The sequence below is a fragment of the Myotis nattereri genome (assembly GCF_964212035.1).
Source record: "Myotis nattereri genome assembly, chromosome: 16".
Classification (NCBI taxonomy): domain Eukaryota; kingdom Metazoa; phylum Chordata; class Mammalia; order Chiroptera; family Vespertilionidae; genus Myotis; species Myotis nattereri.
The window spans coordinates 40,800,974-40,870,006 of NC_138091.1; the positions used below are offsets into that span (position 1 = coordinate 40,800,974).

The following is a 69,033-nucleotide window of genomic DNA, read 5'->3' on the forward strand; positions in this document are numbered from 1 at the left end:
TCCCGCACACCCGCTACTGGGGATCGAGCCCGCAGCCCAGGCATGTGCCCTTGGCCGGAATCGAACCTGGGACCCTTCAGTCTACAGGCTGATGCTCCATCCACTGAGCCAAGCCGGCCAGGGTAGCCCAGCACTTCTTGCTGCTGCTCAGTCTGCGGGTCGCTCCCGTAGGCTGCCCCACGTGGGGCGCTTCCTCCGTCTCCCCACCCCCCACCCCTGGGCAGCTCAGTTTCGAGTTTCGATTTGCTGCGCCTGCGCAGGCTCGAAGGCGCGTCCCGGCCCCTTCCCCGGTCCGCCCGAGAGCGCTCCGCCCCGCGGCTATGTAAGGCGGCCCGGCGCGGGGTCGCGCGCTCGCTAGACTCCGTGTCCCTCCGCGCAGGCGGGCGGCCCCGGAGAGCTAGTGCCTGCGGAGACGGCGACGGCGGCGTCCCCTCCCCATCATGGTGAGCAGGCGCGGGGAAGCCGGGAGGCGGGAGGCGGGCGCGGGGTCGCGCCTTAACGGAAAACGGGAGCCGCGGGGGACTTTCGGGAGGAAGTACCATATGCAAACAAGGCCCTGAGGTTCCCGACTTGAGTTGAGGCTTTCGGGGCGGTCCGGTGCAACCCAGAGGTAGGGGAGAGGCGAGGAGAGTGGACGGGGCTGCGGGCGGGGTGGCGGCCGCTGGAAGAGGAAGGGACTCGGGAGCTGCGGACCAGATGGCGCGTGGCTCCCGCGCGGGCGGGCGTCCCTCGCCTCCCCCTGCCCGGGGCCTGTCCCGGAACCCAGGGGCCCGCTCCCTTCTCTGGGTGCCGACGGGAGGTGGGGCTGGTGTGGAGAAGACAGCGCACAGGAAGCGCTGTTGTCACTTGTGGCTTTGGTGGTAGGGAAACAGGCGCGGAGAGGTGCTGTGACACACAGCAAAGCGGGGCGGAGCTGGGCCCGAGCGCAGGTGCCCGAGCTGCCCAGCCCGGAGCAGGCACAGAGACCAGGGCCTTGAGGGGCCGAGCGCAGGTGCCCGAGCTGCCCAGCCCGGTGCAGGCACAGAGACCAGGGCTGTGAGGGGGCCGAGCGCAGGTGCCCGAGCTGCCCAGCCCGGTGCAGGCACAGAGACCAGGGCTTGGAGGGGGCCGAGCGCAGGTGCCCGAGCTGCCCAGCCCGGTGCGGGCACAGAGACCAGGGCCTTGAGGGGGCCGAGCGCAGGGGAGGCGGTGGCACGCGTGGTGAATGAGGCCCTTTGTCCAGCGCTCTCCTGCCCTGCCCCCCACCCGCCCTCTGTGGGACCATTGTCCCCCCATCCCAGACAAGAGAGTATTATCTGTTGCTGCCATTGTTGGGGGAAGGGAGGCAGTCTTTGGGTAACCCTTCTCCACCCACTCTCCTCAGCACACTCAGAGCCAGGGCAGCTGTGGCTGTGCCCAGACATCAGACTCCTACCTCCCAAGAGGCAGGTGCGGAGAGTATCAAAGTTGGGTGTCCCTAGAAGCTCAGCTTCAGGCCCTCCCTGCAGGCACTCCCAGCACATTTTTCTTTTTTAATATATTTTTGATTTCAGAGAGGAAGGGAGAGTGGGAGAGAGAAACATCAATGAGAGAGAGAATCATTGATCGGCTGCTTCCTGCACACTCCCAGTAGGGACCGAGCCCGCAATCCAGGCATGTGCCCTTGACTGGAATCGAACTCGGGACCTCCCAGTCTGCAGGCCGGCGCTCTATCCACTGAGCCAAACCAGCCCGGGCGCACATTTTTCTTTAGAGGTGACAGCAGTGTGTTGCTCTGATAGAGGAAAGTACGAGTTTGGGAAGGCTCAGACAAGCCTGCCCTTCATCCTCCACAACCAGAAGCAGTCGGTCCAGGAGAGAGAAAGGCACCCACAATACCCAGGTACCTGTAAATCCAGCTGAGAGCTCCAGGCAGGGAGGGGCTCCCAGTTAGGAAGAGGCCAGAGACCAGGGAACAAGGAGCTACGAGGGACCTGGCTGACCTCTGCTCTTCCCTCCTCACACAGAATAGAGGCTTCTCTCGAAAGAGCCATACATTCCTGCCCAAGATCTTCTTCCGCAAGATGTCATCCTTAGGGGCCAAGGACAAGCCTGAGCTGCAGTTTCCCTTCCTGCTGGATGAGGAGACGGTGGGCACGCTGCAAGAGTGCAAGACGCTCTTCATCCTGCGTGGCCTGCCAGGGAGCGGCAAGTCCTCTCTGGCCCGGGCCATCATGGACAGGTACCGTGACAGCACCAAGACGGTGTCTGCCGACGCTTACAAGATCACCCCCGCTCGAGGAGGCTTCTCCGAGGAGTACAAGCGGCTGGACAAGGACCTGGTTGACTGCTGCCGCCGGGACATCCGGGTCCTTGTGCTGGACGACACCAACCATGAGCGGGAGCGGCTGGAGCAGCTCTTTGACATGGCCGACCAGTACCAGTACCAGGTGCTACTGGTAGAGCCCAAGACGGCGTGGAGGCTGGACTGTGCCCAGCTCAAGGAGAAGAGCCAGTGGGGGCTGTCGGCTGATGAGCTCAAGAAGCTGAAGCCCGGGCTGGAGAAGGACTTCCTGCCGCTCTTCTTCGGCTGGTTCCTGACCAAGAAGAGCTCCGAGACCCTCCGGAAAGCCGGCCAGGCCTTCCTGGACGAGCTGGGGAGCAACAAGGCCTTCAAGAAGGAGCGCCAGCACTGTAGGTGGTGGGTGGGTGGGCAGGGGGGGGCGGTCGGCCTCATTATAAGCCCCTGGCTGTGCACAAGGTGCTGTGTGCACAGGACCACGGTGTCCTCGGGAGGCGGGTGGAGGGTCCCCTGGTACCAGGCAGGGTGCTAGGGCAGTGGGAGCAGAGCGGGATATGGAGAGGTGCTTCCCTTCCATTCGACCCTTTCTTCTCCCCAGTTCCCCTCTCCCAGGGGAATGTAGACCATCTTAGAGGTGGGAAAAACAAATTACTGTCCTAACAAAATATGTCAGCATTTCATATGACCTTAGGAGAAGAATCTGGCCCAATGTTTTCAAACTCATTTTTAGCAGCAGAACCATTTTTCTGAAATGTTCCACAAAACCCTATGCTGCAAAAACATAACTAGGACTATGGTGACTTCACTGGGGATGATGGTTCTCAGGCCTTGGGCTACAAAGTGCACCTTTTGTGGCATCCCACCTAGTCCAATGCCCTTGTTTTGCAGATGGAAAGCAGGCCCTGAAGGGATGTGGGGTTTGCCCAAAGCCATAGTGAGAGCTGGGACTTTGTCCACTCCAGCAGGGGCCTCCCAGGGTTCTCTACTGGTAAGGGCTGTTTGCTCCAGTGATGGAGTAGGTTTGTATAAGGGCCCTGGTGACCTTTATTCTCCTGCAGTGGCCTACTGGGGATATGTCACCCATTAATCTGTTCATTTAACCCATTTCTAGTTCCCCCAAATTTTAGGTTATGTTCATACTTGAAATGCCCCCTCCTTCCCCCCCTCCCCCCCAATACTTGTGTTGCTGAGAGGCAGTAATTAGTGCCTGTTTATGTTCTCGGAGAACTCTTTGCTTGTATGCTAAAGCTTGAATCCTGGGGAACCAGGGAATGCAGTGACCCTGGCCGGGTGTGAGTCCTGCACCTGTGAACAGCTTGAGAAAAGCACCCCAGGGGCAGGGCTCCTGGTTAGAGCTGGTGGCTCTGCCCTAGAGTCACTGCCTCTTGAAGCTGCTTTTTGCCATTATAAACTGGAATCCTTTTCTGCCCCGGATACCACAGGAGAAATGTACTGCTCTCCGAGTAAAGGCCTCCCCCAGGGAGAGTGAGTGATGTCCTCGCAGGTACTTGATTCTGGGAATAAACAGGGAAAACCCTAGTGACTTTGAAGCTAGCCACAGGCTTGGAGTCTAGACATTGAAATCGCAGGAACTTCCAAACCTTGTCTTGTCTACCAGCCACATAGTAACATCCCATTATATCCCAAGGCCCATCACATCCCAGACCTTGTATAGGCGCTCGCCCATCAAACAAGCCGCAAGGCACACGACATAGTATGGTGACCAGGTAACTATCCCACTGAGTGAACTAGGGTGCTGTTTCGACTTACCTGGGTGGTTTGTGGGAAAACTGGGGTGTATGGTCACCCTAATTGTTGTACCTCAATGACAGATAAGGGCCAAACGGCTTATAAGTGAGCTAGGGTGTTAATTATGCTCTTTCCTGCACCTTCCATTGTATCACATAGTTCCCAATCATCTTTTTTTCTTTTACCCCACTTTTCATGACTTGTGGATTCCCATTGTAGATGTGACGCTAGTGAATGGCTTATGCTGCCTATCTCTGGGTTACAAGTGCTTTAGTGTTCAAGTCTGGGGATGAGATGTAAACATCTACATAACGTAGTCAGGGAATTTAGCACCTTTTTTTGTGTGTTAATCCTCACCTTAGGATATTTTTTCCATTAATTTTTTTAGAGTGCAAGGGAAGAAGGTATGGGAAGAGAAACATCGATGTGAGACACATCGATTGGTTGCCTTCTGCACACGCTCTTGTCAGGGATTGAACCTGGGTACATGCCCTTGACCAGGAATCGAACCTGTGACCCTTTGATGTGTGGGCTAATGCTCTAATCATTGAACCATACTGGCCATGGCTTATGTACCCTTTTTAAGCTCTGGAGTTGCTATTAGTTTGACCAACTAATGAATAAATGATTTACAGTGGAGTGCTCAAGAATTTATGCTTTTTAAAAATTTTTGATTTTAGAGAGGGTAAGGGAGAAAAAGAGAGGTTTGGTCTTTCACTTATTTATGCATTCTTTGATTGATTCTTGACTGAGGATCAAACCTGCAACCTTGGCATATTGGGTGACACTCTAACCAATTAAGCTACCTGGCCAGGGCTCAAGAATTTATGCTTAAGGTTTGTTTAACTCTGGGCCTCAATGTTCTCGGTGATAGATGTTGGAATGCCCCTGCTCTCTGCCCTGATGGCTCACTCCTCTCTCTCTCTCTCCCTGCAGTTGCCTCTGGGGATGAGCACAGGGAGAAGGTTGATCTGGTCACCTACTTTGGGAAGAGACCCCCAGGCGTGCTGCACTGCACAACCAAGTTCTGTGACTACGGGAAGGCTGCCGGGGCCGAGGAGTATGCCCAGCAGGATGTGAGTGCTCCTAAGGGACACGGGTGGAAGTGGGGAGGGGGCAGGGCTCTGGAGGTGGGACTGGCTTAAGGCAGGAAAACAAGATGGCAGCTCAAGAAAAATGAAATCTGCTCCAGCTCACCCCTCTGCACGGCTTATTGCATAGACCTCAGGCGCCCTTTCTGGGGCCCGCCTGGCAGTGCCGCCAGCGTGCGCATTTGTCCTAGGTCTGCCCACCAGTGCTGGTTCACCTGTAGGTTAATGGTTGGGAGCAAACCTGCTCTGGCCTCTGGAAGCCTCCATTCAGTCTCAAAGACTAGGAGTCCCTTGTCCTGAGGGAGGCTGGTGCCCTGAGGTTTCTGTCCTCAGGTCTGAAGCCTCGCCTTGCCCCCAAGTAACAAGTATCCTGGAATAATAAGGTTTATTGGCTTGGGGGTACCCATTCCTTCCTCACCTCACAACTGGTATCCTTGCCCACAACGACATGGTGATCTGTTGCCGGGATATACATGGCTGTCTCTAGCCTCCTGCAGGTCACCTCAGCAAGGCCTTCCCTGACCCTTCACCATCTCCCCCCACTTCTCTGCCTAAGTTAATGTAGCCAGTTTACTTGTGTGGTCATTGGTCTCTTCCCACTGAAATAGAAGCTCCGGGAGGGCAAACATTTTTTATTTGGGCTCTCCTCTCTTCCCAGAACCTAGCCTAACTTCAAGAATAAGTATATATGGCCCTGGCTGGTTTGGCTTAGTGGATAGAGCACTGGCCTGCTGACTGAAGGGTCCCTGGTTCAATTCCAGTCCAGGGCACATGCCCAGGTTGCGGGTTCAATCTCCAATAGGAGCCTGCAGGAGGCAGCTGATCAATGATTCTCTCTCATCATTGATGTTTCTTTCTCTCCCTCTCCCTTCTCTGAAATCAATAAAAATGTATTAAAAAAAAGTGTTTAACACTTTTACTACCATCTTTAACCATTCATTCATTTAGCAATATGTGTTAGCGTCTTTTATGTGCTAGACACCACTGGGACAAAGGACTGGGAGCAGAAATATAGAGAAGCTTTTATGGTCAGATGGGCTTTCTCTGAGAAACAGATATAACCAGATGTGCAATCAGATGTAAAGCAAGGTTTTGCTCCAGGCATTTATTTCTCACCTCGTCCTGCCCTCCAGGTTATGGCCTGGTTATCAGCATAGCTATGACCAGGGGAAGCCCAGTACTCATGACAGTAGCACTTATGTGCCTGACATTGTTTTTTTTTAAAATATATTTTTATTGATTTCAGAGAGGAAGGGAGAGGGAGAGATAGAAACATCAATGATGAGAGAATCATTGGTTCGCTGCCTCCTGCACGCCCCACATTGGGAATAGAGCCCGCAACTTGGGCATGTGCCCTGACCGGGATTCAAACCACAACTTCCTAGTTCACAGGTCAACGCTCAACCACTGAGCCACACTGACCAGGCCCGACACTGTTCTAAGCTCTTCACCCAGTCACTCCTTTAATCCTCACATGGAGATGGGTTCTAGTGTCATTACATTTTACAGATGAAGAAGCCAATGGAGAGAGGTTCAACAGCTTGCTCAAAGCCCTGCACCTAGTAAGGGGGGAGGGGGAGACTAGATTCTAAACACAGGAAGTCTGGCTTTTAACCCCTGGCTCTCTGGCACATTGGTTTTTTGTTTTTAAATATATTTTTATTGATTTCAGAGAGGAAGGGAGAGGGAGCGAGAGAGAAACATCAATGATGATAATCATTGATTGGCTGCCTCCTGCACAACTCCTACTGGGGATCAAGCTGGCAACCCGGGCATGTGCCCTTGACTGGAATCGAACCTGGGACCTTTCAGTCCTCAGGCGACGCTCTATCCACTGAGCCGAACTGGCTACAGCGACCTTGTTTTTTCAAATTAGCCTCAACAGTCAGTGGAAAAACACTCCGACACCACACAGGCTGTTAGTGATAGTTATGGATGATATGCCTTTTACCAAAGGCTCTGCTCACTTGTGCTCACCTGCCAGACCCATGCTTCACAGCCGTCCTCTCTGGAGGCCACCGCCTCTAGCTTGGTCCTCATTCTCATTCTCTGCAGGTGGTGAAGAAGTCTTACTCCAAGGCCTTCACACTGACCATCTCTGCCCTCTTTGTGACGCCCAAGACAACAGGAGCCCGGGTGGAGCTGAGTGAGCAGGAGCTGCCACTGTGGCCAAATGACGTGGACAAGCTGTCTCCCTCTGACAGCCTGCCCCGGGGCAGCCGTGCTCACATCACCCTCGGCTGTGCGGATGACGTGGAGGCCGTGCAGACTGGCATTGACCTCCTGGAGATTATACGGCAGGAGAAGGGGGGCAGCCGAGGAGAGGAGGTGGGTGAGACACCCCGGGGCAAGCTCTTCTCCTTGGGCAATGGGCGCTGGATGCTGAACCTGACTAAGAATCTGAAGGTCAGGGCCATCTTCACGGGCTACTATGGGAAGGGCAAACCTGTGCCCACACAGGGCGGTCGCAAGGGGGGTGCCTTTCAGTCCTGCACCATCAACTGAGTGTTCTCACCGCCCCTTGGTTGCCCCTCTTTAGAAGGGAAGGGGGTGCAGAAGGAAGCATGCCCTCTGCTTGATCTTTTAAGATTTTTTTTTTATTCAGTTAACCTTATAACCTTTTCAAAACTTGTAAGATAACTGCCCCTCTTTTTCTGCCTACCCTCTTCCTGTCTAATTCAAGCTCTCAACACACAGGGGTGGGGGCAGGTACCATTCAGGACCTGGATCAGAGCTGATAAGGCTGGGCCTGGAGCTGCAGCCACAACCATGAGCCCTGTCCAGAGCTGGCTAGTGGGAGAGACCTCAGGGCTCCACGTCCCTTCAGCCACTGGACGGGACGCTGGTGGTGGGAGTGAGAGGGGAGGATCCCTGGGCTTTGATCCTATTTCTTAATCAGTGTAGCCTCAGGAAGACTGAGGCTGCTTATCAGGGTGGAAAAGGGGTTAACCTTTTAAGTGCCTGTCCCTTCTTCACTGTAACTAGGTAACAGTTTGATAGCTAGGAAAGAAGACAGATCAGTGAGCAGCAGCCTCCCCCCAGGAAGGGGGTGGGGGGCCATCCTTCCTAGTGGTGTGGGCCTGCTATGTGATGGGGACAGAGGCCAGAGACAGTGCGTGGTGGGGAAGCTCCAGTCCTGCAGTCTGCCCAGCCCATCTTGCCTCCTTGGTGCCTCTGGAGGCCTCTGTGCCTCCTCTAAAGGGGGCTGGTGGGAATTAAGAGCCAATGAACTGGGCTCCTGGCTGTTAAGGGCTAAGCCCCACCCAGTGCTTTTGCGAAGGGGTTAACACTGCTACGTGGACTGTGGTTCCTGGGGTGCCCTCTGCTACCCTCTGCTCAGTAACAGAGCCTTGCTAATTAGGTTGTCACTTGGCAAAAAGTGCTTGGGATTTGAGTTACCAACCTGGCTTTGCCCAACCTCAGTAACTTGTAATACTGATAATGAAATAAATCGTGTTAATCCTAGCTGTGTGAGTCTCTCTCACCCTTCTGTGCCCAGCTTCTCTTCCCTAGGACGAGGGCTGGGTGTGTCTTTGTTCCACAGCTTGGGGCCATCGGTCCTGTCTCCCCACTGCTGGCTGGCCACAGCTGTGACAGGGCTGGGCAGCTGAACAGTGTTGGCTTTCATGAGGAGACAGAAAGAAGAGAGGCTGGTCTTAGACACACACAGAAAGTGGGGGGTGGCTGGGTATGAGGGATGCAGAGAACAGAGTCTCGTCCCCTCTTAACTACTAAAACAGGCCCACAGGTGTGCCCGGCCCAGTCAGAAAGACTTCTCAGAAACAAAACCAAAAACCCCAAACAAACAAAAAAACACATGGAAGACTTCTCAGAGAGGCCAGACCCCAAACTCCTAGTACGGACTTCCCCAGGCCGGTGGTGCTTCAATCACAAGGAAGGGCCTGTCAATCTCTTCCAACAACGGCCTGGACAGCTACACAGGGGAGTTCCTAGGCCTAAATCAGTCATCTCTTCACCATGGCCTTGGCACCAAAGGGGGGGAGGGCTGGAAAAGAATAAGGCAGGGGCTCGGAAAAGAAATCATGGTATCTGTTTGGTCCAAGGTCTGCTCTACCATCTCCACCACCAAAGCACCAAAAACCCGTTTCAGACGAAGACCCTAGTGTCTGCCTGGAAATCCCAACAAGATTCCTCACCACAAACACAGCCTGACCCGACCGGCGTGACATGTGCCACGGCTTCCTTCTCCAGCTTGCTGCCCATGCAGAAAGGGCACCAGTGGAGAAGTGAGGGCATTTGCTAAGAACGGTGTTTCCAACTGTGTTGGCAAATGTCAGCAACCAGATCCCTGGGCCCAGGAGGCAGGGTTTTACCTTGTCTCCATCTCCCTCAAACCTGCAAGAGGAACTGTGAGAGTCCATGCAAACCTCTGTGTAGGTTAGCCTGGCCTGACACACATCCACCCATGCTCTATGTGAGCTTTGGACATACAGAGCTTCTAGTGATTTCTGGTGGCCTCCACCATAAAGCAAGCATGTTTTCTGAACTCAGTCCCCTATGACTGACAACAGACCGGGCCCAGCAGCATACCCAGCACCTGCGCAGCACTTCCATGCTGAACAGGTTTGGGAGAGGCAGCCAGCACCCCACCTGCCACCAGGCTCTGGAAGCCCAGACCCCTGTGGGGCAGCTTGTGAGCCTGAAGGCCACGTCAGCATTAGGTCGGTGCTGGGGGCTCAGCTCTGGCCCACTGACAAAGCAGCTGGCAGAGCAAAGTGCCAGAAAGGATCAAAACATTTTATTCTCTCTTTTTTTTAATAAAGTTAAACAGTAAAACAAAAATTCACAAGCTGCCTCCCTGTCCACCCCCCGCCTCCCTCCCCTCCCCGCAGTCTTCAGTGCTGGCTCCCTTTCCTTCACCCCACTCACAGACACAGGGCATCCAACTGAGAAAACGAAACTGCTCTAAGTACATGGAGACATGATGAAGGGAGGAGGTGAATTGTGTCCACATTCAAGGTTAAACTGAGCAAGTCGGCATTTTCTGGATTCTGGATGGTTTCCTTTCATTAGCCAAATTGAAAAAAGAAATTCCCAGGACCAGATGCTGTAGGGAAAAAAGGGCTTGTTACTTGACTCTGGATTTTCTAGGAAATATCACTTTGCTCTGATTATGGAGAAGTCTCCAAGGGCTGCTTCAAAGTCAGAGAAGAAGCTCTAATGGTATCAAACAGCCTGGGCCTGGGGTGTTAAGGGAGCACGAGCATGTTGTGAGTATGTGTGTAGCTTCTAACACCCCCCCTCTTGCAGACAAGCCCTGGTACTAAGTCGTTAGCAAAGCCTCCCTGACTGTCAAGGTGTGGCAATAAGGCAAGGTGTGCCCAGAAAGCTCCCTTCTGCTATCCTCAGCCGCTGGAGCGGACAGAGGCCCCACTAGATGAGAATTGAGCTGCATCCAATCATGAGCCCCGTGATCAAAGGGCTCCCTCAGTGGGGGCTCCCAAGAACAGCAGGCATACCCACCTTCAAAGCTGAAGCCCCCAGGCCCACCGAAGAATGCCTTGAAGATGTTGTTTGCATCAAAATCTGTGGGCAAGGTGAGAAACAAGGAAGGGACAAAAAGGTGAAAAAAACAGAAGTGTTTGAAGGGGAATTTATCATGACACTGAGAATGGGTGCCAAAGCTTTCCCAGACAGTATCACCGTCCCTCAGTTTCCCCAACTTCAGACTAGAGGTGAGGACATCTGCCCCGCCCTATGCAAATCTTACCATTTGATCCCACTCCTGGGCTATGTTCCCTTCTGCAGCCCCAACCCCAAAGGAGAGTGTTCTTTGCCTCAACCCAGTTAGCTGGCCCTCTCTTCTCCACAACTGGGAATGCCACAGACTTTCCCCACACTATCTCCCTACAATGCTTGGGGCTGCTACTGAAAAGGCTAAAATTTATCACACACTACCGAGAATAAATATAAGACCTATACTTTATTGTATCTGTTTGATTCTATGCTGTATAAACTGTATTCCAGAAAACTTGTGGTTTATTAAAACACCAAGTAGGTGCCAATCATGGTGCCGGTACTTTGCATATATATCATTTAATCCTAATAACTGTTTGTCAGGATTAAGTATCATTACCAATTTATATTCAATGAAATATAAGTAGGGAGCTCAAGTAATTTGCCCAAGATCATGTGGGTAGTAAAAGCAAAATAACTGATTAATTCCAACTTCTGTCTGACTCCAGCACTGTGCCCGTGTCATGAAGTCACAGCAGGTCTGATGCCCCCAACCACTGCCTGACCTAAGTTGCACAGAAAGATTTATCTCCACCCCTGAACCCCAAAGGCACACTGTGTCCAAAAGTGAATTATTTGCCAGCACATCTGTTCATCTTCCTAGGTCCCCTCGCTCAGTGAATGGCCCCATTGAGTCTGCTATGCCAGAGTTACTCTCAACTTAGTCCTTCCCCTCCCAACACATTCAAGCAACCAACTCCTGCTGAGCCCACCATCTCCCAACTGTGGCCGCCAGTCCTTTCCATCTACTGTCTTCCCTCCCTTGCTATTCTCTTCCTCTAAACCACCTCTTTGCTGCCATCACAAATGTATTTCCAGAGCCTAAATCTGGCCCATAACTCCCCTACTTAAAACTCTTAAATAGCTTTTGATGGATTATAGCTCCATTACCGGTAAACCTAGGTTTTTCTCTCACTGAACTGGAGAGGTCAGGGTTATCTATACATCAGTATTAATCTTATTATAAGTTCCAAAAGTTTTTCTTAGTGAAGGAAAAGGGGCTGGCATTAGAGAGTGGTATGAGAAGTGGGCATAGTTCAAGGCCTCTCTTATCTCTGAGCTCAAAGTGAGCAATGATGTTGATAGTTGTGCTTCACTTCATTCTAAGTCTTTTGGGGGAAATTAAAATCTGTGAGTGCTTACAGGAATGTATGATGCAAATAAATATCAGAATACACTGTAGTAGGGGCAAAAGAAATTCCAGCCAATAGGAAAAGCCCATAATCCTGACTCCATCCCCTAAGGCCTCCTGAGGTCTGCTCCAGCTACTCTCTCCACACTGCCCGCCTCGAGCACCCTCTATCCCTCAGAGCCCCTTGGAACTCTCAAGGGTGGTTTACATTTCTGCGCTTCCATGCCTTCCTTCCTTTGCTAAACTCACTCCCCAGTGCCCCCTGGGCACCTGCTACACTTAATTGCACTCACTTGATTCCATGTTTATTAGATCAGTGGTCAGATTTGGTCTGCAGGCAGAAGTTTACAAACCTCTAGACTGGGTTCCCGGAGGTCAGGGAACCTGTTTGATTCATCTTTATTCTTTCCAGCACCCAACACGGTGCCTCACATGCCACAGGTCTAGATCAAGGGCATGCTTTACAAATCACTGCGCGCCACTGGCTGATTACAGTCTTTCCCTCTGGAGTGTCTTCAAAAATATTCTAAAATTCTACAGCTATCAGATGCATCCCAGGTTGCCCAAACCAACTCACCACCCATATTCATGCCCTCCTCATCCAGGTCCTGTCCACTGTCATAGCGAGTCTTTTTCTTGGGATCAGAGAGGATGGTAAAAGCTTCTCCAACTTCCTTGAACTTTTTCTCCTCCTCCTTCTGAACTTCGGCACTGGCTCCACTGTGCCGATCTAAAGGGGGGAGTACAGGGAACTCGTCTCAAAGTCTCAAGAAAGAAGTTAAAGAGAAAGACCACTTGATGTCTGACTTGAGAATTCGGTACCTCCCAAAATTTGGAGGGCACTGAACTTAGCAACACCTTCTTCCCAGTGAAGCGCCTCTCTGAGGCTTTCATTCTGGACTGAGTTTGGTACTGGGCCAGCCTGGCTTGCTCTTCCCACGGAGTCCACGCCCCACCGCTCTACCTGGATGGTGCATCAGGGCCCGTTTCCGATAAGCTTTCTTGATCTCATCCTCAGAGGCGTTCTTGTCCACGCCCAGAATCTTGTAGTAATCTTTCCTCTGACTCTTCTTTAGTTCCATCTGTGCATTTTTAAGGAGTTGTTTGTGTTCTAAAGGGAGACATCTAGCATCAAGGACAAATCTGATCTGGCTTCCCCTACCAGGTCCCAGCCCAGATGTGTTGGAGTCAGAAGTCTTGTTAACTATACCAGGGGCTTTTCTGGTGTGTTTTCCCCCTAGAGATTAAAAAAAACCTACTCATACTTAGAGTTTCTCACATCGGTCTCATCACAGAGAAAAGGATGTGAAGTTAACAGGCAAAATTTGGGACCAGAAAAATAGATGCCTCGTTCTACACTCAGGATTTCTGTTCACTTCTTCCTGGCTGGTGATCGAATAAGCTCCAGCTACAATCATGATCCCTAAATCAAATCACCCGTGTCCAGTTCTTAGGGCCGACAAGCAAGGCCACACCGTTTCCTGAGAAGCATGCTCCCAAATACCTTTACCTTTTGTTTTCTCCGTCTGATACACCTTTTCATAGTCCCGCACTGCTTCTTCATACTGTTCTGTGTCCATGTAACTGAGAAGGAAATACAGGGCAGTCGAGTGACATAAATAGCAATGGCCTTCAGTATCACTCTAGAGGAAGAGGACTGGCTCAAGCATGAAACACAGACTTTTGGTTGAGATGCTTCATGAAACAGGAGTCCTTAAGCTAGCATGAGAAAAAATTAACCACCACACTTCCTTGAGAAAAACAGAGAGGTCTCATGCCCCTTGCACCCAACCCGCAAAGTGATAGTCTGCTCCGAGCAGAAAGCAACCAAGAGAAACTTCCTTTTGATTTCACAGAGCCACCAAGAGGCATCTGGCCTGCCTTAGGAAAGGCAATGTGAAAGCACCCATTTGATTACTTGAGATTAAAACACACAAGAAAAATTATCAAGTGAGATAAATGGATATGGAAGAGCTTTGAAACCTAGAGTGCCATAAACATGCAGGGCCAGCCTCAATCCAGAGTGGAAGTGGGATTAGTGAGCCACTAGAAGGATCAAGGTCAAGGTGGTGGCCACTGGGAAATGCTTTCATTAAGACCAATCAATCTGAGAGATATAGGTGAGACAGAAAAGGGCTCTAAACTTAGGCTTGCTTCCATTTGGATAGTGCAAAAGAAAGGAGGGGACCTGGCCCAAGATGGGAGGAATCTAGCTTTTGATAGGCCGACTGCTAGACCTTTTGGTGTTTCTTCCACAGAAGCCAAGGGGGCATCTTCTGTGTCCTGATAAGATCACTGGCACCAAGACTGGCTACCAATTATATAGACTGTGGTAGTGGTCGTAGAGACAGACACCATCAGTTGAGGAATGGGAAGTGACTATGCAGTGCAGCTGGCCGACGCACAACAAAGATTCAATTTACTCCAATGCTCCCACACAGGCCCATCTTCCCAAACACCACAGAGCCCACCGGGCTTGCAGGCCAGGCAGAGACTGAAGTGCTGCTTATATAGCTGGCCAAAGAGAAGCCCAACAGTTCAGGCATCTCCGACTTTCTGTCAACACCTTGATTTATGCCTTTAAAAAAAAAAGATAACTAAACCATGCCCTATGGACACAAATGCTATTAGGAGCCCAGATAACCAATTTACAGGATGAAGTATAATATAAACGGAAGTGAAAAAAAAATTGGTAACTGATAGCCCTGGGTGTAGAATGATCTGACAAGCAACCTTGATGAACTTTCCAGATCCATGTGTGATATGTTCAACAAGCTGGTTTTACAGTGATTTGCATTTTACCTCACACTTAATAAAAAAATTCTAGGACATTCTTACATTTAAAAGTTTTTCTGAAGTTGAAGTAGAAAAGTAAGCAAAGCCTTACGGAAAATGGGAAATGCCAGCTCATGATGGGAAATATAGCAATGATCTGACATCTCCCCAACTTTAGCGACAAACTGAGGCAGACTAGGACAACAATCAGGCCCCTGGTCTGAGCTAATCTCCAATTCTTCTTGTGGGGGCTGTTGCCAAATTCTCAACCAACCGTGCCCAACTATGCTGCTGCCCCCTGTGGTGGGATCTCAAAAGTAGAGCCACTCAGAGGACAGTTTTATTTCTACCACAAAGATGATATGTCTCTGATCAAAACAACTCCTGATTTTTGTTTATTGTACCAATATGAAAAAAATAACCTCCATTCATCCTCCTCCTAACAAATCAAGAATGTCTATTCTCTCGCCATTGCAGTATCATGTATCTAGACATACAGGTGATTCTCCATTTTTGCTATTAGTTAAAACTGTAGGATACATGTATACAGCATCTTGCATCTGTTAAAATAAGTCTTTAGCTGGGTCAAAGGGTACTCTTTTATCTTTCGAAGCTTCCACATTTGTTTGTTAGTGGTTTGTAAAGATGAGATTAACTGACAGTTGGTCTCACAGAATCTATAATTTTCCATGTTTCTGTTTCACAGACTTAGTCCTCTACTTAAAAATACACGCACGTAGCAGTTTTCCTATTTTTAAAAAATGTGGATAATTTTGGCAAAACTAGGCCACCTTCTGCACCACCGATGAGACTCGGGCACTTAAAGAATGATAGGCTCATCAGGCAGTACAGCACCTACTCTTTAGAAATGACATTTCATAATGAGGACTGAAGGGGCAATGGAAGATCAATATACAAGTAGGTCTTCCATTAGAAATTTTAAAAATGGGAGGTTCCTTGTCTGAGAAAGAATCTGAAAAAAGATAGATTTGCATTGGCTGAGTGGCTCAGTTGGTTGGGGCATTATCCTGTACACCAAAATGTTGCGGATTCCATTCCCCATCAGGGCACATTACTAGGTTGCGGGCTCGATCCCCGGTTGGGGCATGTAAGGGATGTAACTGATTGATGTTACATCTCTCTCTCTCTCTGTCTCTCTCCCCTTTCTAAACATATCTTCAGGTGAGGATTTAAAAAAAAAAAGAAATAAGATTAATTTTTGAAAGGGGTCTCTCCTAGCTCTTGCTAATATTCTTGCATGAAGAAGACTCTGGTGGGTCCAAGAGTTAAGATGAACAAGTATGCTCTGGGCACTAAAGGCAGGCATACCCTGGCTCGGAAATCAGCTAGTCAGATGGGTATTTTCAAAGGGGTTTCCATATACTGCTGGGAGGTTGAGCTAGATTAAATCTCTTCTAACTTTAAGACTGTCTTTCCTAACCCAAACAAACAGGCTAAGCAAGACTCTCAACTGTCTCCAAGATTATTCTTCTTCCAAACACCATACAGTCATTCAACATTTATTGAGTGAGCACTTACTATGTTCCAAGCACTGTGCCAAGTTAGAGCAAAAGTGTACAACACAAAACAAAATCTCCAAAGAAAATGGATTTAAACTTTAACAAAAGGTATTTGGGTCAGGCATCAGAGGAAACTTACTGACCGTGAGGGGCGTAAGACACAGGCATGGGAGACTGAGGGAGCTTGTGCAATCTCCTCCGCTGGAGGTCTATAAACATAGTTTAGGGCTGGAACAATCCCACCTAGAGGCAGGGGGAAGGACCAAATGACCTCACAACATCCCCGGGTCTGCTTCATCATCCATAATGCAATTCCCCTGGCAGGCCAGCAGCAACTCCCTCTTCCCCCCACCCAGCAGAGGCACTCACCACTGAGCTCTTCTCAAGTAGGCTTTTATGTAAGTGTCATCGAGCTTCACTGCACTTGTGCAGTCTTCTATTGCATCATCTAGTTTCCTAAGCTTCAGGAGAGAGAGAGCAGTCATACTTCACATGGTGGTGATCGAGGGAGCCCAGAAGCTGTGAGCATGGCTTCAAAATTCTAAGGGGATTGGTCATGCTGGCTCCCCAACTGTCACACTTGTTCTTGGTCACTGGGAAAGTCTCTATCTCAGTGGACTAAGGACACCAAATTTGAAATTGGTTCCTTCTCTAAGTAATGGAAGCTAGGCACACTTATCTGCAAGGATAAAACCACCTCTACTATTCCAGGTTAGTGCTCAACAATGGAAATAGTAAGGGTGGTTCCTGTCCTCCATTCCTCCAGAGACCAACTAGAGCAGTGATTGCGAACCTTTTGAGCTCAGCGTGTCAGCATTTTGAAAAACCCTAACTTAACTCTGGTGCCGTGTTACATATAGAAATTTTTTGATATTTGCAACCATAGTAAAACAAAGACTTATATTTTTGATATTTATTTTATATATTTAAATGCCATTTAACAAAGAAAAATCAACCAAAAAAATGAGTTCGCGTGTCACCTCTGACATGCATGTCATAGGTTCGCCATCACTGAACTAGAGGGATCAGGATTACTGGGATTTTTAACGACTGGAACCCTGCAAGGAGCCTACTCTTGTTTTCTACGGTGTATAGGACCACAGGGGCACTCTCTTTTCAACTGAGCATGGTGACCATCACTTATGCTGAAGAAAAAAACCCAAGCCTGCCTCATACTCTCATTTCCTCCAAATCACTCCTGAAGAATCACTTGCTTAGGCAAAAAGAAGCAACAATACTTGCTTCAACAACTGTCCCAGAGCTCCTGTCATTCTCTGGAAAAAAAGGACTTTACATCGTTGCTCAAGTGCCGCCAAGTTCCACAGAAAATATAAAAGTTTGCCTCTCAGAAGGAAGTTCTTAATAAGCCGAGATACCAATCAAACAGCTTTTCCTCCTGTCTTCTGGGTTACCCTCAGTGGGGAGATTTCCCAAGACCTCTCCTATGTCCCTTAAAAAAAATCTCCATAGGCCCCAGACCAAATGCTTACCTTGGAATTAACCGTACCCCGATTACAGTAGAGTTTAGCATTTGTTTTTATATTGTTGGGGTCTATCCCCAGGGCTTCTGTGTACAGTTCATATGCTAGCTTGTAATTTCCTTCTTTAAAGGCTTTATTTCCATCTTCTTTCTTTGCTTTCAGTGCTTTGGCATTCTATAGAGAAAAGCAAGGGGAGGTCAGTTCACATCCAGAAAGCCTCGGACCCCTGCACAGAGACTACCCTGTTTTTAATTTCTTGATCCCAGTAGTTCAGCATCACACAGCCCCTGATCCCACCCCACCCCACCTCCTGGGCTATTTGTTCTTCACTGTGCTTCCTACAGAGTGGACAGAAGAAAACTAGATTTATAAAAGAAAACCAAGGAGAACTGTGTTTCCCAGGGTTTACCTCTACTTCCCAGGACAAGCATTACTACCTTTTCTTCACTGAGGGAAGAAAAGAAAAACCACTTAAATATTAAAAGGATCTGACCTGTCTGATCACATTTATCTTTAGGCAAACTAAAGTAGTTCTGAAATCTTTTTTTTTAATGTAGAGAATTTTCGTAAGAGTATATCTGAGTCAACCTGATGACATATGCCAGGGAGCGAAATCTCAAATTCTGCCCTGAAATCGTTCTAATAAAAGGACCAAGCATTCTGACAAGCATTCCTGTGATTCTAAAGCCTTTCATTCCAACCTCTTAGGCTCAAAAAGTAAGCTTCTTTACCACATAGATCTGGTGCCTAGAACTTACTCTGCAAGCAACACAGGCCTTCTCATGGTCAGGAGCCATCCTGAGAGCCTGTACAAAAAACTGAACCGCCTTCTCAATACAATCTTCATAATAAAGGCAAAGACCTCGTACATACAGAGCATCCGCATTGGTGGAATCCATTCGCAAAATGTCACTGCAATAGCAAGAAAGAAGGCACATTTAGCTGTGGTTTGGATTTCCCCACCATTACTATTTTATTTGTGAGGTTTTTTCCTTGACCATGTGTCTAACATGGACGTATCCAAAGGTAGGCAGATTCCCAAGAATTTTTCCCAAACAAACCACATACATGCCTCACAATCTTTATTAAAATAGGGGTTAGCGAACTACAGCCCACAGGACCAAATCCTGTCTGTCACCAGTTTTTGTATATAAAATTTGATTGACACCAAGCCACATCATTCATTAATCTACTCTCTATTGGCTGCTTTTGCACTACACAGGCAGAATTGAACAATTGCAACAGAGACCACATAGCTTGCAAAGCTTGAAATATTTATTATGAGTATTTGCAAACCCCTGGAATAGACAGAAAAGGACATTTAAAAAAAAACAACCATGCCCTGCCCGGTGTGGCTCAGTTGGTTGAGGGTTGCTCCATGCACCAAGAGGTCATTGGTTCAATCCTGGTCAGGGAACATGCCCAGGTTGTGGGCTCAATCCCCAGTAGGGGGCGTGCAGGAGGCAGCCAGTCAATGTTTCTTTCTCTCCCTCTCCTGTCCTATCTCTAAAATCAATTCTAACATTAAAGAAATACAAATAAAAACTAAACAAATTCACACATCTGTTCTTTCATATATAGCTTAAGTACTTACTATACTCCTATATTCCTATGGGTTTTCAAATTTAGTCTAATATTTGGTTTTAAGTCCCAGGAAGGTCTGGTCAGCCCTAGCTGGCCTACCTACAAGACACACGGTAGCTACTGCTGTAGATAGCACCCATCCAGTAGAATCTGACTTTTCAATGCAGAACTGGCCTGAATTCATACCTAGCCACAGACTGTGCTTCTGGATAACGACCCAGCATTGCTAAACATTCTGCTTTGAGGATTTTGAAGCGATGGCAAGCAGGGGCAAATTCTAGTGCACGATCCATGCAGAAAACCACCTACAGGGAGGAAGAAAGCAAATAAAGTTCTTCATCCTGGACTCCAGAAATGTCTTCATGTTAGTTTTGTCACAGGTAATAGATTCAAAGGAGAGTAATATCAGTTTAAGAACATACCTAATTCATTAGATTAAAGCACTGAAATGAGGAAAGCAGTTGATCCAGATGATAATGGTGACAGCAAATATGTAACAGTACTTTGTATATTAACTCACTTGATGCTCACACAATTTTATAAAGTAGGTAATATTATTACCCTTATTTTACTGATGAAAATACTAAAGCACAGGGATTAAATAACTTGTTCAAGGTGACCAACAGAAACAGGATTTGATCTTAAACACTAAGACCCCAGGGCCTATAACCTTAATCACCATGCTAAGCTGCCTCCACAGTGAAGCATACCCACAATGACTATGATCAAAAACTCATATTCTTCTAATGTAGAAACTGTTACTTGATACTTTGCATAGTTCATCATGTTTAGCCTCGTAAGACAAGAAGTACTAAAAATAACCTGGGACGGAATCATTGCTCAGTTATTGAAATTGCTCACAGCCCTCTCCTCCCTGTGTCAGGAACCTCAACTCTCAGAGTTCCCTGGTGACCCACTCTTCCACTTTTATTTTAGTAGAGAAATATGCCAATAAAACAATTCATTTACAATGGTCAGAAATAAACCGTATCAGATTGCTATATTCAACACGGTGCTATACAAACCAAAAGCCAAGTATATCCCCCGCGCCCCCCACCCCACCCCGCCCAAACACATACACTCACATACAGCTGGGATTAGTTCCCTCTTTCAGTTTCATAAAGGCTCTCTGTATATTTCTATTTTTTCTTTTTAGAAGTTTGTTCCCCGAGCTTTCATTTTTTGGTTTAGCTGCCATTCCTGGGAGATCCTTGCTGAATCACATTCTCCTCCAAGAATAACTAACCCAAAGGCAAAGTCTGGAGTTAAGGGTTACCCATTCCCTCTAATAATCTGCCCATAGGGATCAGGAAGAGATGAAGTTTGAAAACTCAAAGCAGCAATAACTCAAATTCCACGAACAGGAGACTAGTTAGATAATGCAGACCTTCATATAATGGAATACTACGTGGCTCTAAAATAGAACGAAGTTCTCCATGTATTAATATGGAAAGACTTCCAAGGTCTAGTAAATGGTACAGAACCATGTAGAGTGTATTACCTTTTATACCAAAAAAAGAAAGAAAATTAAGAGTCTATATTTGTATTTGCTTATATATGTAAAACAAAATTATGGAAGGAAATAGAACAGTGGTTCTCAACCTTCTGGCCCTTTAAATACAGTTCTTCATGTTGTGACCCAACCATAAAATTATTTTCGTTGCTACTTCATAACTGTAATGTTGCTACTGTTATGAATCATAATGTAAATATCTGATATGCAGGATGGTCTTAGGCGACCCCTGCGAAAGGGTCGTTCGACTGCCAAAGGGGTCGTGACCCACAGGTTGAGAACCGCTGAAATAGAACAAACAAGAATAGTGGCTACTGTGGTGTGAGATCGAGGCAGGTGGAGGATAAGTTGGGGCAACACTTAACACTGAATATATTTATACTTTCTAGCTTTTAAACCATAAGAACCACCCACTTGAAAATTAAATAAACACCATGAGCTGTTGCACAGGGAAGACTTTCTGCAGTATTAAAAGAGTAGTGGCAGAGATGCCTCTCCTTCAATGGCACAGGTTACTTCCTGGAAGTTCTAAGGACAATATGAAAATTCAGGTATTATGCAGGCAGAGTCATGGTATTAATTTTTCCTCTTTAAATGGAAAAAGAATGGGGGTGGGGTAGGGGTGGGGAGCAGTCAGTCAACATTTCAGCAGCCACACCCTGCTGCTTTCACAAAGTTCTGTATGGAGACGGTTCTGTCATCATGGGGAGTGTCAGAGGCTCAGTGCTTCACTTCCCACCCCCATCTCCCTATGACTAGGGACAGCTGCAAGCAAAGAAGATCTTTGTTTCTTCTAACTTCATCTGTTCCCCCAGCCAAGATCATAATTCTTCATTTGTGACATCACCATGAGCTACAGTGGCGGGGGCTGGGATGTCACAAACAGAGGATTCTATCATAAAGTGGGGATTCTGGTTCCAGAGAGGGCAAGGGAGAAATGAAACCCAAAGGCCGCCCTTTGAGAGAAAGTTTTTGTCCACGAAAACCTCAGAAAACATGACAAGATGAAGAATTGCTTTCCAAACATACATACACAAAAACAAATTAAAAAAAGAATGCACGTATAAATCACACTACAAAGATAGTGTGGTTATTAAAACCAATGGATAGAAGAGGGATGTTAAATAAGTTAATGCTGGGACTCTCCATAAGCTAATCAGATATATATGTATTACCAAATAAAAGACCTTAACAGTGTACGACTTAAGAACAATTCTTCAAGTGAAACCTATATGTTCATGTTGATCAATGTCACCCCAATAAATTTAATTAAAGTGATAATAAAAAACAACCAAAAGAATAATTCTTAACTGTACACTTTTGTCAAACATTTATTGAGTATCTGTTGCAGAAAGCTCCAAGCGAATTCCGACATATAAAGCGACAACTCCGTTCCTTGGATGGTACTCATAAACTTCCTTTAAGTGATCTGAAAATCAATCCTGATCAGTGTTTTTTAACCTTTTTGGGAGCCCTTTATCTCCTCTTTTGAAAGTCTAGTGAAAGCTACTTCTGAGTACCATCTAAAGAAGGGGGCTAGGAATTATTATACAGATGAGGTACCTAGAGCTTTTGTACTTCTCCCATGTTTTAGATTTGTCAACCCCTTTGTATTTAAATTTCCATGAACTATCACACAGCTCCATAAAGGGCAGAGTGTGCTTTTGTAGAAAGGCCTAACATCAAAAAGGTAGTGATGTCAGGTTACATACACTATTCAAAATGTAAAAGGGACCTCTGTCTAGTTTTGATTTCTAGCTCCATCAAGCTCTCATAAAGCAGGTGTTAAAACTAGCTCTCATTATTAAAATAACAGTAGACGCCAGCCGGTGTGGCCCAGTGGTTGAGCATCAACCACTGGGCCACGAGCACAGTTCGATTCTCAGTCATGGCACAGATCCAGGTTGTGGGCTCGACCCCTGATGTGGGATGTGCAGAAGGCAGCCAATCAATTAAATGATTCTCATCACTGACGTTTCTCTCTCTTTGTCCCACTCCCTTCCTCTCTGAAATCAATAAAAATGTATTTTTTGCCAAAACCGGTTTGGCTCAGTGGTAGAGCATCGGCCTGCGGACTGAAAGGTCCCAGGTTCGATTCCGGTCAAGGGCATGTACCTGGGTTGCGGGCACATCCCCAGTGGGGGATGTGCGGGAGGCAGCTGATCGATGTTTCTCTCTCATCGATGTTTCTAGCTCTCTATCTCTCTCCCTTCCTCTCTGTAAAAAATCAATAAAATATATTGGTTATATATTTTATATATAGTTAGGGCTAAAAATGTCTTAAAAAAATAGATTATCCGCCCTGACCGGTTTGGCTCAGTGGATTGAACGTCGGCCTGTGGACTGAAGGGTCCCAGGTTCGATTCTGGTCAAGGGCATGTACCTTGGTTGCGGGCATATTCCCAGTAGGGAGTGTGCAGGAGGCAGCTGATCGATGTTTCTCTCTCATCGATTTTTCTAACTCTCTATCCCTCTCCCTTCCTCTCTGTAAAAAATCAATAAAATATATTTTTAAAAAAATAGATTATCCAAACCCAGTATTTACTAGTAATTCCAACTGGCTTTTCCTTTTTTTCCTAAAAGAACATTTTTAGACCACTATCTTATAGAAAAAACAGGAACTCTTGTAACAAATTCATTTTGCTTTTTGTCATCATAAAGCCAAATATAATTAACAAAAAAGTACTTTAGTAAAAAATAATTTTAAATGCCAGTGATGATGTGGAACAATAGGAACTCTCATTCACTGCTGGTGAAAATGCAAAATGGTATAGCCACTTTGGAAGACATTTTGGCAGTTTCTTGTAAAACTAAATATATTTTTATATAATCCAGCAATTACACTTCTTAAATTTACCCAGAGGAGTTGAAAAATGTCCATACAAAAATCTGCACATGAATGTTTATAGAAGCTTTATTCATAATTGCCAAAAACCTGGTTTAACAAATGTACCTCCAGTGGGGGTTCCTGACAAGGGGGGAGGCTATGCTTGTGTGGGGGCAGTGAGCATAAGAGAAATCTCTGTACCATCTTCCTGATTATTCTGTGAATCTACAACTGTTCTAAAAGAAAGGATGTCTTAAAAAAAGAAAAAAGAAAATGTCAAATTAAATTTACTATTCTAGATCTTCTGTACTATGCTACTACTCCTCTTAATTCTCTCTCTCTCTTTCTCACTCACACACTCACACACACACACACACACACACACACACACACACAACTTTGTGAGGAAAGAATAAGATTTCCTTATAGTTGTACTTTACCTTCCGAAAATCCCGCTTCTCAAAATCCGTTTCTGCTATTTTCTCATATTCTATGACTGCATTTGCATTCTTGAACTACATCAGAAAATCAGATAAGGGAGAGTTTTAATGAAGTTGTAGATTTAACCACCACAAAAATCAATAAGACTGATGAATAAGTTATTTCAAGAAAATCAGAACCACAGACTTTTCACAAATCAAGTTGGTGAAGATACAGCCAAACACCTTAACAGAAAGGCCAACGCCCTAATCTTACCCTCAATTTGAACTTAGAAACTCAAGAATACGAGAATCATGCCTTGATATACTAGTAAACAAAATAAAGGCAAGGCATTGTCAGGGACTGAGCAAAAAACCTTGCAGATTCTTACTAAAATACATCCATGGGTAAACTGAGCATATATGGGATGGCAATAAAACATGTTTCAGCTACCAATTTAATCAGGATTTGAATTTACTAAATTCTTTTCCTAATATATGTTTTCTTAATTAATTTTAGAGAGGGGGGCGGAGAGAGAGAGACAGAGAGAGAGAGAGAAAGAAACATCAATTGGCTGCCTCCTGCACGCCCTCTACTGTGGATTGAGCCTGAAACCCAGGTCTGTGCCCTGACCAGGAATCAAACCAATGACCTCTTAGTTTATGGGTCGATTCTCAACCACTAAGCCACACTGGCTAGGCTAAATTTACTAAATTCTTTAGCCTCGCTCAAATCAGTTCTTTGATGCATCTGTCTATTCCCTTAGCAATCTTGGAAACCTTCCAATTTGCACAGATTTCTAAAACTGTAAATCATATTCAAAACTCGTTTGAGCCAGGCCAGTATGGCTCAAGAAGTCCCTGGTTCGATCCCAGTGAGGGCACATGCCCAGATTGCAGGCTCGATCCCAGTAGGGGGCATGCTGGAGGCAGTAATCAATGATTCTCTCTCATCACTGATGTTTCTATCTCTCCCTCTCCCATTCCTCTCTAAATTCAATAAAGTTAAAATTTAAAAAAACCCACAAAAAAACACAAAACACTCCTTTGACAGATTAAGAAGCCGAGGCTCAAAGAAACTATGAGACTTGCCTACAGTCACCCAGGTGTGGCTGATGGCAGAAGTGAGACTAGATGTCAGTTCTGACTCTCAAGTCAATATTCCTTGCCTTTTTTTTTTTTAAATATATTTTATTGATTTTCCACAGAGAGGAAGGGAGAGAGATAGAGAGCTAGAAATGTCGATGAGAGAGAAACATCAATCAGCTGCCTCCCGCACACTTCCCACTGGGGATGTGCCCGCAACCCAGGCACATGCCCCCGACCGGAATCGAACCCGGGACCCTTCGGTCCGCAAGCCGACGCTCTATCCACTGAGCCAAACCGGTTTCGGCTCCTTGCCTTTTTGATACAGATAGGATCAGACCCGTACCTCCTGTTGTGCCTGAGCATTTTTGTGATCCAATTCTAAGGCTCTCTGGAAGCTGCGACAGGCTGCCATGGCATTCCCTAAAGATAGGTGGCATTTGCCTTCTCGTAGATGTCCCTAGAAGAAACAAAAAGGACAATAAGGAGCATGAGTGGCCAAGCAGGCAGAAATCAACAGCAACAAGAAACACTCACAAAAACCAACATGGGCCCTAACCGATTTGGCTCAGTGGATAGAGCGTTGGCCATTGGACTGAAGGGTCCCAGGTTCAATTCTGGTCAAGGGTATGTACCTCGGTTGCGGGCACATCCCCAGTATGGGGGTGTGCAGGAGGCAGCTGATCGATGTTTCTCTCTCATTGATGTTTCTAACTCTCTATCCCTCTCCCTTCCTCTCTGTAAAAAAATCATTAATATCAATAATATACGTGTGAGTGTGAGAGTGTGTGTATATATATCCAACATGGGATGAAAATGGCTGGAGAAGTGGTTCTCAACCAGAGCTGATTCTGCATTCCATGGGACACTCAGCAATGTCAGAGACATTTTTGATTGTTAAAGCTGGGCAGGGAAGGGGTGCTACTGATACTTTAAAGGCCAGGGATGCTCCTAAACATCCTACAATGCACAGGATATAACCCCACAACAAAGAATTATCTGGCCCAAAATATCAAGAGTGTTAACACTGAAAACCCTTCAGCTAGAAGTCAACTGCAGCAACTCAGTCCTCCCCAAAGAGCCCATTACATACCCGGACGAAACTGTCATCCAACCTCACTGACTGCTGTGCATCTCCAAGAGCTTCCCGGAACCTTCCAAGCATCATCAAGGTGGCTGCTCGATTCCCATAATAGCTAGCATTTTTAGGACACATATCTACAGGAAAGGAAGGAGGTAAAACAAGGTTTAGAATGGGTCAATGCTCCAAAAACTCAAGGGCCATCTCCCTCAAACTCTAATAGGAATGATGACATTCTTTAAAAAGCCACCATCAAATTTTTGACTACCTGTGCAAATGGCTAGCAGCAATAGTGCAATTTAAAAATAAAACACGGCATTAAACTTAGCTTTAAAGTGCATTAATTATCTTTTGGAATAGGGGTCAGCATATTTATCTTCTTACTGGACTGTGTTTTATATAATTAGATATGAAAATGAATTTGCATCTGTTTAGCTGGGGATAGGAAACCTGTAAAGCAAGTTAGGTGAGAAAAATGCTAGCATGGGATTAAAATATGTTGACAAATTGAGGAAGAAGGTAACTAAGACCTGACAATGTTCAGAAAGGCAATGATGAAATGCATTTAGGTGGGCATCTTTTTGCCATAACATTTAGAATTTCTGGAGTTGCTTTTAATTTTCCAGAAGAACTACCATCCACTTAAGTTAGAAAAAGTAATTTCCGTCTGGCCAGTGTGGGTCAGTGGTTGAGCATCAGCCCAAGAACTAAGAGGCCCCAGGTTCAATTCCTGGTCAGGGTACATGCCCAGGTTGTGGACTTGATCCAGTAGAGGGCGAGCAGGAGGCAGCCAATTGATGTTTCTCTCTCATTGATGTTTCTATCTCTCTATCCCTCTCCCTCCCTTCTCTTTAAAAATCAATAAAAACATTAAAAAAAAAAAAAGTAATTCCCTCGTGAGGCCATTAAGCTTGAATATATGCTACTTCTTAGAGAGGAACTATTTATAACAGTATTTAGCAAATTATTTTCCAGCATAAGCACGAGGTTCATCTCACCTATGGCTTTTGTATAATAGTTATAAGCTTCATTGTAATCTTTCTTGGCATAGTATGCATTTCCTTGTTCCTTGAAAGACTCTGCTTCCCTGAAAAGGAAAGAGAAAGAGAATCATGTTACTGTCTACACCAGTGATGGTGAACCTTTTGAGCTTGGCGTGTCAGCATTTTGAAAAACCCTAACTTAACTCTGGTGCCGGGTCACATATAGAAATTTTTTGATATTTGCAACCATAGTAAAACAAAGATTTATATTTTGATATTTATTTTACATATTTAAATGCCATTTAACAAAATCAACCAAGAAAATGAGTTCACGTGCCACCTCTGACACGCGTGTCATAGGTTCGCCATCACTGCTCTATACCTAGGCAATCACCTCTTTAATCGCATAGGAGCAATCTTTGGTCTAGAGCCCCTGCCTGGCACACTGAGCTGAAAGTTAGTGTGACACTTGAAGGAATTTACAGATTTGTTCAATTGGCTCAGGTTCAAAAGGAGGTGTTAATGAAGGAATCAATTGTCTTCAGATGTTATTTTTTGTCACTTAGATACATTTAAACTAAGAAAACCTCTTAGTACCTCATATGTGGGTACTTTCTGCCCCCTCTACTATTATATCCCTGTAGTACTTTGTATAACCATGCCACCTGCCTTGCCTCACTACTCCCACCCGAAGTCACTGTCCTTTTGACAGGCAAATTTAGACACAGAAACGGAATCTTTATATATTTACTTCCTGTCCACTGTGTCCCAACTGCTGCCACTTTAGTGAACTTGCGAAAAAATAAGCTACAGCCCTAACCGGTTTGGCTCAGTGGATACAGCATCGGCCTGTAGACTCAAGGGTCCCAGGTTCGATTCCGGTGAAGGGCATGTACCTTGGTTGCGGGCACATACCAGTAGGGAGTATGCAGGAGGCAGCTGATCGATGTTTCTCTCTCATCGATGTTTCTAACCCTCTATTCCTCTCCCTTCCTCTCTGTAAAAAAATCAATAAAATATATTTTTTAAAAAAGTGAGCTACAGGTAATATCATTCAGGGCAACTGATTTCTCAATGTAAAGTGGCTCATATCCTTAGAATTTTAACGATTTACTCTCGTGGAAAGTGGCTCATGCGTTTATCACTGGAAGGACAAGCAGAGAAAAATCAGAAGGCAAAGGAGTTAAAAGCACAGCATATTGGTGTTTAAGAAAGAAAGCAAGAGTGACAGCAAAGACCAAGAACTTGGATGACAGGGACATATGAGGTATAGGCTGCAATGCCATGCTCTAAAAACCCATCTTCCAGTGTTCCCTCTGCCCACCACACATATGTGGGTACTTTCTGCCCCCTCTACTATTATATCCCTGTAGTACTTTGTATAACCACCAAGGGGGTAATATCAGAATTTTTGCCGTAACCCAAGATACATTTTTTTTTGAAGCTGTGCCATTAGACAAACTTTATAACTTCATTCTCGGGCCATACAAACGTATCAACTTAAAAATTAGCCTGCCCACAGGTGCAGTATCTGCCCAGTGGTTGAGCATCAGACCTATGAACCAGGTCATGGTTCGATTCCCAGTCAGGGTACATGCCCTGTATGTGGGCTTGATCCCCAGAAGAGGGTGTGCAGAAGGCAGCCGATCAATGATTCTCACTCATCATTGAAGTTTCTATCTCTCTTTCCCTTCCTCTCTGAAATCAATAAAGGTATATTTTTAAAAAATTAGCCTGCTATAGCCCTAGCCGGGTTACTCAGTGGTTAAGAGCACTGGCCTGCAGACTAGCCTTCGGTCAAGGGCACATGCCTGGATTGCTGGCTCGATTCCCCCACTGGGGGCTTGCAGGAAGCAGTCAAACAATGATTCTCTCTCATCACTGATGTTTCTATCTCTCTCTCTCCCTTTCCCTCTGAAATCAATAAAAACATATTAAAAGTCTGGAAAAAAAAATTAGCCTGCTATGTTTGGTCAAACATTTAATTAACTCACCCCTAATGCCTTGGCAGGGCCAGACCAATGATTTCAAGGTCCTTCTATGGCCTATGGGCCAGATGTCCCCCACCCATTTTAAAGGCACAAACTAGTAACCTCTATCAAAGATACCCAAAATCATTCCACTGACCAACTTGAATGACAAAGATAAATTCTGTCAAAATGATTACCACAATATTACTAAGAAATCTGAGCATTTTTGTTATAAGAAAGAGTCTTTGTTTCTTTTCTTATCCTCCAGATATGTAAAAACAAACTGAGTTTAAGGGTTGCCTGAAGTGAGGACAGAAGTACCTAGTTCTTAACCTTGTGTTGGTCTGGGAGTTTACAGCTTGACTCAATGAATACTGGCATTGGGGAGATTTGTGATTTATGTATGTATGTATTTTAAACTATAAACTGGCAAAGCTGCCCTCCTTTTACTGAGGTGATCTCCCTTTCCATTCTTCTCCATGACTGTCCTGGCAAGTCCTACAAATATGAAAAAGTGCTAGAAGAAAGGATAGTGGGAATGACCTAAAATGCTAAAAAGAATTTAATTGTGACGGACATAAATCTGTTTTGAGTAATTTTTAAAAAAATATATTTTATTGATTTTCTACAGAGAGGAGGGGAGAGGAATAGAGAGTAAGAAACATCGATGAGTGAGAAACATCCATCACTCCTGCACACCCTCCACTGGGGATGTGCCCGCAACCAAGGCACATGCCCCTGACCGGAATCGAACCTGAGACCCTTCAATCCGCAGGCCGACGCTCTATCCACTGAGCCAAACCATTTAGGGCTTGAGTAATTTTTTTATATCAACTTCACAATGTATAAAGAAGCCATGTGCTGTTGAAAGTCCTCAAGAAGGATCCCCCAACTGCAAGACTGTGGGACCGACGGCAATCTTTCTACAAGGTGTGCACCATCCGATAGCTCTCAGTGAACCGAGGCACTACATGAAAACTAGGAGGAGCCTATCCCGTCAGAGCAGACATGCCAAGAGAGCCAAAGAAAGGGCTTCCCCAACCCTGGATTCAGAAGTTGAGTCAAATTCCCGTGAAGAAATGAGTAGCAAATTCAAAGGAAACATCAGGTCCAAAATCATGCCCAAAAAGATCCAGCCGTTTCTTCAGCTGGCTAGTGGCTGAGACTACACAAATTCTCGAGGAAAACCGAAGGCATCTAAGCACCTGGATAGACGTGTCAACAGTATAAAGCTTGCCAGTCAAGGTGAAACAATCTGTAGAGCTACTGCAAGGTGGCCTTTCATGAAACACTAATCCCACGGAGGCTAGCGAGTTCAGCGAGGGCTTCTAGTAAAAATGCAAAGGGTGATTTCTGTGGAAGATTAGTAATAAGCATTGAGGCCAGGTACTTTCCATACATTATTCCCATTTTTCAAAGGAGGAAATAAGGTTTAGAGGGAGAAAATTGGCCCAAGGTCAGGCTGTCAACCCACACCTGTCAGATTCCAAAGCTCTGCACTCTGTACCGCTATGCTTTCTCTCTAATGTTCACCTCTACCTATTGCCTAAGACTTAAAAGTTAATCTGTACTTCCAGGAACAAGACATGGGCAATGACCATGAATTTCTTTAAACTAAGACAAAAAACAGCCCAGCATATAAAACCCAACTCCAGAACTGCAATCTGCATTTAAATAAGCAAAATGACATTCTAACAATTAGTCATAGAGAGAGCAGGGCTCCTTTAAGATGTGAGACCTAGTGAACTGGACTTCGCCTCCCCCAAGAAATGCATTTCATTTTAGTAAATGGTGAGTAGATTCCATTCTAGAGCAAACAAAGCGAGTAATGTAGAGTCAGCCCACAGCAAAAAGAACAAGAAGAATTGTGTTGTGACAAGTTACCATGTTTTTAACCTCACACGGCACAGCATCAGGGCAGAATTAGCTATTCCCACACAATTGCCTCATGAAAAGGACTTATTTTCATAGAAACATGGTTGATTAACAGCTGCCTAAACAATGGCACTTGGTGCTGCTTTTAGACTGAATGCTTATTTTTTGCCTTCAGGTCCAATGCCCAAAGTGGAGTACCTCTCCATTTTGATCCTCCCCACCAAATACATGACAAGCTTTAACCAATGGGCCTGACCCTGCGAGACCAGCCGAGGAGAGAGTGGATCTTTGGAATCCAGCATGGCAGCAGCAAGACCTGAACAAGGCTGCATCAGGAACAATTCCAGGGTCAAATCCATTCAAATCCTGCCCTGGGAGTCTGAGAAGGGGTTGAACTTGTTCAAGTTGCCCTTACAGCAAAGGGACTGAAGGATGAGATGTCAAAGGCGTGGGACTGGAAAAGAAGGAGAAGAGCTGGTTAACACTGGAACTGAGGGCAATCTGGAGGTGGCATCTGTCACTCCACTCACTGCCAACGTCAATTCATTTGATAAGCAAGTGAGATACAGTGCATACCTACTAACACACATCAGTACCGAGAAAGGAAGAATTAGGATTAACTGCATTCACCAGGACAATCTAAAAAAAGGAAAGGACTCCAAAAGGGACTACATTAAACTACAAATTATCTTTTATGTCCACAAAATAAAACTCAGACTAAACCCTAAAATATAATACCCCGGCAAAATATAGACTTGGCCATAACTGACCTGATGGCACTATTAACAGCTGTGCTCTATCTCTAGTATTTTTTCAGATTTTCAAAGGATTTCCAAAGAAGATCTTTGAAATGGCCTTCTCAAGTGGTTATGATGATAATAACATGTGTCTCCCAACACAGGAAGAGCAACGGAGGCACCCAAGGTGACTGCACAGGTTTCCTAACTCCTGGAGTCCTGTATTTTTTCTCTCCAGATCTTGCTGGTTTCGAGATTTTTAGATTAAAACTCATGTATCTAGTTCCCTACCCAATCCTTGAGTCAACTCTAAGCAGAATAAGCTTCATTTCTCTGATTTTCCAAGAGATGCTGGAAATGACTTTACCTCCCCTCCACCAAATCAATTCTTTCACTTTAATAGCCGGCAACAAATTCTTATGAAAGCAGCTACTGAATAAAGGTTTTCAAAAACTCTGTCCTCTTTGGACGTATGATGGGATGGTCTCCCATAACAGGTTCATTGCTGAAGGGCTGCGGGCAGCCTTCCCTCAGACGGCTATAGATAAGGAAAACACATTCCATTCTTGGTTTGCTTTGCTACTTTAAAATGTATTTCTTTTCAGAAATAACCTTATCAATTGGAAAAGTGCAGCCCTGAAAACCTGCTCTTCTATACCACATGTGTGTTAAAAATCTGTATATCCTCTGATCATCAGGTACATTCTCTCTCTCCCAACTGAGCACTCATTCATCACAGATGCTAACTAATCCAATGAACACTGCCAAGGGAATCATTTCACACAGGTCTTAGCAGGGCTCAGCATCATATGATCAAAACAGACAATTTGGGCTTATGATTACCAGCCAACTTTGCACATTTGCAGCTCAGCTAAATTAAAAACACATTAAAGCACCATAGTTGACATTGCAATGTGCCCCAAATTAGATGTCTTTAATAAATTTCCATTTCTCTCTAAATACTTCCAAGTTGTACACTTAAGCAAGATCTTTGCCTTAGTCTAACTAGTCTATCTTTTAGCAATTAAAGGGGTATTTAGAAAATGTAATCAGCTTTCACTAATGCAGGATTCATTGGGTGGTAGTTTTTTAAACATTCTCAACATGGCTGGGTTCACTGTGGAACTGCTCCACATACATTTGTAGATTATTAAAATAGCAATGAGATGCTTCACCATTTTTACAGTATCATTTTAAGATACTGCAGTGCACGAAAAATAAAAACCAGCATGGTTTCATGATTCTGCAACATTCTTAGCTTGGGAAATGCTGAATAGATTTTTCTATGACAAAAACATACCACACTGCTTTTATTTATTTAAAGTATTTGGCAAGAATAATGTATGTTTAATAAAGTTCAGCTCTTTCAATGATGGCACTAATAATTGTTTAACTCAAAACAGATGCAGCAGCTAGAATAAGATTTTTTTTTTCTTTTCATTTTCTTAGAAAAAAAATCTAGCTTAAAAAAATTACAACTCAGGACAAAATGATTTATTTTGTTAGCACAGGGGAGTGTTTAGGGACCTTTGATTTTGAAGACTATTTTATTGGCAGGAAGAACCTTAGAAAAAGCTACCTTCCCTTTTCTTACCCTCAGGCTATTAAGAATAATACTTTATACTGCCAGCGAGACAATATTTATGCATTCCTACTATATTTACTACTTCCAAATGTCACCCTTATTCTATGATTGTGCATTCCTACTATATTTACTACTTCCAAAAATGTCACCCTTATTCTGATTGTTGCGCCCAGTTCTTTTATTCAGTCAGATTTACTAGTTGCCTGCTGATCTAGAATGTCCTCCACCCTTCAGAATTCATGGGATCGTGGCCAGTGTCAAAGTAGAAATTCCTTCCTCCTTCCCACAGCCTGAAACCTCTTGTCCCCAAAGGCTGGTCACAGGGCCTGTTTCATGTTGTAATCTCTATGACCTTCATAAAAGAGTAAAGTAGAAGGAGCCTAACTTTTGATTTTGTCTATATACATACATATATATATATATTTTTAACCAGAGGCCCAGTGCATAAAATTCGTGCACTTGGGGGGGGGGGGAGGCGCACGTGGGTGTGTGTCCCTCAGCCTGGCCTGCGCCCTCTCGCAGTCCAGGAGCCCTGGGGGATGTCCGACTGACGGCTTAGGCCTGCTCCCCCCCGGATCAGGGCTTCTGGCTGAGTGGCGCTCCTGTGGGAGCACACTGACCACCAGGGGACAGCTTCTGCATTGAGCATCTACTCCCTGGTCATCAGTGCACATCATAGCGACCGGTTGTTCCCCATTCGGTCAATTTGTATATTAGCCTTTTATTATGTAGGAAGATTGATTTTAGAGAGGAAGGGAGAGGGAGAAATAAAAACATCAATGATGAGAATCGTTGGTTGGCTGCCTCCTGCACGCCCCCTACTGGGGATAGGCCCCGCAACTCTGGCATATGCCCTTGACTGGAACTGAACCCGGGACCCTTCAGTTTGCAGGCCAACACTCTAGCCACTGAGCCAAACCGGCTAGGGTTGATTTTGTCTTACCAAATACATATTATTCTCTTTCTTATCATCTAATCTAGGGGTGATTTGACAATCTGAGTTTCACACTGATAGGGGGAGCCATACATGACTTAATGCAAGGTACTGCACACTGAGTGCAAATAAAGGCTTCATTACAGCGCAGAGAAAACAGCAGTTGGGCTTTATCCAACTGCTACCAGTTGGTAAAGGTGGGCTACCCAGCTTCCTTTACCCAATTTCCTATAAAAGACAGAGTTGCTTTTACTTTAAAACACAATTAAAACACTTGCCCTACCCCCCAACCAAAAGAGGGAAGATGATGATGATGAACAAAATTTATAAACATACCAGTTCAAATTGTTCTGTAGATAGTCAGGGGGAAGCTTCAAGAGAGGCAGCGGCAGAGAGACCAAGAGTCACAAATACAGTCTACGCGAGGCAGCAGCACTCTCTACTGTTCAAGTAGGGAAAGACACCAAGCAACATGCTGGGTGGAGTTGGCTCTGTCTCTTTCAATGGGGGGAAAAATTGAGCAACCAATCAATCTGGACAAAAATCCCATCAGTGCAGGCCGAAGGATAGTCTCATAGAAAATAGCTGAACTGTGACTTATGCTAGTTCCTTAAGAGGGAGGTATCTCGATCTGTGGCACCTACCTAACCTTCAATTACCACTGCAGAAAGGACACAGAACCATAAAGCTGCTTCTTCGGAACAAGCTTCCCTGAAGCCATTCTGAGGACACAAGGCACTGGCTTTCAAGAATTAGCCACAGGCTTGTTTTCATAATATCCCAAACCCACCATTTTCTATTCCTTGGTGCCCAATTCTGTGCAATTTCCCTCCTCATGAGGACAGCAAAAACCTAGAACTGCCTGGCCAGCATGGCTCAGAGGTTGAACTTTGACCTATGAACCAGGAGGTCAGGGCACATGGCCAGGTTGTGGGTTTGATCACCAGAAGGGGGTGTGCAGGAGGCAACCAATCAATGATTCGCTCTCATCATTGATGTTTTTATTTCTCTCCCTTCTCTCTGAAATAAAAAATACATTTAAAAAAATGTAGAACTGAGGTACTAAGGAAAGGCTGCTTTCTGAAGGTTTGTGTGTTTTTTTGTTTTTTTGGGGGGGAGGGGGTCGGATATGGGAACCAATGTGGGAAATCTGGATTGTCAACTAGTATTTTGCTTCCAAAGTTCTCCAGGTTCCTTAGTTCAACAGGTGGTTGACTGTCTAAGAGCAAACTGTCTTAAGACAGATATTCCAAAAATAAGAAAGGGTCCTGTTTGCCTCACTCTGTCCCCACGCCCCCCGCCCCCAAGTTTAATATTAGAATCAGAAGAGTTACCACTTTGCTAATCAGACAGTCTGGGCTCCCCACATAAACGGGAAGTTATATGCCCAAAGAATATTAGGTCTCAGAATTAGACTTTAAAAGTCAAATATTCCTCTTCATATTACCATTTTCAAATCACTCATACCCCGACCAATGGTGGAATAAAACACAGGAACTACCATTTCGATCTGGTGGAGGGAGAAAAAAATTGTTAATCCAATAAAATGAATAGACTACTGGGATAACGTCCACTCCGATTCCTGCCCTTACTGCTGACATCCAGACAGTTGAAAAGAATACCTGGAACGACCTCTAAGTAACTTCCACATCACTCAGCACTGGAGAAAGGGGACCAAACATGAGCGGAGAAAGGGAGAAATGGGCGCTCAGAGGGACTCTGCATCGGACCACAAGGCACCTAGGCCGCCTCTGACCACTGTTCTCCAATCTTCTAAAATCCTAAGAAAAGAAAGCAAAGGCAAGTGCCCAGTACTCAGTCAGCTTTTTAAAACTTAGAATACTAGCTTCAATGGCTAAACTAATTCCTGATTGGCTGGAATGTACATATGGCTGGGCTTTAAGCCAATCAGAGTTCTGGTCGTTGGGAATGGACTAGACACAAGAGCAACTGCCACTTACTGGCCCATCATTTTATTAAAATCTCAGTTCTCAAATTTGATTTGTTCCAGAAGGCTGTTCAAGAAGAGACCTGTTCAAAAACTGAATCATTTTTTTCCATTAAAAATAATGTAAATTGAATTCATTCCAGACCCCCAAATGATTGTTTTAAACTTTCTTATATACAGTATATGTCTAGTGTACTGTTTAATTAATAAACAAACACTTCTTAAATTTAATCAACCAGCGCCTTAAATGAATCACAGGGGTGCAGTATCTTCCCTTTTTCGCATATCACTACCTCCAAAATGTGGTCACTGGCTAATGCTTTTCCTTTATCCAAATCAACGACAGTTTTTCTACCTCTTTTTTTTTTTTTTTAAATATATTTTATTGATTTTTTACAGAGAGGAAGGGAGAGAGATAGAGAGTTAGAAACATCGATGAGAGAGAAACATCGATTAGCTGCCTCCTGCACATCTCCTACTGGGGATATGCCCGCAACCCAGGTACATGCCCTTGACCGGAATCGAACCTGGGACCTTTCAGTCCACAGGCCGACGCTCTATCCACTGAGCCAAACCGGTTTCGGCAACCTCTTAATTGCCTGTGATCATTGTTTCTTTCACACTCTCAGCAACATTAGCATTCTTTTTTTAAAAAAATATATTTTATTGATTTTTTACAGAGAGAAAGGGAGAGGGATAGAGAGTTAGAAACATCGATGAGAGAGAAACATCGACCAGCCGCCTCCTCCTGCACACCTCCTACTGGGGATGTGTCCACAACCAAGGTACATGCCCCCGACCGGAATCGAACCTGGGACCCCTCAGTCCGCAGGCCGACGCTCTATTCACTGAGCCAAACCGGTTTGGCAACATTAGCATTCTTGATGGCCTCTCTATGTTTTAAAATTGTGCTAATCATCCATTTCTCCAGCACCAAAAGAAAAAACCAACCAACCACAAACCAAAAAACACCACACATATATTCACAGCAATTTCCTGAGATGTTAACAATGCCAGATTTAAAGGTAAACTGACTACATTCTCTCCTTTGTTTGTGGTCTGAGAGCCACTTTTTGTCAAATTGGTGTATTAGCAGAAAAGGGTTGTCAGGTCCAGAACTGAGGTTTTGTGCAAAGATTTTCGGAAAAATTTTAAGTGAACAACTTGGTCAAGAATAGAATTAATTGTCTGAGATGGGAGACATTTGAAGAGTTTGTAGCTCAGTGTACCTGGCTCTGGTTAATATGTGGTTCCGAATTAGAGCAGCAAGGAACAGAGAGACCTTTCCTTCCTCTGTACTCCACCTTTGTTCCAGTTATGATGAACAATTTTGCCACTTGTTAAATATTAGGGTTCAATTAATGTGTTGGTATTTAGGATTCTGTATTCCTAGGTTTAACCCTTCTTTAACCATGGCTCATTTTGATGGGGCAGAAATGAAATATTGCGGACCAGCTATCATTGTAAGAAATATTAATCATGCTGTTAACCGTGATTGCTTTATTCTGATTAAAGAAGGCTGGGAACTGCATGCGCACCTGGGGGACCTGGGAGCTCACCCTGAAATGTAGCCCATCCTCCCCATCAGGGAGCTGCCTATTATCATGGAAAGATTAACAACGTTGTGGCAGAAACCAGAGCAGCCATCCCTTTGAAGACGGGTCTTCGCATACCTGCAGGCCTTTGCAAATCTCCAGCCTGCATTACCTGTTAAAACTGCCCACTTGGCATAGCTTTTGCCTACTTCCCCATGTAATCTTTGTCCTACCCAATAAGCAGCTGGTTTATGGGGAGAGGCAGACAGATTTTTGTGGATGACCTGCTCTCTCCCACCCTGCCGGCAGTATTGGAATAAACGCTCATATGATTCAACCCTGTCTCTGCTTAATTGGCTCAAGTAGTGACAGGCAGCACGGACCCATGGATTGTCCCGTTACAATTTGTTCCATCTCCCATTTTTTCACCTTTGACCCCAAAACAAATGAAAGCTGAGAGTAATGTTTCTTACTGATTTGGGTTCAAGGTCAAAGAATAAATTCCCATTTAATTTGCAGGCTTACTGAAATGTCTAGCTGTCTGCCCTGGAACTTCAAGAACAAGTTTAGGGGGACAATTGACTAAGACTTGAAAGCAGGGTAAGGAACAAGGAGGGAAACTTCACTGAAGGCTATGAATTCCAAAATGTCCCAAGGAGCCACAGTAAACAGCAGCAGCAGCAAATCCTGGGATATGGACTCAGAGTTTAGTGCTTCCCACAAGCAATCCTATCTTATCCTATATAATAAACCCCAATATGCAAATCGAACGAACGGCAGAACGACCAGCAAAACGACGGTCGCTATGATGTGCACTGACCACCAGGGGGCAGACGCTCAATGCAGGAGCTGCCCCCTGGTGGTTAGTGCATTTCCAGGGGAGGAGTGCTGCTCAGCCAGAAGCTGACCTCACGGCTGGTGATTGCAGCGGTGGTGGTGGGAGCCTCTCCCGCCTCTGCTGCAGAGGGGCAGTAAGGAGCAAGGGGTCCCAGACTGCGAGAACCCTGGACTGCGAGAGGGATGTCTGACTGCTGGCTTAAGCCTAAGCTGGTAGGCGGGCATCCCCCAAGGGGTCCCGGACTGTGAGAGGGTCCAGGCTGAGCTGAGGAAAACCCCCCACCCTCCCACCCCCGCCCAGTGCACAAATTTTGTGCACCAGGCCTCTAGTATAGACATATAGATGAAAAAAATAAAAGGCAAAATCCACAAAGAGTTTACAATACCTAGGTACTAAGAAAGGGTCTAAAAATTACTGTTCTTGTTTGCATCCATGAGGAAAACAGATACAGAAGAGTTAAGATCATCAGCTCAAAGGAATCAGGTAATGCCACTGTTGTTCAGTCTATGGCTTCCATTGGTTATTTTAAACCTCATTATCTCTTCTATTAATGAACAATGTGAACTCCTTTGATTTTACCATAATAAAGACTTTTGGAGCTCAAGCTGCTCCCCAGCCCAGGAAATGTGACCAAAGCCTTCAATCAAGATAGGTATTCATAAATTAGATAAAGCAATCAGCAACTTCCCAGGACAGCTGTAATGTAAAACCCATGAAATTTAGCCCTCTATCTTCCAAGTTGCTTTATCTGTTCTGGTAGGGAAAGAAAAATAAATAATCTTCATGTACTGAAGCTGATCTATTTTGGAGTGACAACTAATGCATCTTTTATTTTAGCCTCTCAGCTGCTGTGGGCTCAAAGAACTTCGTTAGAGTGACAGGCAAAAAAATAAAGTCCATTTCTTTTCTTTGCTACACTAAAGCTAAGGAAATAAAACACGCAGCCATTTAAAATGCTGTTACCATGAAGCCCAGTGTCTTAAAAGCTCTGCTCATCCTGCCTCCTGTGGGACTGTAACAATTTAGCAGCGGCAGCAGCAGGAGGCCCTTAAGCCAAGATAAGATGCAAGGAAGGACTCCTTGCTGGACTTCACAAAAACAACCCCAGAGACCCATCAACTCACATGTCCCCAAGTGAACTGGTAGTAAGACTGTAACCAGAGACGTGAACTTGGCCAAATGACCAACCAAGCCAGATAGTAAAGGGCACTTATAAGGGATGTTCCTATTCGTGCTCTCTGCTATGACCTCATAGGATTCCCAGATATATGAAAAATGTAAATAACCTTTCTCCAAAACTTCTAAATTCCCACTCCATTTTCAGCATACATAACCAAGTATTGGAAAACCATATATAAACAAGTCTTTATCTTAATAACAGATCCCAATGTTTACGTAAACCTCCTAAGGCAGGCAGAAAACAAACCTGTGATTTTTTTCTGTTTATTTCACTCTATTTTCTTTTGATTTGTTCATCTTGGTGGTACCTAATAAACATCTAAGCTTTATTATATTTAAAATAAATCTATATAAATATATCTAGCATGTAAGTCTATTTGGTAAGAATACAGTTTTTATAGTTAAATTTAGTTTGGTTTTTTTTAGTGGTAGATGAAATAATTGTGCATTTTACAACCAATAGCATCTTTTAAAAACATTTATTTTAATTTGTATTGAATTTGTTGGGGCGACATTGGTTAATAAAATTATATAGGTTTCAGGTGAACAATTCTGTAATACATCATCTGTATACAGTTTTGTGTGTTTACAACCAATGACACCTTAAATTTCATGAAATAAGGCAGTTAACATTAAGTCAATACCCTCCCTTATTTTGTTATGCTGCTACAAAATACCATGTTTTGGGGTAATGTAGTCACATTACAGCATCACCAGTTTTATGTTTCTTAATATATCTTCTTAAATATCTTAAGTTTATTATAATTTTATGATAGAACATTCTCTAAGGATGTAATTTTTTTTTTTAAGGAAACGAATTTGATTTAGATAGGGGAGCTTTGAAAAGGAACCCAAATTAGGGAGAGACACTACATCAGATATTTACACTGAACAGAATGAATTTAAATATTACATACAGTCCAAGACCCTATTTATAGCGCAACGAACCAAAGAACTCTTCACGTGAAGTTAATCCTTACAATTAATTTAAGCTCTGTGTTGAGGTAGTTGTATTTCCCATTTTACAGTTCCTTAATGATGCAAATGACGTTTAATTCTAAATATCTGGAAAGAACTAGGATCGATGTGAAAACTCATAAGTGTGGTGGGCAGTTAGACATGAGCAGCGCAGGGGTGACGGGCCAGGTACAGAAGGCCACTAGGGTGGAAAGCCCCAGCAAAGGGCAAAACTGGGAAAACAAGGACCTTGCCCCCAGGGTAACCTCTCACCTCCCCTGACCTTTCCTCCCCTAGCATGCTGCTAGTCATGTGGGTCAGACCCTCCTAGAGGGGAATGAGAAAGGGGGCCTTACACATTAAACCTCCAGGACAATGAGGTTCTGATCCACATCAAATACATACAGGCCTCACTGTGTTTCAGCTCCAGGCCCAGGAGAGCAGCAAAGCCAGACAGACAAAGCCATGTAACTAGAGACTCAAGTAACGAGGTTGCTGAACCCAGGTCCAGCCGCCGATAACATTGTTACTGCGCTGACGTTAGGACCAGCTGCACTGACTGATGATCCCTGGGGCCGACCAATCAGTGAAGACCACAAGCCTGAACAGACACACCTGGAAAGCTGATCAATATTCTATGGGATCCTCCCAAGGCCTCCAGACAAATACCCTCCAGGACCCAGAGCGGCAGTCTCTCTGGAGAGGGCCCCCCCCCCCTCCTCCCCCATGTGTGTTCTCCTGGCTCCTCTCTCCTCCGCTCCAGGGGCCCTTGTCTAGCCTCTGCCATTTGTTCCCGGAGCCCATGCAGCCCAGCTGGCTCGCTTCTTCTACCTCTGGCTTTCCAAATAAACTTCTGCTCGTATCTGAGTCTTGGCTCTGAATTCTTTCTGGGCCAGAACGCAAGCACCAAGGGTGCTGAGCCAAGGTCCAGTCGCCAGGGCCATGCCGGGTGCCATTTTGCCGGCGACACCAGGAGACCAGACGCTGGTATCCCGAGTTCTCTGACCGCCCAGGGACCTCCTCCACCCGGTCAAGCCTCAGCTCCCAGCAGGTCAGGCGCCGGGAACACTGGCTGCAGTAACCCGCCTTACTGTTGATATCTGCTCATGCGGCCTCGCTCCATCTTACAATGAATGCCTCGGCGTCCTGATTTCAGACCGCATGCACAAGTCCCACCTCCCCACCTCAGGCCACGCAGACCGAAGGCGACATTCACAGGCTTGGTATGAAGACACGGAGTCTGTGGGCAGGAGGCCGAGAGGACCGGAATCAGTCCATCTGCCGCCGGTTAGGAAAAGGGGCCCCAGCACCTCTTCGTTCCTTTGGCTTCGGGATGAGGAGCGCGAGCACCCACAGCTGTGTCCCCAGCCCACCTCCCACCACCTGCCCCGGCGGTGGCCGGAACCCAGAGAGTGTTCTCGAAAAACACTCACTCAGCAGCTCCCCCGACTGGTCCGGCCGGGCCAGCTCGAGGCACGGCAGCTGCCCAGCAGCGTCAATAGCGCCCAAGCAGCTGCCCTCCTCCTTGCTGCTGCACTTAAGGGGGAGTCACGGCCCTGAGAAGGGTGAGGGTATGACTCGGGAGGGGGGGCGCCGGGGTGGAGGGAGGGGCGTCCGACGTGCAGAGCACGAAACCAGCCCCTCGCTCTTCCTCTTCATCGTCTTCCACTTCGGGGGTCACTGTGGGGAGGGGGCGATCAGGCCCAGAGTGAGGACACACCATCACCTCGGACCCAGGCCAGTGCTCGCTGGGGTATGATTACGGAAGAGGATGAGGAGAGCACGGGCTTTGACGACAATGCAGAGAAGTTCGGGCGGGGGCCACGGTCGCCGCCCCCGCCCGCAACAGACCCCAAATGCCCCCAGAGACCAAGGCTCCGCCGTAGGGACGACCTTCCCCTCTGCCGCAAAACGACCGCGGCCTCAACTCCCCCGCCAGGCGGAAGCCGGAGGGGAGGTCCGACCTCCGAGAGCGCCCCTTCAGGGGGTCCAACCGGACTGGATCGCGAGCGTGGGGGCGGGGGGGGGTCCACGGAGGGCGGGGCATCGCCTCAACAGCTAGGAGCTGCATCATGGCAGGGACGGGTTACCCACAGGCACAGAGCTGCAGCTCGCCCCTTCCCCTGCACCACGACCCGGTTACCTCTTCGCTCCTTCTTCGTCCGGCAGCTCTGGCTCGGTCGCCGCCATTACCACATCGCACTCCGCGGTAGCCGCCATCTTACCGCCCAGACCAGAGAGCCGGGTGGGAGGCCGGCGGTGAAGAGCACTTCCGGTCGGGGCATCGAGTCGCGCAGCGGCGCTGTGCCCAGAGAGGCTCCCTCGGGCCCGTCTACCAGCGAGAGGCTCCGCTGGGGGCCAGAGCGGCCTCCCGCCCCCGGAGGTCCACGGCGGTCTCCGCGCGGGGGCGGGGCCCCAGGGACGGTTCCTGTGCGTGGGGGGCGCCACTTTAACCGTAGGGCGAAAAGGGGTGCAGGAGGATGTTGCCTCGGTAGAACTTGGCTTTCCTCAATCTTCCCGGAGCCTCGTTGCCATAGCAACTTCCAACTCGTGCGCGTCTTCTGTAAGGTTGAGAGGGGTCTGAGTGGGTTGGGGACCCGGTCACCCAGGACTCTGGAGGGAAAGAGCCCCCCAACTGCTGCCTTTCCCGACCTTGGAGCGTGTCCACCGCTTCCTCCCGGGAAAGGCAAGAAGAGACACTTTGAGCCCGGTTCCTCCAGCTTTCATCGGCCCTGGGAAGCCCTGCCCAGTCAAGCCAGGGGTACGCGGGGCGCGTCTTCACCCCGCGCCTTTCATCCCCTCTGGCTGTCCACGCACCAACTGGTTCATCACCCTAATGACGCCGACCCTTTTATGATGCTGCTTTCATGTCAGCCGCTTGGGAGTGCCATCTCAGCATCAGGCCTAGGAAGAGTGGCACAGCGCCCCGGACCCTGCCCTTGAGTTTATAAGGCAGCTCACAGGGTGAGGTCCCTGCCCTGGTGTCCCCATATTCCCACCCCTTGTAAAAACTCCGCTCAGCACGTTTGTCTTGCTGAGTGCAGGCTGGACTGGGAACTCTTCGAGGGCAGGGACACAGCCGAGCCGCCTTTGGAGTCTGTCACCTCACCCAAACCAATAATACTGGTGGACTTGAATTAACTTGGGGTTTTCTGAGGTTAAATTGAGGGAGTTTGAGGTTAAAATTTGAGATAGAGTCCTAGCCGGTTTTGCTCAGTGGATAGAGCATCAGCCTGCAGACTGAAGGGTTCCAGGTTCGATTCCGGTCGAGGGCACATGCCTGGGTTGCGGGCTTGGTCCCCAGTAGGGGACGTGCAGGAGGCAGCCGATGAATGATTCTCTCTCATCATTGATGTTTCTATCTCTCCCTCTCCCTTCCTCTCTGAAATCAATAAAGATATATAAAAATATTTTTTTGAGATATATGGGGAATTAATAAGGGGGCAAGGGAATTCAAAAGGGATCTTATCCTCTTCCTCCAGTAAAACTAGGTGCCATTGTCCATAGGCTGCTCGCATGATCTCTGACTATCAGAGAGCCAAAGAAGCTGAAACCAAACTCACGGTTAGGTAGGGGAGAATGGGAGAGGCCATTTATCCAGCCCTCTCCAAAGTGCCTATTGTAGCTTGGGAGGACACAGACTCACCACCTGCCCTGCCTGCCAATGGCTCACAGTCTACAGTCTAATACAAGAGATCGTCTTTCACCATCTTCTCACTTGGTGTTCTCTGGCTGTAAGCTAACTCATCTACACCCACAGCTTTATTTGTTGTGACTTTCTGTTGATATCTCCAGCCTAGGTCTCTCTTCTGAGTTCAGATCTGTATATCCAACTATCTACTGGTATCTTTTGGATGTTTCACAAATCCCTAAAGCTTAACATATTTAAATGGAACTTGTCATTCTCTCCCCACCCCTTCACAACGGATAGAAAACCCCACACAAACCAAAAACAAATGCTGGACTTGATTCTCTTCTGCTGGGTTCCTTGTCTTGTTGAATGGATTCATCATTCACCTGGTCATCAAATGAGACAGATGGAAGACATCGTGAATTCCTCTCTTGTTCTCACTCCTGACTCCCAGTTTAGCATCAAATCTTGATTCTCTTGCCAAAAGTCTCCCAAGTCTATCATCTTTCCATCGCAATTCTGGCTCTTGTTATTATTTTTTTTAAACTTGGAATACTATCAAAGTTTCCTGACTGGCACCCCAGCCTCATCTCTTTCCAATCTTCAGTCTTCTACCAGACTTGACCTTAAACGCAAAAATCGACCATGTTACTGCACTAAAACCTCCCAATGGCTATCCGTGGCTGTTAGGATTCAGCTGGAAGCCTTTGCTCTACTACACGAGGCCTTCGATTATTTGATCCCTTTCTACCATCAATATTGAACCCAAGTACTTGTAGTTCCAGAAAAATGCCATGACTCTTGGCCATGTTTTCTTCATCCTTTCCTCCCAAGCCCTTCAAAGCTCAACACAGATATAACGGACTCCGGGAATTTCTCCGGGGCGCCCACTGCCCCCAAGTTAAATGCCCTTCTGCTGTGCTCCTGTGGCCCCTCCTTTGCTGTCATTTTGGGATTAGATGCCCAGCTCCTCTAATGGGCAGCTAGGGTGCATCATTGGTCTCCTTTTCCAGGTGCGTGGTCCCGTACCTGGCACAGAGTCGGTGCTCACCATACATTGAGGGAGAAACGCTTGAGTAAATGAAGCGTCACTGTACCACAGCAGCCTTAGAGAAGGACACGTGGGCATCAGGCCAGAGCGGCACCCCGCGTCCAGGGGCCGAGTCCAGCACCGCGCGCGCCCGCTGCGCACCACCATCGGGTCCCGGCCGCCAAGTCCCCCGCCGGCCTCTGGGGGCGCTGGGCGGACGGCGCCGGCTCTCTGCCGCCGGAATTCGTCTTGGGGGACAGAAGCCGGGGGGCGGGGGGCGGGACCGGACAGAGCCCGGATGCACCCGGAAGGACGGAGGCCTGGCGGCCGTGCTGCCCCTCCCCTGATCCCGGTGCTCCTAGGGGCCCGGCTGGGGTGCTGCGAGGGCCCCGGCAGGTACGGAGCTGGAAGGCGGGGATCGGCCGCGCGCCGGGGCCGCTTTCGGTGGTAGGTCTTTGCCGCCATGGATTCCTCCGGGGTGGGGGTGGGGGTGGGAGTGGGGGTGGGGGTGGGGGCGTCCCCTCGTGGGGAAACCTGTGGCGGAGGCCCCGCGGGCTCGCTCTCGGGGTACCTGCTCATCGGGGAGCTCAGTGTATGGGGCCTTCGGGACGGGGTCGGAGGGTCTGTCTCAGGAGTTTCCCCCGGGGAGGGTTCTGTTTGGAACCCCTTTGGGGAAAGGTCTCTCTGTTCCCGGGAGGGATCTGGGGCTGAGGGTGGGCTGCCTCCGCGATCCCTGGCGAGAAGGGGTTTCTGTGTCTGAGCCTTCTCCTCTGGGTCCGCCAGCCCAAGGGCCGCGAAAATCGTCTCCTTTCCGGAGCCTGTCCTTCCTCAGATCCCTTCGCTTCTTTCTTGTCTGGTGGTCTTACTCTTGGACGGGACTTGACTAGGAACCAGAGGGAATTCGTTGTCTGGATAAGGCATACAGGAAAGCAAAATGTTCTTATTTGTTCACCAGGAAGAGTAGCGTGAGACAGATCCACACAATAGTATTCCCGCTCATTTCTCCTCGGGGGTCAGGGTTAAAGGGGGGAGCCGAGCATGGGCTCCCTGCAGTAACTGGTGCTCCCAAGTCCTGCGCATGGGAGGGACCTCGCCGGTGTTTCCTTTTAACCATGTCTCTTCCCCGCTTAGGGCAGCATACAGTGAGCACCAGGCCACTGGCCAGCTGCGGGGAATCGCGAAGGCGAAAAAGACACAGCTCCCTGCCCAGTAGGGGACAGAGGCACATCATTTCTTTTTTTGTTGATATATTTTTATTGATTTCAGATAGGGAGGGAGAGATAGAAACATCAACGATGAGGGAGAATCATTGATCGGCTGCCTCCTGCACACCCCCTACAGGGGATTGAGGCCACAACCGGACATGTGCCCTTGACCAGAATCGAACCTGGGACCCTTCAGTCTGCAGGCCACCGCTCTATCCACTGAGCCAAACCGGCTAGGGCGCGTGAGACACATCATCTCTGACGTACACCCTGACTGGAGGAGAAGGCAGTGCTGGGCCCCCCGAGGCTGCCCGTGCAGCTCAGAACTTGGGCTCTGCTTTGATCCGCCCCACCCGGTGTGCTGCTTTCTTTAAGGCTAAAGGCTCAGCATGGGGAAGAGTTGCAAGGTGGTCGTGTGTGGCCAGGCATCTGTGGGCAAAACGTCCATCCTGGAGCAGCTTCTGTACGGGAACCATGTAGTGGGTGAGTGTTTTGTTTCCGGGAGGGTGGGGGGCGGGGAGGGGATGGTGGAAGAAGCTGAAGAGTAAGGAGTAGGCTTTAATAACACAGAGAAGCCAAAACCTGCTCCTGGAGTAAAGTCTACATCAGGGGTCCTCAAACTTTTTAAACAGGGGGCCAGTTCACTGTCCCTCAGACCGTTGGAGGGCCAGACTATAGTTTTAAAAAAAAACTATGAACAAATTCCTATGCACACCGCACATACCTTATTTTGAAGTAAAAAAACAAAACGGGAACAGATACAATATTTGTATTTGCATGTGGCCCGCGGGCCGTAGTTTGAGGACCCCTGGTCTACGTCATGCCCTCCAGCCCGACAACATTGAGACCTGGAGGAAGGAAACCCAATATCAGAGATAAGGAGGGAAAGCTCCCAAGTCTCATTTTAGCTTAGCATGGTGTGAACCTGAGGTTCATGTCTGTTCCCCCAAATCGCTCCAGTCCTGCTGGATTCGGTCTGGCCCCCTCTTCTCAGCCCCCACACTCCTTTCCCTCCCTGTCTGGCCAGCCCGTCAGGATATCCTCAGTCACTCACATTATCCCATCTCCTTTCTCCCTACAAACAAGTGTCCTCGTTTTATCTCAGGCTCTGAGATGATCGAGACCCAGGAAGACATCTACGTGGGCTCCATCGAAACTGACCGGGGGGTGCGGGAGCAGGTGCGTTTCTACGACACCCGCGGGCTCCGGGACGGGGCGGAGCTGCCCCGGCACTGCTTCTCCTGCACCGACGGCTATGTCCTGGTCTACAGCACCGACAGCCGGGAGTCCTTCCAGCGCGTGGAGCTGCTCAAGAAGGAAATCGACAAGTCCAAGGACAAGAAGGAGGTGTGTGTGGGAGCCCCGGGGGTGCGAGAGAGCGGGCCGGGGCTGGCTTTGGGAGGCTTGGCATGGCTCTGTGTTTTACTCGCTTTCTGGGCGGTGGGTCAGGAGCTGGAGGAGGGCTCCTGGACGGGTGTCTTCACCCATTGAGGTGGCCCCATGCTGAGGCAGCTCAGCCGAAAAGGCCTCAGTGTAAGAGCTCCCCGGCCTAACACGGGAAGCCCCGCTAGTCCTTCTTTTTACTGGCTCCGTGTTTTTAGTTGTGAAAGCCCTTCTTTTCTTAAGTCGCCCAGTCAGCTGTGGGCATTCTGGGAGTGCTTCCTCATGTTATTTAGCCAAAACTGAACTGACTGCTGGTCGTGAGCAGGCATGGGTGATGCAGGGCTTGTAATGGAACTCCTGGAGGGAGGGCCACAGGGAGGCCAGAATTTGAATAGAGGAAGGCGAGGAAAAAGCAACGATCTCCCTCTCCTCACTTCGTAGTTTCTAATAGAGGAAGCGATATCGGCCATTAAAACTTTCCTTCGCTTCGGACTCCTGGGTGGTGGCCAGCCTTCACACCCATTTCTAAGGCCCGTGGCACATCCACAAGTCTCTACTCCGTCGCTCTTCCCCAGGTCACCATCGTGGTCCTCGGCAATAAATGCGACCTGCAGGAGCAGCGGCGTGTGGACCCAGACGTGGCCCAGCACTGGGCCAAGTCGGAGAAGGTGAAGCTGTGGGAGGTGTCTGTGGCTGACCGCCGCTCACTCCTGGAGCCCTTCGTCTACCTGGCCAGCAAGATGACCCAGCCCCAGAGCAAGTCCGCCTTCCCCCTCAGCCGTAAGAACAAGGGCAGCGGCTCCTTGGATGGCTGAAGAGCCGCCATCCCTTCTTCACCTCCCCAACCCCAGGCCAGCTTCTGGGGCTTTGGAAGATGGGTTGAAGGGAAAGGCAACTCCCACTAGGGCAGGCAGCTGGGCTGTTCCAGGCTCGGGCCTCTTTGGCCCCCTCCTAACTCCGGGAAGTGCAAATAATCTAGGTTAGTGCCCCCAACCTCTCCCTCCACCACCCCAGCTTCCATCCCGTCTGCCCCTCTGGGACCTGGGGCAGATGTGGGTCAGGGTCCCTCCCCCCTGCCCTGGTTGGGAAGCAGAGCTACCCCACAGAAGTGCCACATCTAGGGTCTGGTTCTGATCACGGTCCCACACCTCTGGGCTTCTGCCACACACACACACAAACACTTACGGCACCAGCCTGGACTCTAGGGGAAGGGCGTCCAGGTATCGTGTAAGTGTGTGCATCCTCGTGTCAGGGGTGCCTCCTCACCCAGCACCCTGACCTTGTTCCCGTCTGTACCGTGGCTGGGAAGTGTGATTTTCTACTTGACCTCCCACCCCAATTGTTTCACTTCCTCTTCCTGCTTCATTGGTTGAGGTGGAATGGAATGACGACTGGGCTGATTCACCAAGGGGCTTTGTTACACAGCAGGGCTTTCTCTCTCTGGGCTTTCGTTTCCTCACCTGTACAGCGACAGGAGTGGCTGAGATGGCCTTCCAGCTCCTCTCCGGCCCCATGACTTTATAACGCCCCTGGCTTCGGGCCAGCTGGCTGTGTCCTTGGTTTCTTCTCCCTCTTCAAGGTGCTACGCCTACCGGCCCTGGAGGCTGGGACTCTGCTCTTCGACAACCGCCAGGGGGCAGGAGTGCACTGTCTACTCTAGCTGCCAGAATGGCTGCTGGGTGCCCACTGAGGAACTCACACCCCCCGGGGCTGGTCTTCACTCCTTCCTGTGGTTGCTTTCAGCTATTAGCTGGACTTTATTTATAAATTCCCTGTTCTAAGTCAGTATGCTGCCATGGTGAAGGCTGGACAAGGTGCTCCTCTAGCCCTTCTTACCTCAGATGCCCCAACAGAGCAAGGCAGACAAGTAGTAACTTCTCAGGAGCGGACAGATCCGTTGGGGCTCAGAAGGGTGGTTACACTCTCAACATGCTGTCAGGTGAGCTCATGACCCACAACTTCCTGGGCCCGCTCCGAGCTCCTCTCCGGGCTTCTGATGGGCGCCGCTACCATAGGGGAGCCCTATCGCCAGGCCACCTCCAGTGCATGCCCCTTCCCAAAACAGGGGAGGTGAGCAGGAGCAGGCGGTCCCAGGCTGGGCAAGTCAAGTTAGGGCATAGACAGGCTCGGGCTTAACGTTCATTTATTGATGCATTGGACACAATAAAACCACAACTGTTATCAAAAAGTTTCCCTCCCGTCCTCCCCTTATTTTCCCATTGGAAATATCCTTTTTAAAAAAAAAAGATACAGGTGGATACTGGCAAAGTCCCATATTGTGGGGTGAGGGGGACAATACTGGGAGAGGATGGAGGTGGTGACGTTAGCATGAGGATGGGTCTGTGGTTATCAGTCTGGATCCCAACCCTCAGCTTCACAGTGAGGGAGGCTTGGGGTGCTGGTCGGTTGGGAGGGGGGGAAAGCTGAATTGTGCGAGGGACCAGTTTGGGTTGAATAGCTAGAGAAGAAAGCTCTTCATTTGGGAACCCTGTGGGGGGGGATTCAGTGTCAGCTGGGTCCATAGTCTGAGGGAGACCCAGTGCCCCCCCCCACCCCAGAGCTGGAGTTCAGGAGAAATCAGTAAAAGGCTAAGAGGGGATTGATCACTTCCTCTGTTAAAACTGCCAAGCCCCATCCCTCTGGAGATGACTACTAAAGGCTTCCAGCACCATGGCTGTGCCCCTCCTCAGCACGGCTGCCTTTCTCCTCCAGCCTCGGCCACCCCCCCGTGGTCATGGTATCCAGAGCCCGTCCCGCACCGTGTCATTCTCCAGAGAAGCCGGTCAATGGGGAGGGCCTCCCAGAGCACGGGAGTCGGGGTCAGTCACAGATTTGTCCCAGGCTGGCGGTTAAGATTTCTAGGGCCCTTGGCCATGTAGGGGTAGGTCTTGGGGGGGAATGAGAGCACCGTGGGGCTGGGGCTGGGGCTAGGATTTTGCATAGATCTTGGGGATTTCTCGGTTTGCTCCCTGTAAATCGGGCTGGAAGTGCGGGGAGCCCAGGACTAGAAGGCTGGGGAACTGAGGGTGGGCATGGCCCTTGGGCCAGGGGGTAATAGTTGAATCCCCAGTCAGATGGAGTGAAGGGCACCTGCCCTTCAAACCAGCCCAGCTCTTCCTAGGTTGGTCAGGAACCCCTCGGCTGTGAAAAAAATCCCCTGCGGGATGTAGGAACAGAAGCATCCTGGGGAGAGGAGGGGGGGGAAGGTGGCCCTGGCCTCCCTGGAAGGGCTAATAGGGGGCAAAGAGGATGGGTCCCGTGGCAGGGCGGACAGCTCCCGCTGGGGTGCGGAACAGAGCTGGGCCCAGGATGGGAGCCGGGAAGAGGGTGGTGGCTGTCGTGGGGGCAGGCCGGAGGGCCAGGGGCCCTGGCAGGGCACAGATGGCCGCCGCTGCGGTGGGGATCGGGCTAGGCAGGAAGCGGGCTGCCAGCGTCTTGGTGAGTTGCTTCTGCAAGGCCAGTTTCGACTGCAAAGGAGAAAGAGAGGCTGGACACAGTCTGACCCCAGAAAATCCCCCTGCCCTGGGCTCCGTCCTTGGGCTTTCTGCTGCAGGATACACATGCCTTTTAGGGTTCCAAACCTAAATCCTCCTCCATTCCCGCCCCCAGACATTCATTCCAAAGGGCTTTCTCCACCACCTGTCTTCCTGTCCCCAAGGACGAGAATCAGGATGGGCCAAGGGAGGAGGCTGTGTTGGGTGGAGGTAGAGATGGTTTCCAGGAGATGGCACGCCCACCCCTCGCTCTTGCCCGAGAGATTCCTACCCAGGCCCACCTCCCGGACATTCCTCTGGGCAGATCCCAAGAGAGCCAAAACCCAGCCACAGGCAGCCTCGGAAAGGGGTGGCTTTATTCCTGCCTCAGCTCCCCACGAGTTGCCCACTCCCCGCCTGCCCTTGCCCAGGGTCCCAGCCCGTTGCCTGGAGACAGATACCTTGAGAATACTCACAGCCAGCGCCGCGTGCTTCTGCAGCTTGCTGTGCTGGCTGGAGGGCTTGGGGGGCTTCCCGGCCAGGCGGTCTTTGTGCCTCCTGCTGCTCAGGTGCTGATGGACAGACAGGCAGACAGACAGACTGGGAACAAGATGAGGAAGCCCAAGGACCCCCAACTTCCCCATCGTCCTCGACTAGCTCACCCTTCCCTACCCACAGTTCACACATTGCACCTACATTTATTGGGCGTCACCTGGAGTGGCCCTGGGGAGGGGAGGTAAGGCCTGACCTCTGTCTCCAGGGGCCCACTGTCCCACCAGCCTTGTTCCTCTTCCTCCACCTGGCCCTGCTCTACCCACCTTCTCTCCTCAGCTCCCTCCTTCCTCCTCCCCTGGCACTGGGCCCACTCCCTCACCCCTGCTCCAACCCTCGTCCCGGCCTCCCTTCTCCCACCTGCTTGAGTTGGGTCTCTGAATTGACCTGGAGCTGACAGACAGCACAGTGAAAAGGGGGGCTGGGCCCCTGCCGGCCCCCCCGGCCCCCGGTCACTCTTTTGGCCTTGTGTCCAGCTCCTCCCCGGGGCACTGGGCGGCCCCGGCCCCTTCGGGGAGCCCCCCGCTGACCTTCCACCATCCACCGGTGCTTGGCTCCTGGCGGAAGGAGAGAAGAAAGTCTGTCAGCGCCGAGGAGGGGCTGCAAGGCCACGGAGACCCTGGGAACCAGGTCAGTTTGGTTGTCCCTTCAGCTCTGAGGCTGCTCAGCACATACACTCCCCACCAGCCGCATGGGATTCCTCTTTCCAGCTCCACAAGGTCCTCTCATTTCAAGCCACCCTCCCCCAGGGGAGGCCGTCTTGCAATGTAACTGGTCAGCTTCCTTCTCGAATCTCAGCCCCGCCCCCCGCCCCCGGGCCTGACCTAAGGAGAGATGGAGGAGGTGTCTCCTGTCGTCTCTGCAGTGACCCTTCAGTCCTTGCTTCTCTTCTCCGTTCTCCCGCAAGCAGTAGTGGGAGGACCCGGAATGCACGCCCAGTAACAACTGAGCACAACGTCCCGGTGACCAAGTCCTTGAGCAAAGCGCCCAGAAGTTCCAGCCTGCCCCCATCTGGTGAGGGGCAGTCCCCCGCCCTTCTTCCCCCGGACTCCAGCTGGCGGGCCACACTCACCTGTGTTGTGAGCCTGAAGCTGGGAGGCAGAGTTCACCGTCACCTTACACGTGGGGCAGTAGAGGCGCCCCTTCTCACTCCTGCCTTCCCCACTCATACCGCTTCCCACAGCAGCCGCCACTGGCTCAGGTCCTGGGGCCTCTGTCCCAGGCTCTGGGGAGCAGGGTGGGCAGGAGGAAGAAGAGGAAGAGGAGGCAGCATCCAAGAGGTCTGAGTGGGCAGGCGCCCTGGGCATCGCGTCGGGAGTCTGCGGTGGCTGGAGTGGGGGGCCAGGAGGAGGGCCTGCAGGGACTGCTGGGGACATGGAAGGCGTTGGGTAAGAGGGTGAGGCCTGAGCTGATTCTTGAGACCTTGATTGTAAGCACTGACATTAGGGGTGGCTGGCAGAGTGGACGGGTCACTAGTGCAGGGGTGACCAGCGCTGAATTCCAGACCCACTCTACCATCCAACTCACTGGGCAGACCTGGGCCTCTTTGGGCCTCGGTTTCCCCATCTGAAAGCATAAAAGTTGGGCAGAGTAATCTCAGCCCTCACGGCCCTGATAGTCTAGTTATTGGCTGTTAAATAAACGGAAATTAGAAAAGATACTAGAATGTTCATGGAACACTCTTCATAGTAGCATAAAACTGGAAATTATTCAAATGCTCATCAATAGGAGAATGGGTTTTAAAAAGTCGTCTTGGTCCTACAATGGAATACTGCATGTCAACGGAAAAGGACAAATTACAGCTACCACCACAACCCCACGGAAGAATCTTACCATGAATGTTCATGAAAGATGAACAAAAGCCGACATTCTACACCGTTTATCAAAACCAAGTGAAACTGGTCTATGTGAGAAGTCAGGATCGTAGCTTCTCTGGGGGGAGGGGTGTAGGTGGTTGAAGAGTGTCACCCCAAAATTCATGTCCCTCTAGAACAGCGGTTCTCAACCTGTGGGTCGCGACCCCTTTGGGGGTCGAACGACCCTTTCACAGGGGTCGCCTAAGACTATCAGAAAACATATATAATTACATATTGTTTTTGTGATTAATCACTATGCTTTAATTATGTTCAGTTTGTAACAATGAAAATACATCCTGCCTATCATATATTTACATGATGATTCATAACAGTAGCAAAATTACAGTGATGAAGTAGCAACGAAAATAATTTTATGGTTGGGGGTCACCACAACATGAGGAACTGTATTAAAGGGTCGCGGCATTAGGAAGGTTGAGAACCACTGCTCTAGAACCTCAGAATGTGGCCTTATTTTGGAAGAAGGGTCTTTGCAGACGTAATTAGTCCGGATAAAGTCATACTGGCTTAGGGTGGGCTCTAATCCAGTGACTGGTGTCCTGATAAGAAGACCATGGACACATGGGAGAACCAGATGTGAAGATGGAGGCAGAGATTGGAGTGACACATCCACAAGCCAAGGAATGCCAGGCCACCACCAGAAGCTGAAAGAGGGGCATGAAACAAATTCTCCCTCTCCGTTCCATGAAGGAAGCAGCCTTGTGGACACCCTGATTTCAAACTTCTGACCTCCAGAGCTGTGAGAGAAGAAATTCCTATTGTTTCAGCCACCCAGTTAGTGGTCATTATCGTTCCTACAAAACTCATACAAGTAGTGACTGGAAGGGGCCCAAGGTGGGCTTCTGGGTGCTTGAGAGAAGTTTCTTAATCTCGATATATCCAGACGGGAAGATGCACTGCGCTGTCCACTGTGATGTGTGCCTTGTCTCTGTAAGAATGCTCTGGCACAGTGATGGCGAACCTATGACACGCGTGTCAAAGGTGACACGCGAACTCATTTTTTTGGTTGATTTTTCTTTGTTAAATGGCATTTAAATATATAAAATAAATATCAGAAATATAAATCTTTGTTTTACTATGGTTGCAAATATCAAAAAAATATCTATATGTGACACAGCACTGGAGTTAAGTTAGGGTTTTTCAAAATGCTGACACGCCGAGCTCAAAAGGTTCGCCATCACTGCTCTAGCACAAGCAGACATAACAATGAGACATCTCTCGCCCTAACCGGTTTGGCTCAGTGGATAGAACATCAGCCTGCGGACTCAAGGGTCCCAGGTTCGATTCCGGTCAAGGGCATGTACCTTGGTTGCGGGCACATCCCCAGTAGGGAGTGTGCAGGAGGCAGCTAATTGATGTTTCTCTCTCATTGATGTTTCTAACTCTCTATCCCCCCTCCCTTCATCTCTGTAAAAATATCAATAAAATATATTTTTTTTTAAAAAAGACATCTCTCAACCCCTCGTCAGAAACCAGATTTGGAGTGGGGGGCAGGAGAGTTCAGGACTGACCTTTGCACTGCGGCTCTTCGGGGGCTCCACTGGCCACGGTCGGGGTCGGAGACACCAGTGTCCCATCCTGGGCCAGGGTCTGGGGCCTCTGCTTGCTCTTGGCGGCTTCAATTGCCTTGAGTTTTCTGGCATGTTTGTGGCCTTTATAATGTGCTTCGGCCTGGTTCTGGGGTGGGGAGGGCATAGGGTCACCATTCATTCTCTGAGTCTGCATGTCCTATCCACAAGCTGACACTGGACATGGGGCAGGTCAGAGGGAGGCAGGGCTTGGGCCACACAAGGAGGGAATCCTTGTCACTGCCATCATCATCACAGCATGTGCATGGTCCTGAGGCTTACAGAACGCATTCTCCTACGTGAGCTCCCAGGCAAGCAGCCTCTGGCTTTAAATTCTGACTCAGCCACTGAGTAGCTGTGCATCTGTGGGCAAGTCACCTCACCTCTCTGAGCCTCGGGTTTCTCACTCAAACTGCGTTAACACTGGCCTCACAGGACTGTGAGAATTAAATGAGAACCTGAATGATCAGTGCCTCGTCCATACAATAGGTGCTCAATGAATGTTAGTTACCACGTTTATAAATGCACAAATGGAGAAAATAGAGCAATCCTCATCCTTTGGGATATGTGGACTACAGACCATTCATCCCTTTTTCATATTTTCAACAGTTATTGAGCATTGGCATTTGCCAGGCACTGCGAAGGGACCCAGCATGAACACATAGATCTTCTCTCCGAGGGAAGTCTTTCTGTCCAGCTGGTTTACAACTTGTAACCTGAAAGCCTGGAGGAGCCCTCATATCTAGGCTGGCAGTGTCCTCCCTCCTTCAACCAGGGGTCCCTGCTTATTGCTCCCAAATGCAGCAAAGACAGGCCCCTCCCTGGACACTTTCACTAGAACAGGTCAGCTGAGAGCATCTCCCCAAATCCCAGAGTTGCCTGGACAGAAGGTAAACCTTCCCTGAGAAGCCAGGAAGAGGCGCCTTCACGATCCAGGGGCAGGCTATGGCAGAAAGTATGCAGGCCTTGGGGTCAGCCAGGCCTGGGTTCAGATCCCAGCCTTGCTACTTACCAGCTGTGTAGCCTCAGGCAGGTTACTCAACCTCTCTGAGGCTCAGTTTCCTCATCTGAAAAGGGGATGATAATTGCACCTCTATCCACCTCACAGTTGTATCATGAGAACTAATTAAGACAATAGGCACGAACAAACATCCTATATAATAAAGAGGTAATATGCAAATTGACCCTCATGCCCTCACAAGATGGCTGCCTTCGGCCAGGTTGGCAGTGGGGTTAGGGAGGGACGACCAAATGACTGAACACCAGGCTGCGTGGGGTGACCAGGCCAGCGGAGGGGTGGGGGGGTGGGCCGTGAAGGGCAACCAGGCTGGCAAAGGGGGCAGTTAGGGGCGATCAGGCCAGCACGCAGAGGCAGTGAGGGATGATCAGGCTGGCGGGGGTGGGCAGGCAGGAGGGACAGTTAGGGGCAACCAGACAGGCAGGCAGGTGAGCGATTAAGAGCCAGCAGTCCAGGATTGTGAGAGGGATGTCCCCCAGGGGGGTCCCAGATTGGAGAGAGTGCAGGTTGGGCTGAGGGGACCGCCCCCCATGCACGAATTTCGTGCACTGGGCCTCTAGTAGTCTATAAACTCTCAGGTGCTTTAAGAACTCAGCTCCTGCCAGGCTGGCATGGCTCAGTGGTTGAGTGTCAACCTATGATCCAGGAGGTCACTGTTTAATTCCCAGTTAGGGCATGTGCCCAGGTTGTGGTCTCCATTGCCAGTGTGGGGCATGTAGGAGGCAGCCAATCAGTGGCCCTCTCTCATCATTGATGTTTCTATCTCTCTCCCCTTCTCCCTTCCTCTCTGAAATAAATTAAAAACAAAAAAACCCACTCAGCTCCAGCCCTGGCCAGTGTTTCTCAGTGGTTAGAAACACCACAGTGTCGCAGGTTTTATTTCCAGTCAAGGACACATACCTGGGTTGCGGGTTGGTTCCCCAGCCCCAGTCAGGGCGTGTGTGGGAGGCAACCAATCGATGTGTCTCTCTTACATTCAAGTTTCTCTCTCTCTGTCTGTCTCTCTCTCCCCCTCCCTCCCTTCCTTCCACTCTCTCTAAAAATCAATAGGGGGGAAAAAATCCTCAGGTGGGGATTAACAAAACAACAACAAAAAAACACCCCAAAACTCAGCTCCTGCCCTGGCTGGGTAGCTCAGTTGGTTTTAGTGTCATGCAAGGTTGCAGGTTCAATCCCTGGTCAGGGCACATACAAGAATCAACCAATGAATGCATAAATAAGTGGAAACACATTATGTCTCTCTCTCTCTTTCTCTCTCAAATAAATACATAAAAATTGTTAAAACAACAACAACATATTAAAAGAAAAAACACACAAAACTCAGCTCCAAACCAGGAGCTGATGGGTGGCTCCTGGGACCAGAGTGGGGAAGGGCAATGTCTCTCTCTCACACTCACTCTCTTTTAAAAGTATGTTTTTATTGATTTTCAGAGAGAGGAAAGGAGAGGGAGAGAGAGATAGAAACATTGATGAGAAATATCATTGATCGGCTGCTTCCTGCACGTCCCCTACTGGGGATTGAGCAGGCAGCCCGGGCATGTGCCCTGACCGGGAATCAAACCGTGACCTCCTGGTTCATGGGTCGCCGCTCAAGCACTGAGCCATGCCAGCCGGGCAAGCCTTCTCTCTTGCAGAAGGGTTCAGAACACAGGGGAGAAGCACAGGAGGGACATGGAGTCCCAGTGGGACTGAAGAGGAACGGGGCAGAGGACTCTGGATAGAGAAGAGGATGGATGAAGGAAGGACCAGGAGTGCCTCTTTTGCAGCCACGGATAGAAATCCGAGACCACAGCCCCTTTGCTACGCCTATTCCTCCAGGAAAGATCCCAGACGCCCAGTCTCCAGCCCTCTCCCTGCCCAGCCCCTTCCTCAGCATGTTTCCGCTACTCCCTCTCACCGCTGAGTTGAACCTCAGGTGACAGATGTTACAGGAAATGAAGAGCTTCTTCTTCAGAGGGGAGGGGACCCCAAAGGTGTGGCTGATGACAGCTTTCTGGACGGGGTCCATCTGTGAAGGGGTGGGAGGGCACAGTAACTCCGGGGTTGCCTCTGGAAGGGGCCAGTACAAAATGCCGCGAACTAAAGGCTATCCAGGAGGGCAGTGGGCACCCTCAGGAAGAACTTTACCATCCTTGTGAGGCCAGACCCAACACAGGAAACAGCCTGGTCCCTGGCAGACTTTATCTGCCAGCCCGGGCTTCCGCTTGGAGGCAGGGGGATGGCCAAGGTGCCCTCCACGATCTTGAGAGATAGAACCATGTCCTGGTGATCACCTTGGCATTTCTTGCTGCCTCTGGCCTCTGATTTTGTTTTGTTTTTCTCATTCACAAGAATCATATATGGGGACAGATTGTTGGGGGTAGGGAGAGGCAGGGAAGGGACAGAATCCCTCTGTTGGCATTTCCTCTCCCGTAACCCTTGTGCTGGACCTAATGGCTGGGGAGACCAGGCTCATCTTACGAGCTCTGCCACTGCCACAGGGCCTGAGCAGGAGAGGAAGCCTGGGCCAGGGGCGGTGGGGGGCCAGGATGGGGCAGGTGACAGCAGGTAGAGGCCCTGAGTAGTAGAATCATTTCTTTGCAATGTTAACGTGTGTGTCTTTTTCTTTTTCTTATTTTAAATATTTTTTCTTCTCTTTTCTCAGGGGCCTAGATTGTTGGGCCAAAAGCGGAAGCCATCTGAGCTTGCTTGTCCAGAACTTTCTGTTCTCATCTCTCAGGAAGGCTGAGAGGGAAAAGCATGGTTTCAGGAACTTCCCTGAGAACAGAAAGAGGTTCTAATTCCCACAGCAACCAGGGCCGAGGCAGCAGGGGACAGGGCCTCAGAGAATGGCCTGCAGGGCCCCCAGCGATCAGGACAACAGCGCTTCACCCATTCCTGAGGGTCCATGTGCCTGAACAGTGAGCATGTCAGCAAGTGACACCAGAAACCTAAGACCAGAGGACCCTCTCCAAATGCCTCAGGTTCCTGGGACCTCTGTGCAGCCTGGGAGGGCAGGCAGGAAGGAAGGGACTCCTCAGGGTGACTGAAGCCGAATTCCCCACCATCTTGTCAGGGTGGGCGGGGCTCACTGATGACTGCATTTGATTTTTCAAAATTAAAAAGGGGGTAGCATTCCTTACGGCTCATGTAGTGAAGTCTAATTCATGCTCACTACCCTTGTTCTTCACACACATTCACACATGGAAATACGCAGACTAGGACACAGAGAGCACACGAGCTTACAGACAGTTACAGGTTACAGTGCCGTGCAGAATAACACACACACACACACACACACACACACACAAATGGCATCCAGACAAAGGCACAATCACCCAACCCATACAAAACACACTCAGAGGTCAGACACACACCAAAACGCACAGAGTCAACACAAAGACCCAACACATCTCTCAGCTACCCATGCACACATATTACATACGGAGAACGAAAGAGTTGTTTACAAACACACACACAGGACACCAACTCACAGCCACATCCACAAATAACACACAAGGACCTATGGATTTACAAACTAACACAGAAAGGCACACTCAATTGCACACACAAATCATCCATAGAAGTCCCTATACCAAAACTCAAGTGAAATCTACAGTACAGACCCTACCAGCCGTTGTTACTGGGGGACACCATTCTCCTGGGGGTCCCCCAGGAACAACCCCCAGAGAGCTGGGTCTGGGGGTCTCTATTTTGGGAGCACCTAGTCTCTTGGGGATGTTGGAGGAAAATGAGCTCCTGGTTAGACCCACCTTCTGAGAACCGGCCCACCTGAGCCCACCTTCCATGCCCACCCCAGCTTGGCTGCGTGCCCCCCGCCCGCCGGCCCAGCCCGTACCGTGCTGAAGTTGGGGAAGAGGCTGAGCGGGGCAGCGCCATTGAAGTGGAAGGCGAGCAAGTGCTTGAAGTCCAGCGGGGGCTGCAGAGGCCTGGCAGCCAGGGGCAGGGAGGCCAGCAGGGGGCTGGGGGTGCTGGATGCTGGGCCTGCTGCAGGAGGAAGAAGGGCAGGGTCTGAAATGGGGAGCCACAGGGCAATCCTACCCCCACAGCCAGAAGAAGCGGATGGGCTTCTTGGGCGTGAAGCCAGGACAGAGTTCCTGTCTCCCTCGTCACAAAGTAGCCCTGGCCAAGCCCAGGGCAATGACAGCCCATCTCTGTGCCTCTCTTCTCCACAACTGGGGCAGCAGAAGCAGGGAATCCACAGAAGAAGGAGGACCCTCCTGCCCTTACAGAGACCCAGATGAATGCTTCAGGGGAGCCAGGCCAAGGGAGGGGACAGAGGCGTCAGGGCAGGCCCCCGACACACACACAGCACCATGGAGACTGCACATGAGCTGGGTTTCCTCTTTATTGCAAATTAAACCCAAACCCAGGAGGCCTGGGGAAAGGCCATCCCTCTCCCTTCTCGCTTCCCCCACATCATGCCCAGCAAAGGCTGTCAGAGAGGATGGGAAACCCTTGGAATCTGAAGGGATGTGTCCCCCAGGAGGCACAAAGCCCCCCGTTGGCATCCCTGGGTCAGGCCTTGAGGGGTGGAGGAGGGGTGGGGGGTCGGGAACACTGTGGTTTTACAGTCTTTGGTCTTAAAGGTCTGAGGCAAGGAACTTGGGAGAACAACCAGACTTCAAAAAAGAAGAAAAGTAGTAACAAATCCAGTTCATTTGGGACGTTTTTTTAGACCCTATCACTGCAAAACGAAAAGAAGTCCTTTTAGATTTATGTGTTACATTATGAAAAATAGGATAGATTTATTTCCTATTTATAGATTGATCTGTCTGTACACATGGTCATATACATAAAAGCCTCGGGCAGCCTTGGTGGGGCGGGCAGGGAGGGCAGCACCGCCTCCCTTGAACTGTCAGCTGTGCACAGAGTGCTGTGCTGTGTCAGAGACAAGGACCCTGGTCTGCTTTCCGGTCGTATCTGAAGAGAAGAGACGCTGCCAGGAGTGGGGCTGAGAAAGGCAAGGACCACATTCTACTTTCCCTCAATCCCTTAATTCTGGAGCCCCAGCCTTCCTCCCTCCAAACAAGAACCCCCAACATTTTTAAGGCCAAAACGTGGGATGAATCCAAAGGGAAAAGGGTGAACTACTCCTCACCAAACTCTAGAATGCTCAGGAGCAATAGTTCGGGTGCCCCAGACCCTAGCATCTCTCCGCTGCCCAGGCCCCCCTTGACCCAGGCCCCCCTCCACAGCCCACAGCCCACACGGCTGGGTTAGTCCTCCGCGTGGAGCAGAAGCATGGGGAAGGTGAACGGAAGACCACAGTTAGTACGGCAGCTCGGACGCAGCCTGGGCAAGTCCGGCTTGGCCCTTGGAGGACCCAGGGCCTCAGGCTGGCCGGAGAGGGAGAGGGAGGCCACCCTCACCCCAGCAACCCCTCCCCCCACCCACTCTCTAAAAACTCCACGGCCAGCGCAAAGTCAAACTCGTGTAGCGGGGGACCATCCACAGCGATCTTGACCACAGGGTCGCCCCGGCCTTCCCCGGCCCCATTCTGCCCCCACCACCGCAGCTCCCGGCTGCGGCCGACCTTGTCCAGGAGGCTGGCGCCCGCTGGTAACGCCAAGGCCAGGGCGGCGAGGGCAGCGAAGTCGGGGAAGAGCTCGTGCAGCTCCGAGTGCGCGCAGGCCAGCCTGGCGCACAGGGCCCGCGGGCCCAGCCGCCCGAGGCTGCAGACCACGCGCTTGAAGAGCGCAAAGTCGCGGAGCGCGCGCGGCCGCACCACCGCCGGGGCGTAGGCGCGCAGCAGCAGCCGCAGTGCCCCCTCGCCGTGCGCGCCCAGCTCCTCGGGTGTGTCCGGGTAGCCGCGGGGATCGAAGATCGCGGAGAAGGCGGCCACAGCATCCAGCGAGGGCGCGGGGTAGGAGTCCCGCAGCCCTTTCTGCAGGGAGTCCAAGAAGGCCCCCCGCAGCCGCTCCAAGTCCCGGAGCGCGGCCTCGGAGTAGCCGACCAACTCCAGGCCGCGGTAGGTACAGCGCTCACCGCCCAGGTCGGGACTGGAGGACGCCAGCTCCTGCAGGAGGCCCTGGAGGCGCGCGCCCCCGGCGCTTCGCTGCGCGTGGAGGGAGGCCGCCGCTGCCAGCACCAGCGGCTGCAGCAAGGCCAGGTGTGGGTCTTCCGGCTGCAGGACAAGGGCGAGCTTCTGCACGCAGGGCAGAGTGTCCAGCAGCAGGTGGGTGAAGGCCACGAAGGTGAACTGGCGCAGGGCGAGGGCCAGTGCCCTAGCTGTTGGTGAGGCTGGGGCAGAGGCCTCCAGTGTGGGCACCAGGCCAGGCCAGGCCTCAGCCACTGCTTCCACCACAGGCAGCAAAGAGGCCCAGGGCACTGGCCGTGGTCCTGCCAGGTCGATGGCTGCAAGGTCCAGTGCTGCCCGGAGCTCAGGGACCATGCGGGAACTGGGACCACCGTGGAGGCGGAAGAGGGCATCCAGTACACTTTCATATTCACCTAGGTAGGCAGGGGGCTCAGGATCTGGCCGGCCAGGGAGGCAGTGCAGCTCCGTGAGCAGCGGGCAGGTGGCCCGGAGCTGCAGGCCCACACTCCCCAGGCAGTCCCTGGGGAGGCTTGAGCTGAGCCAGGCTAGCTTGGGTGCGGACACACCGAAGGCCTGCAGGATGTCCAGGAGTTGGCCAGCAGTGTCCTCGCCCTCCTGTAGCTCCACACTGCCCAGGAAGGTGGTGGCAGGCTGGCCATCACAGGGTGACACCGACGTGGCAAACAAGGCCAGACTGTGGGACTCAGGCCAGTCTCTGGTCTTGTCCAACACCAGCCCCACATACGGGGATGCCTTCAGGCACTGGCAAGCCTCTGTGTGCAAGACACTGGCAATGGCCACCTGGGACAGCCAGAGAGAGAGAGGGAGGGCGGGCAGAGTTAGGCTTGTCCTGAGAAGGGGAGGCAGACAGTACAGGGTGATCGCAAGAGCGTCAGACAGACTTGGGGACTAATCCTAGCTTTGCCACTTACAGGCTGTGTGATCTTGGGCAAGTCATTTCACCTCTCTGAGCCTCAGTATCTTTAGCTCTAAAATCAGGCTCATCGGTGCCCATAACCTCCTCCAAAGGTTGTTGTGAATTATAAATACAGCTTTTTGTTTTTGTGCTTATAAACGAAAAATGCTTTATGAACTGTAGAAGTTCTACAGAGTTTGGTGGGTGTGTGTATTTCTACAGCATCACCCAGTCTGCCTTATTCCTGGGGATCTCCCTCCTCTCTGCTGTCCAGGGATTAACTGATAGACATGTTCACTCCTAACTCCTGGCCAGTGACATAGGCCCCAGCCATGTGTTCTGTTTGTCTGTTTGCCACATCTCTCTGTAAGATGAGATCAACTCCCCCACCCGCAAGCCAGCCCCTATGCTCATACAGCTAGTAAGTACCTAGGACAGAGCTGCAACTTGCATGCCCCCAGGGGCCAGGAGGGTGATCCTGAGCTCAAGGTGGGCCAGGGATAAAACAGGGAATGGGGAAGTCCGTACTTGCTCCCCAACTCCACCACTTCATGCCCTGAGAGCATGGGGACCTACTTTTTCAGTACAAGTAACAAATCCAGATTTTCACATGTAATCTCTTGTTTTGTTAAACTTGGAAGCTAATTAAAAATTAAAAAAAAAACACACTGTGGCCCTGGCTAGTGTGGCTCAGTTGGTTGAGCGTCATCCCATGCATCAAAGAGTCATTGGTTCGATTCCTGATCAGGGCACATGCCTGGATTGCAGACTTAATCCCCTGTAGGGGGCGTGCAGGAGGCAGCTGATCGATATTTCTCTCTTGCCCTCTCCCTTTCTCTCTATCTAAAATCAATAAAAACAACCCTGCCGGTTGCTCAGTGGTTAGAGCATTGGCCCTTGGATGGAAGGGTCTCTGGTTTGGTTCCCAGTCAAGGGCACATACCTCGGTTGAGTAGAGGTATGAGCAGGAGGCAACCAATCAATGTGTCTCTTTCACTTAGGTTTTTCCCTCTTTCTCTCTCTCCCCCTCACCCCTTCCTTCCACTCTCTCTAAAATCAATGGGAAAAGTAGTTTTGGGATTAAAAAAAATAACATAACAAAAATACTGTAAAAAACAACAAAACACTTCTGTGGGCCAATGAAGCCCTCAGGGCCACCAGTTTGCTATCTCTGGCCTAGGTAGTGAGGGGAGTGCCCCTGAGCCCCTGAGGACAGGGCCTGGTCTGGCTGCTCCACTGCTGTGTTCTCAGCAGCGGGCCCAAGGCCAGACACACAGTCGCTCTCAGTGACGGTTCTGACAGTGAAGGTATGAATGAAGTGCTCTGGCCGAGGCCCAGGGGCCTGGCATGCTGGCACTGTGCCAGATGGCTCAATGTCCTCCCTCCCCAAGCCCTCCCCCATACCTCTGGCTGCCACCCACCTGCATGTCCCTCACCCTCCTGGGACTGTAGTAATCACCACGCTCCGTGCCCAGCAGCGCCTGGCACAAGTTGAACCTTTGTAGCTCGAGTAGGGCAGAGCAGCGGTCGTCGGGCACGTCCTCCTTGGCCATGCAGTACACCGTGGTCAACACAGCCACTTTGGCCGGGTCCACCTCCACCTTGATGCCCCTGGAGGGTGGGGTGGTTGCCAGGCCTGGGGAGGCCCCTCCTCCCTCAGCCTGGCCCTCAAAAGTGGGCTGGCCCCGGTTCATGGCCAGAGCCTGGCGGTGAGCCCCCGAGGTCACATGGCGCAGCAAGGCATGGCGCTGGAAGTTGTCGGTGCCCACGGTGAAGGCGTTTTCAGCTTTGCCGTGCTTGTTCCGTACCAGGGCCTGGCGGCACTCAAGGCAAAACATCAGCTTCCGCTCATAGTCAAAGTCCAGCCAGGTAAACTCCTCTTTCCAATGCTCGTTGAAGTAACGCTTGCACTTCTTATTGGAGTTGGAGGCCTCTCCGGCAGGTTTCTTCCCCGGGGGCACCATTCCTGCTCGAGGGGCAGGGCACCCCAGTTCCCACCCAAATGCTCTAACTCCCAGCCTCCCACACACAGAGTCACGTCCCTTGATAAGGGGAGTTGGTGGGGAGGCAGGAGAAGGGCGCCCGCCTGGCTATTGGGGACCATCCATCTAACTTAGCCGGGAAAGTTTATTCCTGCTCCGCTGGTGGGAGACTGGAGATGAAAGAGATAAGGGAGGTGTGTTAGGGAGTCCACCAAGGATTCACACTGCCCACAGAGCACGCCCCAGCTGAGGGGTGGCCTGAACCCAATGGGGAAGGACTACTGGGAGTGGGCGGGGTCGTGCAAAGGGCCATAGAGTATTATCCAAAGGGAGGTATGGGAGGTATGGGTGCCCCAGCCCCACCTTCCAGGACAAGGCATTGTTTAGTGTTGACAGCTGAAGCATGCCAGGACTCGGAGCTGGAAAGACCAGCACCACCTATACAACCACATTTTACGGGTGGAGGGACTGGGTCCTGGAGACAGAGTGGTTCTCAGGACTCATGAATAATTTGTGGCTGAGCCAGAACAAAAACTTAGGCCTCCTGATTCGGTGCCCAAAGGATGACTGATCCCGCCAGACCACAGTCCTTTATTTCACTAGAAGGAAGTTAGCACAAAGCTGAGCTCCCGGGGCCACTGGATTTTCTCTGGAGTTCCCTTTCCTACACACACACACACACACACACACACACTACACTTCCCCCCCATCAGCCTCTCCTTGGCCTGTGTTGTCATCTCCACCTCCTCTTCCCAACCTCTCTCTGCCCAGAGAGTTCAGAGTTTTCTCTGCTGGCCATTCTGAAATATCCAGCCCCGGTCTGGGCCACTCCTCTGGGCACCACACCTCTCCATCCAACCACCTTCCTGGTTTGTCAAATGGAACTTTCACTCCGTCCTTACAAAATATGCTCCTCTCCCCGTTGTCCTCAGTCCAGGAAATGGCCCATCCTCCCACCCAGGTACTCTGGCCAGAAACATGCCCCCCTAAGCCCCACTCTCTTCCTCATCCGGGACCTGGTCTATCCACAGGGCCTGTTGATTCCATCTCCACAAACTACCTCTAACTCACCCCTTCTCTCCGTGCCTCTACCACCTTCCTCATCTAGGCTACCTTCATCTCTTGCCTGGACTATGCCAGTTGCTTCCTGATGGCCCTTTGGCTTCCTGCTCTTACCCATGTCTGAGCCATCCAAACCCTAGCAGCCGGAGGAGGCTCTTAAAAACACTGCTTTTAGACCCCTCCACTATAGCCTGTTGCTCTGGGTCAGTGCCAGAATCCCTTTCCAGGTCTGCCAAATAAATGCTGGCAGCCGCTTGTCCTTCCCTCCCTTTCCAGCTATACCTGCCTTTTCTTAGTTCCTCCCGAGTGCCAGATTCCATCCTCAGGGCCTGCACACAAGCGGTGCTTTCTTCCAGAATGTCCCACCCTCCACTTCCACTCTGGTCTTAGCTTAACTGTCCCCTCTTCAGAGGAGGCTTCTGAATTGTCGGATCCTAGGAAGTCCCCTCCTTGTCTGTCACTATTCCCTGATTGTTCCCTTTACTGCACTCCCCACAGTTGACAAATATGCGTATTTCTGTGCAGGTCTATTCTTTGGTATATTCTCTCTCTCGGACTGAACCCCAGAGAAGGGAACAGTGCCTGGCAAAATTTGGGGAGTGAATGAATAAGGAAGCATGAGCTCTCAGGCAGCATGAGCAGTGGAGTGGGCCCGTGGGCACCTGCTGGGTGGTAAAAATCTGCCTCTGACAGCCTTTCCTCCCCGAATCCCATGATTCAGTGACCTTGTCCAGCCCATCACCAAAGGGTCTTAGAAAGGGGAGGAGGTGCCAGGCGAAGGTGATACCCTTCTGGAAGTGTGTCCGATCCTTTCCAGGCACCTAGAAACTGGCTCTCCTGCCCCATCCTGCAGAGGGGACAAAATGACTGTCAGACCTAGGAGGTTTCTGATAAAAGAGTAGGTAGGAAGGATGCATGGAAAGATGGAGATTCCGAAACTGCACTGTCTGACGCGACAGCCAACGTGGCTGTAAAAAACGAATCAGAACTAAGTGAACAAAAAATTAAATTCAGTTCCACAGTCGCACTAGCCACAGTTCAAATTCTCAACAGCCACATGTGGCTAGTGGCTATTGCATTAGCCAGCCAGACAGACTGTTTACAACACCCAAGAAAGTTCGATGGGACAGCGCCACCCAAAAAACAAAACAAAACAAATGGACAAAAGCCTTTGCCATTCCCCCGACTTCAGCCCGAGGGAAGCAGGCTGATGGGGTGCGGTCCGAGGCTGCCCCATCTCAGACCCAGGTCCCTGGCACCTCTCCTACCCTGGACAGCAGGATGGGAGCAGGCACAACCTGCGGGCCTGCCACCCCCACTCCACCGGGCACATAAGCCTCAAACAGGGTTTATTCAGCCCCAGGATGGTGGTCCCAAACCTCCTCCTCAGGCTCCTTTTAGGACCCCACTAAGAGTCCAAGGTCCAGGCAGAGGAGAGGTGGGGACCCCTCCCCTGGCAGCCTGAGTGAGGCTAGAGCTCCCTGCATGCCCGGCCTGTCTCCCTGGGGTGGGGACCCTGAGGGCTGGGGAACTTCTGGGGGGCAGGTGGGGGAGGAGCCCTCGGATGGGTCATCCGAGGCACCGATCCCCCCACTGGCCCGGGCCCTTGTTGCCCGCCCCCTGCCGGGCAGCTCGGGAGGAGACGCCCTGCCCGCTGGCCCCCGCCCACACCCCGCCCGCACACACTCACGGAGCCGCGGGAGCCACCATCTTGCGGGTGGACGCTCTGGCCGCGGTCTCCCTGGGCTGCACCAAGCGACAGCAGCCACTAGCGGTAACCACGGCGAAGAGGCGCCAGCAGCCAGCGCAGGGCCGGGGGGCGCAAGCTGCGTGGTAGCGACGCCCCGCCCCCCAACCCCGGGCTCATCTGGCCGCGCCCACCTGCCCCGCGCTCGGTCCCCTGGACGCACGTGTCCCTGGGTCACCCTCATCCATCCCAGCTGCGGCCGCTGCAGCCGGAGCTACTGAGGTTAAACCACAGGAAGGATGCTCGGGGCGGGAGGCCCGGGAGTCGCTCACTCCTCACAGGCACCTGTAGATTCCTGGCGGAGCTCCCAGGTGAGAGCTCACGGATGGAGAGCCAAACCAGGTGGAGCGCCCCGCATGGAGGCTACAGTCTGGCAAGTGCTCGGGGAGTTATGAGCCAGATGCTTCGGGATCAAGGAGGAGCAGGCAGGAAGCCCACGATTTTCCCGAGAGTCAGTCCGGTTGGTTTTCACAGCAGGGTCGGGGAAATGTGGCAGGGAAGGGCATCCCAGGCAGTGGGACTGGCAGAGCGCCGGAAGTGAAAGGTGCAGCGCAGTTCACAAAGGTCGACGTGGAGAGGCAGTATGGGGGGTGGGATGGGTGGGGCTGGGGGGCAGTGCCTGCTGCTGGAAGGTCCTGCAGTGAACCCCGGGGGTTCTGGTCTTCGGGCCAGGTGGGAACCTCAGGCGGCCTTTGAGCCGGAGCTGAATGCCCTCACTAATGAGTTATTTGTAGTG

The 69,033-nt window shown here is 49.6% G+C and overlaps 5 protein-coding genes across 12 annotated transcripts in view; 2 read left to right on the forward strand and 3 right to left on the reverse strand.

The window, feature by feature from the left end:
* Positions 1-309: 309 nt before the first annotated feature.
* CNP (2'',3''-cyclic nucleotide 3'' phosphodiesterase) lies at positions 310-9,893 on the forward strand. 3 transcript variants are annotated; one of them, XM_081109930.1, is made up of 5 exons: positions 314-443; positions 1,986-2,652; positions 4,946-5,085; positions 7,156-7,428; positions 9,165-9,893. In XM_081109930.1, the coding sequence occupies exons 1-5, from the start codon at positions 441-443 to the stop codon at positions 9,222-9,224; spliced, it is 1,143 nt and encodes a 380-aa protein (XP_080966056.1). In that variant the 5' UTR covers positions 314-440; the 3' UTR covers positions 9,225-9,893. The 3 variants fall into 3 exon arrangements, with proteins under 3 accessions (XP_080966054.1, XP_080966056.1, XP_080966055.1); XM_081109928.1 differs by lacking the exon at positions 9,165-9,893 and having other exon boundaries at positions 310-443; positions 7,156-8,565; XM_081109929.1 differs by lacking the exons at positions 314-443; positions 9,165-9,893 and adding an exon at positions 1,371-1,861 and having other exon boundaries at positions 7,156-8,565.
* On the reverse strand, positions 9,839-43,096 carry DNAJC7 (DnaJ heat shock protein family (Hsp40) member C7). 2 transcript variants are annotated; one of them, XM_081109927.1, is made up of 15 exons: positions 42,960-43,096; positions 31,519-31,557; positions 27,274-27,362; positions 26,288-26,412; positions 25,541-25,654; positions 24,130-24,204; positions 19,536-19,654; positions 18,524-18,677; positions 17,775-17,939; positions 16,654-16,745; positions 13,500-13,573; positions 12,954-13,100; positions 12,567-12,719; positions 10,585-10,647; positions 9,839-10,168 (listed from the first exon to the last, which is right to left on the reverse strand). In XM_081109927.1, exons 1-15 carry the CDS (start codon positions 43,034-43,036, stop codon positions 10,131-10,133), a joined length of 1,524 nt encoding a protein of 507 aa, XP_080966053.1. In that variant the 5' UTR covers positions 43,037-43,096; the 3' UTR covers positions 9,839-10,130. The 2 variants fall into 2 exon arrangements, with proteins under 2 accessions (XP_080966053.1, XP_080966052.1); XM_081109926.1 differs by lacking the exon at positions 31,519-31,557.
* Positions 43,097-45,766: 2,670 nt separating this feature from the next.
* Positions 45,767-50,301, forward strand: NKIRAS2 (NFKB inhibitor interacting Ras like 2). Of its 4 annotated transcripts, none has more exons than XM_081110284.1 (4): positions 45,767-45,924; positions 47,058-47,165; positions 47,788-48,029; positions 48,641-50,301. In XM_081110284.1, exons 2-4 carry the CDS (start codon positions 47,072-47,074, stop codon positions 48,878-48,880), a joined length of 576 nt encoding a protein of 191 aa, XP_080966410.1. In that variant the 5' UTR covers positions 45,767-45,924; positions 47,058-47,071; the 3' UTR covers positions 48,881-50,301. The 4 variants fall into 4 exon arrangements, with proteins under 4 accessions (XP_080966410.1, XP_080966408.1, XP_080966409.1 ...); XM_081110282.1 differs by having other exon boundaries at positions 45,774-45,924; positions 46,744-47,165; XM_081110283.1 differs by having other exon boundaries at positions 45,774-45,924; positions 46,819-47,165.
* The window catches only part of ZNF385C (zinc finger protein 385C), a gene marked incomplete at its 5' end in the record, with an annotated part of 28,674 nt that continues 9,834 nt past the window's right edge, over positions 50,194-69,033 (reverse strand). The window contains 7 exons of one of the 2 annotated variants that reach the window (XM_081110286.1): positions 50,194-51,532; positions 52,000-52,110; positions 52,451-52,647; positions 53,163-53,456; positions 55,476-55,641; positions 58,448-58,558; positions 60,389-60,537. In XM_081110286.1, coding sequence (XP_080966412.1) covers positions 51,296-51,532; positions 52,000-52,110; positions 52,451-52,647; positions 53,163-53,456; positions 55,476-55,641; positions 58,448-58,558; positions 60,389-60,537 — 1,265 coding nt within the window. In that variant the 3' untranslated portion in view covers positions 50,194-51,295. The remainder of the gene's footprint in view (positions 51,533-51,999; positions 52,111-52,450; positions 52,648-53,162; positions 53,457-55,475; positions 55,642-58,447; positions 58,559-60,388; positions 60,538-69,033) is intronic. The other variant, XM_081110287.1, reaches the window with a different exon arrangement.
* On the reverse strand, positions 60,882-65,610 carry LOC308532738 (uncharacterized protein C17orf113; the record flags this gene model as incomplete). The annotated part of the gene is given in 3 exon segments (XM_081110281.1): positions 60,882-63,391; positions 64,928-65,493; positions 65,496-65,610. Coding segments are annotated over 3 exon segments (2,154 nt in total). The 3' UTR covers positions 60,882-61,918.

Bases quoted from the DNA above. Each gene is read 5' to 3' on its own strand.
- CNP (XM_081109928.1), top strand. The intron at 2,653-4,945 runs GTAGGTGGTGGG...CTCTCCCTGCAG, and splicing joins CAAGAAGGAGCGCCAGCACT to TTGCCTCTGGGGATGAGCAC. The intron at 5,086-7,155 runs GTGAGTGCTCCT...CATTCTCTGCAG, and splicing joins AGGAGTATGCCCAGCAGGAT to GTGGTGAAGAAGTCTTACTC.
- DNAJC7 (XM_081109927.1), bottom strand. From the start codon at position 43,036: ATGGCGGCTACCGCGGAGTGCGATGTGGTAATGGCGGCGACCGAGCCA. The intron at 18,678-19,535 runs GTATGAATTCAG...TTGCTATTGCAG, and splicing joins GAAGCACAGTCTGTGGCTAG to TGACATTTTGCGAATGGATT. The intron at 13,101-13,499 runs GTAAAGGTATTT...GTCTCCCTTTAG, and splicing joins TCAGACGGAGAAAACAAAAG to AACACAAACAACTCCTTAAA.
- NKIRAS2 (XM_081110284.1), top strand. From the start codon at position 47,072: ATGGGGAAGAGTTGCAAGGTGGTCGTGTGTGGCCAGGCATCTGTGGGC. The intron at 47,166-47,787 runs GTGAGTGTTTTG...GTTTTATCTCAG, and splicing joins GTACGGGAACCATGTAGTGG to GCTCTGAGATGATCGAGACC. The intron at 48,030-48,640 runs GTGTGTGTGGGA...GCTCTTCCCCAG, and splicing joins AGTCCAAGGACAAGAAGGAG to GTCACCATCGTGGTCCTCGG.